We start from the raw sequence: 71,575 nt of genomic DNA on the forward strand, positions 1-71,575 counted from the left end.
TGAGAACTAAACTCTGCCCCAACCCACCCTGCCCCAGTGTTGCAGGAGGAATCAAGGGCAAGGTCTCTACCGCTGAGCTAAATCTGCATCCTGATAGTTAACTGCATTTTAAGAGGAAAGGGTAGAACCGGTTTGATATGCCTCACACGGCAGTGTTTCAGATACACTGGCTGCCAGGCTGAGAACCTTAGTTCCGTGCCTGGACCCGATATGGTTGAAGGGGAGAACTAAATTCTGAAGAGTGTCCTCTGACTTCCACACCCACACAACTGTATGAGATCATACAAGCGCTATGTAAACAAATGTAATGTTAAGATCACAGAATAGCCTGGCATAAAATTAAAATGTTTCTAAAGTAGTGTTAACATTTTATAATAGACCAAAAAATCATACTATTATGAGCATATTGCAATATTAAATCACTAGAAATATTTTAAAGCATGTGTGTTTGTGTGTGTGTGTGTGTGTGTGATGGGGGTGTTGCATACTTGAATTTGAGTACCCAAGTGGATCAGAGGCACTGGAACCCTGGAACTGAAATTGTAGTTATGAGCTACCTAGTGTGCATGCTAAGAATCTAATCCAGGCCCTCTGCAAGAGCAGTGTATGTTCTTAACCTCTGGGCAATATAAATTTATGTGTGTCTGTAATCTAAAATTGAAAAGGCAGGTGTATGGAAAAATATATTCTCAATAAAAAGGTTAATATCTTTATTGTATCTGGGGAAAAACCTCACACATGCATTTCACACAACCTGATAAGGATAACATTGTGATCTTACAAGACACATGACACTACAGATTTATTTTTTTCAAATGACGAATCACAGACAGACAAATAATCCTGTTTGCAGGGAACAATGTGAATCAAAACAAGCGAGCATGCAGCCTGCAGTGACAATATCAGCTGATGGCAAGGAAGGACAGACTGACAGTGATGAGAGGTGAGGACAGAGGTCTCAGGAAGTAGTTTGCTACTATCTACTGACAGTCATAAAACACTCCAGTGTTTCCATTTGGCACTCAAACATCTTTAATCCTAAGAAACAATTCAAAATACTGTGCAGCATTACCTATCATGTTGGGAATCTGGATCCTGTATGGCCATGAACAAAGATTTGGTGCATGTTTACTGGCCAGGATAATCTAGCCAATTAGTACTATTAAATGATAACCCCAAAGACTGGGAACAATAGGCAAAACACACTTGGTTATTTCGCTATCAGACATGCACTATGATAAACTCTGTTCCTATCAACATGAAGAAGGTATCTACCTATCTATCTATCTATCTATCTATCTATCTATCTATCTATCTATCTATCTATAACATCTATCAAGGCTGTAATGGCTGTGGCTGAGGAGAGTTTTCCATGACATCTTTGTTACTAGCACTTGCTATTTTATTGCTTTTATAATAGAAGTATTAAACTAAAATAACCTATATTCTGCATAAACAGATAGAGCAAGGTGTAAAGACAGTCACGTGGGGAAGAAGCCAGTGGATCTGGAAGGGAGGACAGTGTGGTCAGAAGCTAATCCCCACTCATCCCTCTCACTTGTGAGCAAGTCCATACGAAGCCTCCAGAGCTTATTTCTCCACATCTGTAGCTGCTCTGTGGTGTCTTAGTGGGCTGGGCATCAGAGACTGTTTTATGCCAAATTCACATTGATACTAAAATCCAGTACAAGTAGCCATTTGCACTTTGTCTGACTATTCACTTTAGCTTAGGAAATTAAGTTCAGAATAGGAGAGCATCCCTATTCCTTGAAGATATTTTTTTTTTTTCAAAACTGAAATAAAGTTATTGTGATCAAGAAGATCAGTAAAGACCTTGGGTTGCCATTTAGAGTCTCACTGGAGCTCATCTTCCTTACAGTACTGTAGCTTTCCGCTTGTTCCTCATGTCCCGGAAGTGGAAGGCTGAAGCGCTGGCCAGTGCCGGCTGCTCAGTGTAGAGATGGTGTGGGGCCTTCCGTGGGGCAGCTGCAGTTACTCTCTCCAAGCTCCAGGACACTTCACGTGCACTTCCTGTTATTTTACTAGGAGTGTGTTAAGTTCTGTCTGAAGCAGAAACTGTACGTTAAAAATGGAGAACGGGCACGTGCCTCAGTCTAGCTCAGGAGGCAGAGGCATATGGGTCTTTGTGAGGTTGGGGCTAGCCTGCTCTAAATAGCAAGTACCAGACCAGCAAGGGCTGTACACAACGAGAGTCTGATCAACAACACTCCTGCAAACACGGGGGCAGGGAGATGGCTCACTAGCAAAGTCACTTGCCACCAAGCTTGAAAGCCTGAGTTTCATGTCAGAACCAACATGGTGGTCGGAGAGAACCATCTATGAAAGTTGTCCTCTGACCTCCACATGTGTGCTGTGGCATGCACCCTTTACACGGTCCCTCACACATTATAGAAAATGTAGTTAAAACTGTGAACGATGCTTCAGTCTCATATTATAAGCGATAGTTTGCAAAGCAGCAGGAGAAATCAGAACAGTGTCTAGAGATAATGGCCAGGCAACACTGTCTGAACAGACCAGAGCATGGCTCGACTGACCTGTGATGCCCATGGCAAATAATAAGGCAGAATGTGGATGGAGATGTTATCCCAAGAAGTGAGGAGCAGGAGAGGGGGAAGCAGCCAGCAGACAGACATGAGGGGGTGGAGTGATATATAATTCTCCCAATGTGGAGTTTAAAAGTTAGTGTTCCTTAAAGCATATAGCTAGGCTATATTTCATAGGTTGTGGAGCAAAATGACACAGGTCTTAGTTATTCCTTTCTTCCTGGAAGTGGCCTGGATTGAAGAGAACAGAACCTTCTGCAGCCCCCTTCAAAGACTAGAAGACACCAGTGCTAGCTCCCCGAGGCCCACTGGGATCAGTGTGTATGACTGTTTAATTGTGCCAGACAGAAGGCGGTCCAGGCCCAGCCTGCGAGGCCCTAGGTCTGGGCTTGTATTTCTGTTTCCAGCCCAAGTAGCAGAGATATCGCTACTTGGGTTCTTTTTCTAATCTCAGTACCTGCATGAACTAAAATGCAGGTTTGGTACAGCTAGTACTCTCCCCCGTGTCTTGTCAGGAACTGCTCACTTCCCCACTTCCAACCCATTCCCACAATGCTCTAAGACTCTGTCATTGCTCAGATGTGCAGCCTGCTGTGGCTTTCCTGATGACCACGCTTCACTGAGGAGGATCAGCACTTTCTCTAAATACAATAATGTCCCTTGAGCGGTCAGACATCCTACCAGACCATGGGCAACTCCAGCTGACTTAGCATCCTGCACCTAACACCACAGCAGCAGGGCCCAGGTGAGGTAATCACTCACGGTGCCCCTGCAGATCACATCCCTGCCACATGTAATCACCAACTTCTGTAGGCTAAGAGTATTGAGCTGGCCAATAGAAATCTCCTGGATTTGGTTCAGTCTCTGGTGCCAAGGAATACACAGCCGATTAAGCCAGTTTACAGATGCTCTGAAGCCATCTGGCTATTTCTCCCTTCTCCGTTTCGTCCTTTCTCCAGCCATCACTCAGAGAGATGACCTCGGCCTTGCCACTGTGGAGAGATGAGAACTGCTTACAGTTCTGAGCAAGGAGCTGCTCCTGAGAAACAGCCTCTGGATTGGTGACTCCAAACTGACAGCGGTTTAATACAGCTGTGACCTTGTTGCCTCCTAGTTGGTGAGACAAAGGGATGGGAGGAGAGGGACAGAGGACAGGAAGACTGTCTAGTGTTTTCAAACCCTGTGGGAAGTGCTGTCAGGTGGAGCTTACCAAAGGCTCTAGTGGTTATGGAAACAGTGGACATGTGGGGTTTATACAGGATACACCAAGGCCGAGCTGAGTGGCTGAGTAGTTTTCAAACTGGGAAAAATGCAACTGAGTGAGGAGACTGAAAAGGAAGACAAGTATGTCCTTATGAGGAGAGCAAACGCTCATGGATCTGCTATCATGGGTACCGTCTTGCATGAGGTACTGAGTACACATTTCTAATCACAGAGAGGAAAGCTGACTCAGTGTAAACAGCGGAGCAGAGACTCCCAAATGCCGGCTCCACTGGCAAACTGTCTCTGAGAATCAGACTCCACTTCTTGTTAGACGGTGGTCTTTCTACCCATCGCTCTGCCAACACTTTCCGCTCTCTACCTAAGTTCTTCTGGATCCTGTCCCCAGCATCTGGCTTTGTTTACCCAGGACAAGGGACTGGTAGGTTTTCCTAGGCTCTCTCGGGGTAATTCCCGGACGAGCTGGTCTGGAACATTGCCCCAGGGGACCCATATTAGGAAACGGCCATGTTGCTGAGTATGCCCCCCCTTTTGTAGGAGGCCTTGTCTAGCCTATCTGCAGCTGACTTAGAGGCCATTAGCGACCCATCGGTGTGACATCAGATACATGCTCTCCTCCTTTAACTTTTGATGCTGGCTTACACTGGGTCTCTGCCATCACACTCTCTGCTCTGGTGTCTTCAGTCTTGCTCATTCCCGTTTCATGCCGATTAGCACAACGATGTACAATACATACCAAGTGCTGCATGAGGAGCCTGAGACGTGGGGATCAACTTGGGCACAGTGATATCCAAGTGGACCAACACCTCGGGGTGGCACTCATCGGAGGGACCGCTGGCATCTTGGGGTATGGCAGGAATGTAGGTTTCTGGCACAAGTGAATTGGCTTTGTGAGAATGTAGCCATTCACCCCATGTTCTCAAACTCATGATTTAATTTCTAAGTAGCAAATGTGGGAACTAAGAACATTTTTGCTCATACAATTATTCCATGGAAGATTAAAATTTCCTTTGAAACAAACTTTTTTTTTTTTTTTAAATTTTGGGACAGGTCTTGTTGTGTTGACTGTGCTGGCCTCAATCTGCCTGACTGGGCTTACTGAATGCTGGGAATATAGGTATGTATCACCACGCCCTGCTACTGTGAGATTTTTATAAACAAAGTTTTGACTCCCTTTGGTTGTGCTTAATTTTTTGGTGGGTTTATGTGATACATGCATGTGTGTAGGTGTACATGTATGTGGGAGTGTGCATGCCTGTGGGTGGGTGGTGCATGTGTGCAGGTGTTGTGGGGACGAGGAGGACAGAGGCTGATGTCACCGCTCTTTACCTTGTTTTCTGGGACAGTGTGTCTCACTGAACCTGGAGCTTGCCCTGTTGGACACACTGACTTGGCCTGTGAGCTCCCTGAATCCATGACTCTGGCTCCTGGCTCTGTGCAGTCCTGTTCTACTAGGTCTGGCCTTTCCATGTGTGCTGGGTGTGAACTCACACTCTCTCACACTGCTGCAGAGCTGTCTCCCCAGATCATACCTTGTTGCTGGATGTGAACTCGGACACCCACTCTCTCACACTGCCGCAGAGCTGTCTCCCCAGATCATACCTTGTTGCTTTAAAAACCTTCATTGCTAACTTTTTGGAAACATCTATGACAAAGCCACATTTTTAAAGACTATGAGATGAAATGACAGAATAGATTGTTTCTAATCTGAAGATTGTAACAAGCAGAAGAGGGAAATATTTAGAAGTTCTGGATGCCACCTGGAATATTAAAAGACAAAATGCTCTCTGTCTCTCTCCCTGCCCCCAACCCCTCTGTTTTAAAGTATGCTTTTATCTGAGAACACAGGGGCTGGGAACGGGAAATAATTAAGCAGAGAGGGCAGTCTGTGAGTGAGGCCTTTCTATCTAGCCTACCAGCATACGTTCTAAAAATTGGTGACATTCTACTGCCCTCTTGTGGCCAGACTCATAAATAGTCATACATAGCATAGACTAAACAGAAAACCCAGGGAACATTGGTACCTATGAAGAGGTTAGAAGGAATCTTGCACTCTCATTTAAAAGGACCCCATGTTTCTAATCAATTTAGTTTCAAAGAGCCCTCAGGTCTCAGGTGAAGAGAGCCATGGTGTTTATTTGTTATCTGTGACAGTTTCACCTCGACAGAGCTTCAACATAGAAAATTATCTTCAAACTCTGCTGAAACATTCTCACGTAAACTAGGACAGCCCACAAACAACAAAGGCCCGTCTCTCTTCAATATTCGATCTTTTCGATCTCATCCATGTCTTCTGGGTCGAGTTGCTTAATATTGCTGTCTGAAAGAACAGAGCAGAAAGGAACCAGTGTCATCAGAAGTTTCTGAGGAGAGTGACACCTTTGAAAATACACGTTCTTAAGCAGGGTGCAGCGGTGCATGTCTTTAATCCCAGCACTGAGAAGGCAGAGGCAGATGGGTCTCGGTGACTTTGATCTTTGGTCTACAGAGGATGAGTTCCAGGTCAGCCTGGGCAAGGCTCCTGTGAATTTTTCATAGAACTCCCAAGATAAGTAAGGGACACTCACCAAATAGCTGACCCCATAAACTAAAAAAGCATCAAGCGGACTGGGTCCGGCATGTGCATAACTAGACACCTTGTACAAAAGACTGGCTCGGTGGGAAAAGCCAGGGAGGACCAAGCCTATTCACTGAAGTTACTTCCCAGGAGCTCAGCACAGCAGTAGTGGCCTCCACGGGTGTTTCTCAGCCTGTCACCCCAGGTAGGTTACGATGGGGTGCCTAGGCAATTCTTTGAGGGGTCAGTGGGAAATGCAGCAGTCACCCTGGAAACCTTATAAATTCCGTTCCAAATGTTGTGAGTCCACTTCCTGGGGAGTGTTTCCACTGTTACCAACAGAGTTCCAACCAAGAAGATGGTACCTAATGCCTCTCTGCCGTGCTCCCTGCCTACATCTATGCTCTCTTGGGCTTGGGGTAATTTTTTGTTTGTGTTTTTTTCAATGCAGAGTCTCACTATGTAGTTCTGCCTGTCCCTGAACTCACAGACATTCTCTTGCCTCTGCCTTGAGTGCCCTACACTTGGCTTTGGAAAGCACTGCAGGGGAGGAGGCAGAACTATCCGGTGAGCGCACTGTGCCAGCGCGGGACCCCAGCAGGCCAGCAGATCCTGCTTGTGTAGGTGTGCGGATGAAAAGGGGTTGCAGAGCTCAGAAGCCAGGCCTGTCCTGTCTGAGAGGGTGAGACAAGAGGAGGAGAAACTATAAACAGAAGAGGAAGTTGGGACACAGTAAGTCCTACTTTGTGGCACCACTCACTTTATGGGCATACAATTCTACAGACTGCAGACTGAGCTCCTGCGAATTCTACTTGACACTTACCTTCTATTTAATGAGCATAAAGGAATTCTGTAATCACTTGGCCTAGGTAATGACTCTGAGCCTATGGATTAGAAGCTTTTCCCTCTCTGGTCTTTGAGCTCCTCCTGGGAGTGTACCAGCCTGCTACTTACTGAAGTGGTCTTGTATTTTCATAAGCAGGGGCAGCTTATCCACTTCAATCATGTTGAAGGCGAGACCTTTTTTCCCAAAGCGCCCCGTTCGCCCTATACGGTGGAGGTAGGTCTCATAGTCCGGCTCTTCTGACTGATTTACAGGGAGGTCAAAGTTCACAACAATGGTGACCTGCTTCACATCAATTCCTAGGAGAAGAAAGACACTGTAACATATTGCAGTATTTTCTTCAGGACAAATCCACCAAGAGCTGTATCTGCCCAAGGAATTCTTGCTTGTGGAAAAAAGTTGGAAATCAAAACTGGTTTTATGTCATAAAGTATGTCAGTTTGCTTACACTGTGACGTCTGTGATGCTGGTAAGACTGTTAATAAAGACTAATTCTGCAGAAATCTAAATAGGTACAAAGCATGTATATGTATAAGTGAGTGGGGACAGGGGAGGGGGGCATCACCAAACCTGCAGGGCCAAGCTCCTTCCTACTTCAGTGGGGCAAAGCCATAGTCCCGGGTCTTCTTCCCCATCACAGGGTGTGGCTCCCCTCCTCCCATGCCTATGTTCTCAGCAGCTCTTTTATTTATTTCCTAAATCTCTTGCCTCAACCGTTACAACTTTCAGAATGTTTCCCCCCATCTACCTCCCACTCCTCTAACCACCTTACAGGATAGTCACCACAGCTAAGGACAGGTCACTTGTGCTCAGGGCCTAGGTTACACGTTCCTCAGCCCTCAAGCCACCTCCGGGCTCACGTCTTCTTCGTATGCAATTCTAATTACAAGGGCTAGCCATTTTCCCACCAACTGAACGGCCCTCCTGGCTAGTGATGTTGATCAGTGGTGCCCACCTAGCAAGCTCAAGGTCCTGGGCTTGATTCCCAGCTTAAAACCAAACCAACCAAACAACAACAACAAAACCCAAACAAACAAGCAAACAACAACAACAAACCTCAAACAAAGAGACAAACAAAAAAAAACCCTGAACTGTTTTCCTTCCTTCAATACCTATCTACCTAGTGCTGCCTAGGAGACTTCTTTGCTCTCTTGGCCTTCCATCCCCACACTGACAGGCTCCCACATAATGATCTTCTCCTCTCTACTCTGAGCTTTCACCCCACCTTTTAGCCTAGGGTCTGAGATTGTTTTGTCCAAAAAGGACACCATAAAACTTTATATGGCTGTTCACATTTAAATTAGTTAATTAAAAAAAAATCCAGTTTCTCAGTCTTACTATGATTGTTTCAAGTGGTCAAGAGCTGATACAGTTAATAACCACCATCTGGACAGCACAGTCACTTTGGAGAGACCAGGCAAGAAGTGCAGCCATGGGTCATGTACGTCACCCTTTTTCAGGCAGACTATGCTTCCAAAGACAAAGGCTGTACCTACTGTGGATCCAGCAGGCCCCTCGCTCTGCTTGTCAAACTCCCAATGACCTAGAGAACATGGTTCGAGTATAAGTCCAAGCAAGGACATGGGAAGGACGAAGAAACAGCCAGTCCCCCTTTTTGACACCCCCCCATCCCAAAGCTGTAGATTTAAAACTCGAAACCCCCAGATACACCTGAGACACAATAAGGTTGACATCAGTGAACTGCAAATTAAAACGATGTGGAGACACTACACATGTCCATCTGAATAGATGAAACAAGGAACTGACACGCTTAGCGAGTGGTGGGGATGTGGGACAAGTGCTGTGGAGGGGCACAGGGGCAGGGACACAGTCACGAGCCGTGCAGTTTCTTAGGCCATCCCTGCACATGCATTTCTATTACAGATGCATTGAGTTAGCCCCTTGCTGCAAGCAACTCCAACAGCCAACTGTCAATGGAATACTATTCCCAGTGGAAAGGAACAGAGCTGGGGAACTCAGCAGCAGCATGTCAGGTGAAGAAGTCAGGTCACAGGTGAGACACACTGTCTGGTTCAGCTCAGCTGGCAGTCTGCCAGAGATAAACGTGCACCCCACTCATCAGCAGTTGCAGAAAGCGGGGAGGCGGCAGGGTTCTGAGTACAGCGGCAGTCACGTGACTGTGCATGTCGGTTAACTCTAAAGCACACTGTGCATACATTTCACGACAGCACCTAACTTTGCCATACCTCGAGCACAGACATTGGTCGTAATGAGAACCTTCTCTTTGCCATCTCGGAACCTCTGAATGATGGAAGCTCGCTGCTCCACTGTGAGCTCCCCACTCAGCAGCGACACCTGGTGGCCATCCTGCATCATCTCCACGGTCAGCCACTTGGCATTCCGACGAGTCTAGGAGAGAGAAAGGCAGTGGTCAGAACTGGCCGTTCCTCGTTCCTCGTGGGTGCAGAGTGGAAGCTGTGGAAGAAGTTTGCCTCCTTCCCCCCTCAGCCTTCCAAGAAGTCTCAGAATGGGGTCTGGGGTTCTCCGACGGTGTTTCTAAGACTCGTGTTCTCTTAAACCGGCCAAGCTTTGGCCTTCTCTTCCACAAGCTAATGACAAAACCAAGCCAACAAACACTGCAAGAGTTCTTTGCAGGAAGCCTTCTGACATCGTTATGTACACAATAAAACAGCTACCCAATTTCCTGATCTGCTCCTCCTTCTCCTCAGCATTAATAGTGATGGATCAAAAAGAAAACAATTCTAAAGCTAAGTCTCTCTCTCAGTTTACATGGCTATCCTAGAGCAGAGCTGACCTTGTTCTTATTCTACAAAGGATCTCTGTTCTGTCCGCATGCCAGCAGATGCCAGCCTAGTGCAGGGATGTCTCCAGATCCTGGTCTTAAGGCTTAGCATGTTCACGTGGTAGGGACAAAACCAAAACATATCACCATGTAACATGTCAGCAGAAAGCAAAGCACAGCACCCCTCAAACCCACATAAAATAAACACGGTGGGATGTCAGTATAAGGGTCATCCAGGAAAGCTTCTGATAGGAGCAGGTGCTCTAAGAGGAGCCTTATTTAGCATCTATTTAAGGGCCTATTCCACCTTCTCATTCCTAAGTTTTACCCCCAAACTGGACGCTCTGCTCAGAGCTGCCTGAGGATAGAAGTGAACAGCACCTGGGCTAGAAGGCATTTATTAATAGGACAGCCCCCGCCCCCACTTCATGGACCGCTGTCTGTGAAGGACACGGGCAGCCGGCTGACCTGGCAGAAGATGATGGCTTGGCCAATGGTGATGCCACCGTAGATGTTACAGAGGGCCTGGTATTTGTCTTTCCTGTTTTCGCACAACACGTAATACTGCCGGATGTTGTTCAGGGTCAGTTCCTCTTTTCGAAGCTTGATAACGTTGGGGTCAGGGATGATCCGTTCAGCAAACTGCCACACAGAGTCCTCAAAGGTGGCTGAAAAGAGGAGCATCTGGCATTCAGAGGGTAAAGCTCTGGAAGAGAGGAAGGAAGATGGCCGTCACCCAGCTACCAGACAGTCGCTCTTCGGGCACTGCCGCCAGCTGCTCTGTGCACACTGTGGACACGCAGGTCTGTCTGCTGTGATCAGATCCACGCTCGTGCAAAATATCCAACATCCTGTCACCTACCATGAATGTGACTCTCAGAGAAAGCTTAGGTAAACACTCTGGAAGGTCAGCAGTTAGTCTCATACTGGATACACGTCTGAACAGAAGGAATCACTTATTTAATTGTTTTAGCCAAAAGAAAGGGAAATGGGATGGGGGAGTGTACTGAGCAGCCAACATAAATAGTCTACTCGTTACATAGTATTCTCGTGAGTAGAAAGTAAAAGGGACCTATTCAGAAGCCCCCCGACACTCAGCCTTCCACTCTCAGCTGGACCACACTAACATATTGGTTAGAAGACGGCAAGCGGAGAGTCACCTTTGACCTCTGGCCATAAGAACAGCTGGATCCCTTACATTGGGTAGCTAAGCACCATACACCAGGAGACTAGTGCAGAAGTTCCAGCATTGGAGCTCTGAGCCTTAACGGTAGGTGGGGATAGGTGGTTGAAGGAAAAATATGCCTACTTCCTGGAAGCCTCTTCCCACCCCAGACTGTCAGCAGCCAAGCTCTACCTCCTGGAAGGGAATCAGACATCACATAGTTCTAATGTCCCGTGTGACAGCCATCCTAGAGTAAAGTTAGGCACACACTGAGCTGTCTCCTGGAGCTGCAGTCCCTCAGATTATGACAGAGTGGACAAGTACTGCCAGGTAGGGAGAGGAGAAATTCAGACACAACCAACACACACAACAGGGGAGCCCACCAATTCAGAGATGGCTTGGAAAATGGGGGGGGGGGGTGGGCCAAAAGAGAACGGCTACAACACTATCCCGCAAAACTACTGAAATTAAGACCCTCAGAAAGAGAAGGTGGGTGTTGTATCTGTAACACAAGAAAAGGAAACAGTGGGAAAGAAGCAACCAGAAGACAGCACCAAGTAGGATCAGACAGGAAAAATGGGGCTGAAGACTGCCATTTAGCTCCAGACACTCTGGACAGGGATGTAAGAGGCCAGTGTAGAGACAGACTTCTAAGGTTAGGGAGAAAGACAGGCAGGGCTTCCAGGTTTATAAATTTGGCTTCCTCAAGAGCTGGGGTAAGAAGAGTAGTGTCTGGACTTCCTCAGTGCAGCAGTCAAATGTGCGTGTGTTACTGTGCTGTCTCCGGTATCCATCTGCAGGACATGGAGTAGCTGTAACTCAGGGTTTACAATACAGCTTCTTAAACTGTGGCTGTGGCCCCATCTGGGGTGTGTGACTGATTCTGGGGGTTGTGATACAGTCAGCAATTCAGTGAAAGGTATGAGTGGCCAATGAGCAACAGTTCATTCAAAATCAAACATATAATGAACCTGAGGTGTTTCTTGCAGAGCCTGCCTGCGTTGCATAGTGTGACTTCCTTGTAGTCCTGTTTCCGAGCACATGGAATGTGTACTTTGTGCTGTGTGTGCCGCTGAGGCCGTACAAAATGCCTACACATGCTACTTGAGATGCTCAGCTCCAATTGGTCACAACTGTATCATATGAGCTGCCTACAGAGCTTTCTGCTTTTAAAGGAATATCCCTTAGTGTGTTCTTATCAAATTAGTATGTTGTAATTGTTGTGCTGTTTAATTTTAAAACTGCTGAGTTGTTGATCTGATTTCATAAAAATATCATTCTAGCAATTTCCAAAATGGTATGAGACATATTCCTGCTATTTGTGTCACACACTCACACAGAGTGGTATCCCTAGCACTGGCAATTAAAAAAAAATGAGTCGTCGATCCCAGAAAATATTGAACATATTCTGTTGCAGACAAGATTTAGTTCCTGATATAAAGATAGAAGGCATGTCCATCTCATCATTATGCAAACTGTCTCAACTGCATTATTAACAAACTGTTTTAAAATCAATCTATTAATGATTCATTTTCAGCAAATACCTGGTATTTATGCTATGCACCTAAATATTTTGGGGGGGGGGGTCATGTAAAATTTCTTCTGTGAGAATGAGTCCCAAGTAGAGAAAGTCTAAGACTTGGTTCAAACTCTAAGTGTGATATCTCCATCAAATCTTTCAGCCCAGAGTTTAGGGAACATTACAAAAGAGGATGCAGAAAGAGTATAACGCCAAAGGGGACAGAGGACACGGGAGACCAAGTCCTCTTGAGCAAGGCTCATCTGAACTCACAGAGACTGCAGCAGCAAGCACAGGGCAGACACGGGTCTGCTCCAGCTCCTCTGTGCACACATTATGGCTTTCAGCTTGGTGTTTATGGGACCCCTGATTCCTGTGCCTGTACTCTCGACTCTTTCCCTTCTGTTGGGTTGCCTTGTCCAGCCCCGATGTGATGGGTTTTACTTTATCCCATTACATTTTATTTTGTCCTGTTTGGTTGTTCTCTCTTTTCTAACGAGACAGAAAGGGAGTAGATTGGGAAGGGAGGGGAAGAGGAACCGGAAGGAATAGAGGGAGGAAAAACTGTCATTAGGATAGATTGTGTAAGAAAAAAAAATCTCTTGTCAATAAAAGGAAAAAGAGAGAACCTGACTTTTTGGATCTAAATAAAATGTCCTTCAAGTAAATGCAGAAGTGCTGGTAACAGATGACCCAGGTCTTTCAGTGTGAAAGCTGACTCTTTTAAATCTATACTGATCAACATCGATCACGCTTCAGACATGCATATCTCATAACCCAGCAACAAACACATGGCATGTCAAGCATATTGGTTCATGTTTGTAATCTTAGCTGTAAGGAGGCTGAGGCAGGATTGCCATTGGTCTGCACAGACTGGACTATGGAGTTAGTCCTGGTCAGCCTGGGCTACAGAGAGAGTCTTTCTCAACACATACACACACACACACACACACACACACACACACACACACACACACACACACACACGAAGAGAGAGAGGGAGAGAGAGATAGACAGAGAGAGACAGATAGAGAGAAAGACTTCAGCTTTAAAAATGGAGATATCTATGAAATTCTTATAAAGCAAAATAAAAATTAGATCTGCTCATATCTTATCCAAATATAAATTAACAGTAGAGTACAAATATAAAGTCAGGAAAATTTTATTTATCCCATAAACTACTTATTAAAACAACAAAAAATGATGCCAACAGCTCCATGACTTGCATGCTTTGCAGTGACATCTTACAAAGGAGGTAAGTAAGACCAGACTTCACAGTACGGAACCTTTCATTATCAAAGTCTCTGGCTACTTTTTAGTTTCAAGTTTGCTCTCTGTAAGATGTGTTAGCTATGAAGACGTGCTCGTATGGTGACTATCATCGTTGGTGGCTCTGGGAAGATGTACAGTGAATGAAAAGCTACATTGTCATCGAAACTGGGAACACAGAGAGAATGACAATGGGGACAAACACCAGGAAACAGAAATGGCGCCCTGTTTCAGGAACAGGTGTATAATTATTTCCATTTTAAAGGTTTCTTGTCTGTGTTGACTGTGCCCTGCAACTGGTTCTCTCAATAGCTGGTCATTTTAGGAGAAGAAACAACTCAGAGAACTTCTAAAACTTTCAGGCACAAGTTTTGAAAATGAAGGGTCAACAAACTCTAGTGGGAAATTGCAGGACACAGAGGAAGCAGGGCCCCCAACAGTGGAGGAAGTAGGGGACACTGACAATGGGCTAAAAAAACCTCTAACCTGGGAGAGTAGGGTGACATGAAACCTTACAGTCACAGAAGTGGCAGCTAACAGTATTGCTTGCATATAAAGTAACCGAGGAAAAACTTTTGTTTTCAACACTGCAGGGGGAAAGGGATAAAGAAAATAGTGTAATTATATTAGAATCTCAGAAATAAAAGAAATTAAAAATTATAAACTTAATAATCAATGAATTGACATGGAGATACCACTTGATATGATTGAATGATTAGGGAAAAGCTAAAGATCCCTACACAGGAGTAATGCATGGGAAAAGGCAATAGTCACATCTAGAGGAAAAGTGTAATAAACAGAAAATAATAGCATTATACTGTTTGGCCCAGAAGCAGAACAGTGTGTGTGTGTGTGTGTGTGTGTGTGTGTGTGTTGGGGGTGCACGCACACACACACACACACATGTGCATGTGGATTCAGAACGATATGACCGGTGTCTGTACAATCAAACTTATGATTTAAACACTGAGAGGAGACAGAGGGACTGGGTAAAGGCAAAGTTTAAAAGAACTCAGGCCTACTTTCTAAACTGGGATGTCATGGGACAGTTATGTGAACATATTATTTACATGAAGGTTGGCATCAGAAAAGACAGGCTTGTTCTTGGGAGTGGGCAGGACAAGGGATTACTGTCCTTCATTATAAGCCTTTCAATACTAAATTTAACATTGAGTAAATACTACTTTATTAAAAAAAAAAAAGAGCAATGCAGACTGCTAACTTCCTTCCCCAAATCCCATTCAGTGAGTGTGAGGAGGGGCCCAGAAATTTGTGTTATCTGAAGCAGCAGACACAGGCTAGGTGTGCCCCAAGAGCACTGTGTTTCTAGTCTACCCCATTAGCCATCGCACCTCCAAGGCAGCTGTGATGGTTTGCATATGCTCAGCTCAGGGAGTGGCCCTATTAGAAGCTGTGGCTCTGTTGAAGCAGGCGTGTCACTGTGGGTATGGGCTATAAGACCCTCATCCTAGCTGCCTGGAAGAGAGTATTCTGCTAGCAGCCTTCAGCTCCTCCTGTACCACGACTTCCAGGATGCTGCCATGTTCCTGCCTTGGAGACAATGGACTCAACCTTTGAACCTGTAAGCCAGCCCCAATTAAATGTTGTTCTTTTAAGAGTTGCCTTGGTCATGGTGTCTGTTCACAGCAGTGAAACCCTGACTAAGTCAGCAGCCTTCAGCAGATACCTTCAGGATCCTGCCTAGGATATAAACACAATTGGCAAAGCTTGGTGTGACTCAGGACACACACTTCACCTGAAAGCCTGCACTACAAAAGTAAAGAGGCAGGAATCACAGTAGTCTGAAGGTTGTCTGAGCTGGCGAAAACAAGCACTACCCACAGTCAATCTGAAGGTGAAGATGGCAGGAAATTAAGCCAGGAACGTAATTAGGAAGAGTGGACACACACAATTCGTCATTTGGACTGAAAATCTGGGAGGAGAGGCTGAATGAAGATTACCTTTGGATACGGATGCTCTGATCGGAGAATCCTTGGGTGTCAATCATCACATCTGCTTCATCCAGGACAAACACACGGATCTTTGTCAGATCAATCAGTTTTCGCTTGAAACACCAATCTAGGACAGTTCCAGGAGTGCCAATGATAATCTGTTTGGTGACTTCAGTGCCCCTAGGAACTGTGGAGAAAAGGGTTTTAAGTCTCCTGTAGCTATAAACAGATCCACTCACTCTAACAGGACACAAGTCAGGGTGACATGAAATATTTCTATGTGACAAGAACACAGTACAGTATCATTTTTCAAGTGCAAACCTTGAGGGTCATGGTTGTATTTAGATTCTGCAGAATTTTAGGATAGATCCTAGAGTTCTAGGTTTATGGTAATAGGGCTTTATGTACTCTCTGTGGTCTTTAAAAAACTGTGCTTGGATAAGCTGGAGTACAGTGGCATCCTATGGCCCAGCTACTCAGGAGGTTGAAGTGAGATGATCTTATTAAGTTCAAGACCAGACTGGGTAGCACAGTGAGACACCTCCTAAAACAGACAAACAAACAAAACCACATCCAGCATTTCTATCAGCCCATGGCACAGTTGTGGCAGAACTGGTTAGGTGTGGAAAACCACATCCAGCATTTCTATCAGCCCATGGCACAGTTGTGGCAGAACGTGTTAGGTGTGGAAAACCACATCCAGCATTTCTATCAGCCCATGGCACAGTTGTGGCAGAACGGGTTAGGTGTGGAAAACCACATCCAGCATTTCTATCAGCCATGGCACAGTTGTGGCAGAACGGGTTAGGTGTGGGAGCACAGGCAGGGATTGCTAACTGCTCTGGAGTCTGGAAGGAGGGTAAAGCTCGTGCAGGCCTGCTACTGCATGAGCTGAGAGACCGACTGGTCTCAGTTACCGAAACCGAGTGGGATGCATGAAGAACGGGAGCAATCACCTACCAGGCACAAGGACCTAGTGTTTGTCTCCTGCCTCCTCCCCCAAACAGCACAAACCCCTTCAAACTGCAGAGCTCTCCTAAATGGGAAACAACTAAAACGCTCAGCAATAGGCCAGACGTGAAAACCATGGGATACTGTGAAGCTACTCAGAGGGTGTGTGACATGCTTCCAGTTTGTGAGCTCTCGAAACATGGACAGAGAAGCCTCTGCAAGAGTTCAGAGAAGAGCAAAGACTGGCCTTCTGTCCTTCTCTGGAAGGCAAACTTCCCCTCTCCTATTCTTCCTCCCTTTAAAGTTTCATTTTTCCTTGGTAAGCATGTGATATTTTAATGGAAAAAAATTCCCAAATAAAACTTGTTTGGCACAGAATTGTCAAGTCTCAAAGAGCAAAATACAGAAAAGACACCTTCTTACAAGACGTGGAAATAATGTGCTGTTCGCTGTGTCCTCGTTATATTCCGGGCTGCGCCGGTGCTTAAGCCTGGACCCCTTCATTGGCTAATATTTCCCCCACTTTAGAGATGAGAAGGCAGAAAAGTTACAACAGCCTTGTTAGGTGTGACACCGGGATTTAACAGACTGCCAAGACAGGCTGACTGGTACATACTCCGGTTTCCTCGAATGGCATACATCACTTCAACATCCACACAGAATTTCCCCATCCTTTCAACCACACGGCCGGTCTGCAGAGCCAGTTCATAGGTAGGAGCCAGGCAGAGGCACTGCAAGATAGAAGAAGGGAGGAGGAAGGCTCGTCCAAGCCACTGTTCAAATTAGAAATCAATTACATGCTGTAAAGGAGGAGGCATACAAACGACACTGAAGAGTTAATCTGAATATAATTTGGCTGACTGAGAGAGATGGAGGTGCTGAAGGGCTAAGAAGTAGCTACTTTATTTAGGGATATATAGAAGCACAAGTTACTGCTCACTGTCTTTTGATGGAGGAAAGGATATAGGAAGCTAGGATATGAGGGAGGCAAGATAAATCACTGCTAGTTTTACACACACACACACACACACACACACACACACACATATACATACACACATACATATCTCACTTCTTGCTTGCTCTTAAGAGTCTGCCTGCTTCCAGCATGCTCTGCTTAAACCACATTATGAATATATGACCCTCCTAGAACAATACCTTCCCCCCCCTCCCATTTGCTAGGCCATCTCCCATAGAAGTGGTGACTGTTGAATGAAGATGCTGATGGAAGAAACTTGTGATATTTAATGGACCATATGCAGGGTCTGTGGTAGAAAAGGCCACTACAAAAGTGCTAAAAATTAGTTTCCATACATTTCAACACATGGACTCAGCATGGCTCTCTGGAATAAATTTGATCTATACCACGACTAATATATATGTTTCAGTAGCCTTATCTGGAAAGTATACTTTCTGTGCTTGGCCTCCTATAGTTTATGGGAGTCACCAGAAGATTTCTTTCTTTCTTTTTTTTGTTTCAGCACATTTGAAAGTCAGCCTGTGTAAGAACTTGATGAGCGCCCTTTGGAAGAAACGGGATGAAAACCAGATGGTTTTTGTGAAAAGAAATAAGGCCAGGAGGACGGTGAGCTGGGTGCCTTGACCAGCCACTCTGTGTGACCACAGGAAGACACTTTTCTCCCCAGGAGTCTTTGATAAAGGAGTGGGGTGCACTGGGCGCCCTTCCTGCCCCAGAACTAAGCAGCCACCATCACTATGTGCTTACTTATCCCAAACGCAGCACTGAAAACGCATGCAGGATCTCTGAATCCACATGCTGACCTTCGGAGAAGAGCATTCCCTCACTCGTTTGTCATTCAATGCTTGGCAAATCATCTCTACAATCCGGGCACTCTGCTGGGTGTGAGGGGTCAAGTGTGAACAGATCGGTGAGGAGCCACGCCTTTGGAGAGGAAACAGACCAGACTCCGAGGTTTACTAGCCTGCCCTTGACACTCAGCTAAGTAGGCAGTGGTGGCAAGGCTGGGATTGGAGGCAGCTGGACCTTGGCCAGTGCTGGGCACCACTATCCCATATCCTACCCAGTGTCCTAGGACTTTAGGAAGGAGGATCTATTCTACATTTCACTGCAGTGATCATATATTTGCAGAAGGATCAAACATGGCTGCCATTTGCAGTTACAATAATTTTCACCTCAGCCCTTCCTCACCTGTGGAAACAATTCCAAGGCATTCACTCTGCTTAGCATCGCTAAGACAAAGGCAGCAGTTTTTCCCGTGCCGGACTGGCTCTGTGCTATGAGGTTCTGGGGGCTGTGACAAAAGAGAAGACAGCTGGGCATAAACGGAATTCAAGATCCTGGGTATTAACAGACAAAACCAAGAACAACCAACTTCAAAGACCACTGCCCTGCAAACTCACGGATGTGCGAGCATCATGGGGAGGGCCATCTCTTGGATTTTGGATGGTCTGTTAAATCCCATTGCATAAATCCCTTTTAGTAACTCTTCCTTTCTGTAAGACAGATATATAGGTAGGTAGGTAGATAGACAGACAGACAGACAGAATTAATTCTCAAACTTGCAAAGTCTCATTAATATGCGTACCAGCAGCCTTCAGAAACGCATACTTGACAGATGCACTTCTGAGGTACCATTTTGCAACTGAGCATTGTCATGTTCTATGACAGCCTGTGTGACACTTAAGAAGGATTTATTTTAGCTCATGGTTTAAGAAGCGGTAAAGTCGATTATGGTGTAAGGTTGTTGGTCTCATTGTGCTGGTGGTGAGAAAACAGCGGCTCTGCTCATGCTCGGCTTCCTTCCTTCCTGTGTTTTACTCAGTCAGAGACCCCAGCCTGTGACAGTGGTAGCCACATGTACAATGCTCTTTCCTCCTTACCTAAACCTTACTACAAACACTTGCAAGAGACACAACCGGGTGTGTGTGACCTGGGTCATTCCAAATCCCAGTCAAGTTGGCTATGAAGATGAATGTTCTATAGGCACTGAGAGTAACACTTGGAAATACATTATTTCTACATCAGCCCTATCCCCGACTATATACAGTCATGCCTCTAAGCTGGACTACTGAAATAATACACTAGGCTAGAAGCCTCCGTCACGGGAAGGAGTAACGGCCAAAAGCCAAACGTTCTGTTAAGAAGATGGTTGGGGGATGAGCATTCATCAGATAAAAGGTATATCTCCATTTAATGCAAGTATCATTTCTCCATAAAACTGGGAAAATAAACTACAAACTGGCATTTATAGTTTAATTCCTTTTCATGAATGACAGAAATTTTCAGAAAAGAAAAAAAAAAAAAACGATCAAGGTGACTTATAATTTCTCTTTGACCCATTCTTCTATAATCCCATATTGTGTCCGAGTAAGAACAGCCCAGATTGGCTGGAGCATTTATACTTTTCACTCATACATTTGCACGTTCTTTTCTCATTTCTTTTTCTCTTTCAAGACAGGGTTTTTCTCTGTAGCCAGTCTGGCTGTTCTGAAACTGTCTCTATAGACCAGGCTGGCCTTGAACCCACTGAGACCACCTACTTTTGTCTCCCAAGTGCTGGAATTAAAGGCATGCACCACCATGTGCCTGGCTACATCTTAATTTGGTATCTTCCTTGGTGGACGACTGGAAGTCACATTTCAATCTCTACCACTTAGAAAAACATCTAGGCACTGGGATGTTGGATATTGCCCTTTATAGAAGTTCATATGTGACTATATAGTTTTCTTGGAAACCAAACATTGGGTGTTCCCGATTGAGAATTTGGCAACAAGGGTCAAAGGAGCATCAGAAATCCAATGCTCCTTAAGCAATGAAGACATCTTTCCAGATCCACAAACCATTTCTCTACTACAAAGTAAGACGCCAGTGCTAAGTAAGTATAAGTAACCTGAGCTACAGCAGAGTCCTGGGATGAGTGCTCCAGCGGCTGCTCACTCACAGGCCCTTAATTCCAGCAATGGGCCCCTGAGGTGTGGGCCAAGGCATGTCTAGAGTTGCACTTTGGAGAGTTGGCTATCCAACCAACTGCTACCTAACCAGATCCACTCTGCCTATGTGTATATGGCAGGCAGCAAAAGCCTGGTTTGGGCTCACATATCTGTCACCTTTTTGTTCTTAGAACATATTTTCTTCATGGCAATTTTAACCCTAGAGGATTAAAAACTCATTTGAGAAAGTCACTCATTTTAATGCCATTTGAAAGGAAGTATGGCTAGAAAAGTACAAGCTTGTAACTTTTTAAGAAGTGCTAAGGGGATAATGTTCAGGTCATCAATGCCTACGAATGGATTCTGACAGAGAGTGACACCACGGCTGTGCTCAGCTGGGCAGCACCAACTCCTGGAAGATTAAAATATTTTCTACTAAAAGTGCTCAGCAATTAGACAGCAAAAGGAAATCAAATGGATACAAATTGGAAAGGAAGAAGTAAAAACATCACTATTTGCAGATGACATGATAGTGTACTTAAGCAACCCCACTACTTCCACCAGAGAACTCCTACAGCTGATAAACAAGTTCACCAAAGTGGCTGGATATAAAATTAACTCAAACAAATCAGTAGCCTTCCTATATTCAAAGGACAAACATGTGGAGAAAGAAATTAGGGAAAAGATACCCTTCACAATAGTCACAAAAACTATAAAATACCTTGGTGTGACTCTAACTAAGCAAGTGAAGGACCTGTATGACAAGAACTTCAAACCTCTAAAGAAGGAAATTGAGGAAGATCTCAGAAAATGGAAAGATCTCCCATGCTCATGGATCGGAAGGATCAACATTTAAAAAATGGCCATCTTACCAAAAGCAATCTACAGATTCAATGCAATCCCCACCAAAATTCCAACTCAGTTCTTCATTGAGTTGGAAAGAGCAATGTGCAATTTCATCTGGAATAACAAAAGACCTAGTATAGCAAAATCCATCCTCAACAACAAGAAAACATCTGCAGGAATCACTATCCCTGACCTCAAGCTATATTACAAGGCAATTGTGCTGAAAACTGCATGGTACTGGTACAGAAATAGGCACGTAGATCAATGGAATAGAATAGAAGATCCAGAAATGAGCCCTCACGTATATGGTCACCTGATTTTTGACAAAGGAGCTGTAAACATTCAATGGAAAAAGGACAGCCTATTCAACAAATGGTGTTGGTCCAACTGGCACTCAGCATGCAGAAGAATGAAAATAGACCCTTTCTTATCTCCTTGTACAAAGCTCAAGTGTAAGTGGATCAACGATCTCCACGTTAAACCAGGTACACTGAAACTACTAGATGAGAAAATAGGGAAAACCTTAGAACTCATAGGCACAGGAGAAAATTTCCTGAACAGAATACCAATGGCTCGAGCTCTAAGGTCAAAGATTGACAAATGGGACTTAATGAAATTGCAAAGTTTCTGTAAGGCTAAAGACACTGTCAAGAAAACAAAATGGCAGCCAACAGAGTGGGAAATGATCTTTACCAACCCCACATCAGATAGAGGCCTAATATCCAAGGTATACAAATAACTCAAAAAGCTAGACTCCAGAGAATTAAACAACCCTATTCAGAAATGGGGTACAGACTTAAACAAAAAGTTCTCAATTGAGGAATATCGAATGGCTGAGAAAAATCAAAGGAAGTGCTCAACATCCTTAGCCATCAGGGAAATGCAAATCAAAATAACCCTGAGATTCACCTCACACCAGTCAGATTGGCCAAGATCCAAAACTCAGATGACAACAGATGCTGGCGAGGATGTGGAGAAAGAGGAACACTTCTCCACTGCTGGTGGGATTGTAAACTGATACAACCACTCTGGAAATCAGTCTGGCGGTTCCTCAGAAAAATGAACATAGTATTACCTGAAGACCCAGTTATTCCACTTCTGGGCATTTAACCCAGAGACGCTCCAACATACAACAAAGATACATGCACCACAATGTTCACTGCAGCTCTATTTATAATAGCCAGAAGCTGGAAAGAACCCAGATGTTCTTCAGTAGATGAATGGATACAAAAATTGTGGTACATTTACATAATGGAGTACTACTCAGCTATCAGAAACAATGACTTAACAAAATTCTTAAGAAAATGGATGCATCTAGAGAATATCATTGAGTGAGATAACCCAGTCACAAAAGAATAGACATAATATGCAGTCACTGATAATGGGATACTAACCCCAGAAAGCTCTGAACACCTCATAAAACAACTCACAGACTGTGTGAAGTTCAACAACAACAAAAAAAGGAATATATTTTAATTAAAACAGAACTGTATCACATCCCCATTTTCTCCCTACAGCCCCTCCTAGTCTCTCTCCTATCCCCTCAAATTAATAGCCTCTTTTCCTATATTGTTGTTACATATATACATATGTGTATGTATATGTACCCACAAATACTTGATTACAACCTTAAAAATGTATTCATATACATTTATGCAAAAGTGCTGAAAATTTGTACTTTTATCTTTTTAAAAATAAAGTAAAAAAAAAGTGCTCAGGTTGCTAGCCAACTATGGTATCCAAGTATTCCCTGAGATATATTTTAATTGTATGTAAAATTATACAATCGACTTTAATATGGCATACTAAAAGATGAAGGGAATGCTGATGATTTTTAGTAAACTAGCACAGTAGTTTTTTATGCTTACGAGCACAACCACATGTACACACCAAGAGTTAAGATACTCACAGCCGTAGCTCTTCAAATGTTTTCACCGAGTAGAGCGGAGAGCTGGGATCCTTCTGTAAGACTTCCACTCGGTGGCTGGATTCCACTAAGGACTGACGGATTAACTTGTTTAGGAGTGAATTGGCTGCCAAATCAACTAAAAAACAACCAGACAAACAGACAAAACAAAAAAAACCAAAAGGGGCATCAAACCGCCTGAATGTCATCTAATTAATTGTTATTTCCTATTGAGTAGCAGTATACATAAAACAACAGCATCTAACTTATTCTTATCTCTTCCTTACAAAAGAAACTCCCAGAAGGAATGCCAGCACCAGGAATTCCCTCTTCTTACAAAGATCCAGTTTCTTATGCTCTGTTGTGCCAACCCTAGACCTAGTGCAAACCAACATCTAATTGCAACAACTTCCTTGCCAAACTGAAAATTCTTAAGCCATACTTTGCATTTTTCATTTCAGCGTAGTCTAAAGAAATATACTCTCTCCTAATTTAATATTTTTTCTCATAGTATTCATTCAAAAAGAAAACAAAAATACTGCTTTCCCAAGGAAATCCTATTAACACCGTCAAAGCAATGCTAAACCAATCAAGCAAAGCTAGCAGGTATATTCAATCAAACTTGTCTCCTACCCACATCGTCTTCATCGTCATCTTCTTCCGTGTTAAGAGAGCCGTCTAAGAGGGTAAAAGAGAAATAAGAAGCATGAAGAAAGATGTTGAGCGAAAATATACAATGCACTCTTAGAATGTCTCACAGATTCTACAGTGTATGCAAACAGAGCCATCTCCTGGAAGAGAAAGTGATGTGACTGAGGTGGAGGATTTTCAATGTAGAGTAAGGAAATCAAAGCCACTCCAGCTGGCAGACACACGGGAAAGCAAAGGTGTTTAATCAAGCCAGACTTGCTTTAGCCTAACAACACTCACCTATGTTTGGGACTGTGGTACTCCTAATACCACGAAGGTTCTTCCTGGGGTGGACGAGATTTGAAAACTATTGAAAGGCACAAATTTCAACCAAGGTTAGAAAGCAGGACATCAATCAGGAAGCATGGTGCTATCCTACAGCAGGGGCAGGGAAGACCACCCCAAACTGCTTCCTTTGCAATGTTAGGGATTAATGACTTCATTTTAGGAATCCATGTCATTATATGGATTCTCATATAATAGGATGGGAGTTTCCATAGTCTCTCTCTTATAAGGGCTCTTAGACTGAATATGGGCAGTATCTGGGTGATAGGTGGTTTACAACACCTACAAGGGGAAGGTGGCTATAAAGATGAGACGCCTGCTAAATGGCCAAAACCAGGATAGGAGAAAACTCATTACAGCCAGAACTAGCAGCTGCGTGCTCTCTCTGGATTTCCAGGGGTCTCTGCCCTTTCAAATCAAAGGTCGTTCCTTCTTGGGAGTCTCCTTTTCTGTGGCCCTTCCACCCCAGCCCCACCCCCCATCACTTGACACCCCACTCCAAACGCCAGCCGGCGCTCCCCTTCCCAGGGGACTTCCCTTGGGAGTCCCTGTTCTAGCCCCCGCCCCTGGGCCCTCCCCTGCTCAGCGGCAGTTACGTGGCTGTTCAGCCGCTCGCTCTCCGCCGCCCCAGCGTCGCCTCCCCAAAGTAACGACGCCATAGCTGCGGTCTCCGCTCTCGCCCCCGGCACGTGCTGCCACCCCCGCACTGGGCAGCGCCGGCTCGGCTCAGCGGCCAATGGTCAGGCTCCGGGACCTGCGTCCGCCTCGCGACCACCCGAGGCGCGGCGCAGTGCGCAGGCGCGGGCCTGGCGCGGGGCGGGCGGAGGGAGAGAGGTGCGGGGCGCAGCTGTGCGGGACACCCGCGAGCTTCCCGTTTGGCCATCCGGCCATCCGCACAGCAGAGAGAAAATGGGCACCGAGGCGGTATCCACACCGCGCTGCAGACTCTCTCGTGCAGGTATCTCTCCCGACCGCCCTGCTTGGGCATCACAAGGTGTGAGATTGCAAAGTGGAGGGACAGGTGGGCGTGAGCCAAGGTCGGGAAAGAAAACAGAATTCAAATGCGGACATCTGTCTCAGACCTGGCTACCTGAGGTGTGCCCATATACACGCGTGTTTTAATTATTATTCTAAGGCGTGGTCCCTTTTTATAGCAACCTGGATCACTACTACCTATGACATACATATATTGCACAGCTCTGGGGTTTGGATCAAAGAACCAGGATTTTCAGTTTTTCGACTGGAATGTTAAGAGTTGGGGCAATATTTCTAGAACTGTCAAAAACAGAAAATCAAAACTGAAGCCGTGATCTCTCCGTGGTGCTGAAGCAGAATTCCTTGGCCCTGTTCCATCGCAATCATTCAGAGTTTTCAGGTCATATAGCATTTGCCTTTAGCCCTTACACTTACGTTCTGATAGTGTTTTGGACTTGCCAGGTTAAATTTCTGGTAATTAAACGGTGTGCAAGATTGGGCAGGCTCTTCAATCTCTTAGTTTTCATATAGGATAGCCAGCATTTGAAATCTTTCTCTCATTTTAGACCAGACTATAATTTCGCCATTCGTTCTTTTTTATTGATTTTGCCTTGCATTGAAGAGGATGCAGCATCAGAAACCTGCGCATGCGGTGGGCTTCGGCTTCAAGCGCACACCGGGCCTTCGGAACTACATTTCCCAGAACCACAGGCGCACATTTAATGAGGCCGCGCATGCTTACTGAAGACGGAAAGCCACAGCTTCCGGCTAGTTGCATGGCCGCGCACTGAGGATTGGAAGGTAAGTGTGGACTTTGCGGTGGGCTGTTTTGAGTTCTAGGGAGGAATGAACAGATGGAGGGAGGCTGAACTGATACCTCCTGCCCCGGTACTTAAGTGTTTCAAGGCCTTGGTGTATGAAGTGGGATTCAGGACAACGCGTGTCGTGTCGTGCCTGAGACTTCTTGGAACTAAGAAAGTCCCACCAGCGGGGCTTAGATTCTGTAACTAGTTTAGAAGGCCTCTACTGCACCAGAATTGCTCAAATATAAACAGCAGTAACCCATTAAAGATGCTATGGGAGGAAGGGGTGGCAGGAAATTATTTATTTTGGGTTTTGCTTTACACGATACCTTTCAGAGTTAATGATCGTAGCGCATCTTGAACTCTATCACAGAGGAAATGTGTACCCTCACCATTTAAAAAGCTTGAAGTTTCGTACATTTGGGGCTTGCTATTTTAGGTTAGATGCTTAGTGCAGCCAGGAATTCCCTTTGTGGGTATTTTGGTCACCGACACATAGTATCTGCCAACTTCCTGAATTTCACTGATAAACCTCGTGTGCTGGAGCAAACAGTACTGGCCCAAAAGTCTTGGGGTCTGGTGACTGACCCCAAATCTGCCTGGTGACTGGATTGATCTCTGCCCCAATTCACGATTATAAGGAGTCCTGATTACTTTTTCTTCTTGATAATGTGTCTAACAGTGGGTGGAACTGGGTAAATACATTCTATCTATAGCATTAAATGTTGTTCAGAAAATGTTTTAACAGCTAGTAATTGGCAGTGCTAATCATGTTTAATGCTCTTCCTTCTTGAACAAACTCTCTGCTTTCAGGCCTAAATTTAGTACTTGAAATAGACAACTGACTTAGATATACCTCACTGGACTATCAAGATCTGTACACAGTCTAGTTCATTTTTGTGTCTGTCTTCATGTCAGGCTGTATACAAAACCTCTTTGAGTATCATTAGATGATCAGAGGGAGAATCATGGCCTAGGTCTAAGACCCTCTTATATTGGAAAGTACTTAAAACAAGGTTCAAACTCATCATTTTTCAGAATTCTTTAATAGATGAGCTTAATAATTAAAAAAAAAAAAAAAAAAAAAAAACACCAGTTTACAAGTCTTTTCAAAACGGCACTTACTACTTTGACAAAATCCAAATTTCAGTAGTACCCCCGCCCCCTCCCCCAAACAATTGCTGTATGTGAGGATGGCAATTTGACATACCAACAACAGTAAGAAGAACCTGCTTTTCATGGCAGTTGTATTTAAAGGAGAGATAGAGAAGTAGGTTATCCTAAATCCTTTGGTAATAGAGACAGGTTTCTAAAAAAATGACTTAAGAAGGAGAAAGTGGGAAGGGAAGCTTCTTGGGCATAACACCATTTGCAAGGTCACAACGGACACCCCAACGAAGGGCAGATCTTTTCTTCTCAGTTGGTACTAGGTAATTGTTTGGAACATATACATGTTGAGGCTTGGACTGAGGCTCTGTTCGGGAAAGCATTTGCCCTCGGACACTCCAGCGTAACTCCTTTCTTTGATCTTCACCAGGAAACCGCATTGAATCCCAGTCCCTTTTGTACTCAAAATATCTGGCTACTCTGTCTATCTTGCCCCGGTTTCGGCTTAACTGATCCAGTCTGGGGAGAATAAAGGACTTGGGTCTGCTGGCAACAATCAAGTCTTGTTCATAAACAGGAGGGCCCATTTCTTCTCTTCGTAGATAGCAAATGAGCTGATCTTGTGACATTCCTTGGTATTCACATGGTAGGTTAAATCTCTGTGATGTGTCAACTGGGGATTCTGTGCCTTCTTGGAATTGCAAGTTCATCAGCCTGTGTCTCAAGTCCCAGAGATCCAAATCACTTTCAGTACCAGATTCAGATTCACTGATAATAGACTCATCTGTCACCAGCACTTCCCCATCAGGCTTTCTGCGCAGCACCTTCCTCTTCATCACTGGTTTTCTGCATTTTTGGGAAGTCTCTGAAACTGTAGATGAAGTGACACGGCTTCCTGTATGTGGGAGGTGTAGGTGCATAGGAAGAACAGGTTTCTTTCCTGGTGTTATTGAAGCTTTACTGTAGGGATCATACTGGCCAGCCTGGGCTTCTCTCCTTGAATCTCCTTCACCCTGCCCCGCACAGATATGTGTAAATGCTGTGGCAGCAGCTAACATTCGTTCTTCTGGATCCATATTGGCCCATTTTTGTCCACCAGGTCCTATCAGTTGCTCCATTGCTTCCTCTACACTATATGCTTGTCTGTAAGAGATAATATTGGTTAATTTCTACCTAATTGCTCATTCTTATATCAATCTTACAATTAAATGGAAAATGGCAAATAATTGTGGGAGAGATATATCTCATTTCTTACATTCATTTCTACTTATTTCTTACTCTTTCTTTTGCCTTATCACATTGAGTAGTTTCTATGATATGGGCTCAGTTCTCCACATGTAAAGCTTGAGACCACATGTAATGGAGCATGATGCTTAGTGAACATTATATAAACATGCTTAGAGAATGCTTTATATATATGACCTCACTCAGGTGTTTTATTAATCCATGCAATCCTTATATTTTTAGGCTTAGGTCTTTTTTACAGGATGCTCCATGAAGTTAACTTTCCAAAAGGTATATAGCTCTAGTAAATAACAGATCTAGAACTGTAGCTCAGGCAGTCTGAATTACACTTAGTCCTTGCTGTTATTCCTAAGTGATATAACCCAAACATCAGATACATTATTATTATACATGCACACAAAAAATACATTATTATACATGTACCCAAACATCAAAACAATATATAGTTATACATGCACACAAAACAAATATGAATGCATATACTACAAGGTATATTCTGTTCTAATAAAAATAACTTGAATGTACATTATCTTCAACACCCAGTGGCTGATTTCCTGAGTGGATTTAAGGTAGGTAATCTATTGCCTGCTACTTGATTTCCCTTTTCTCTTGAAACTGAAAATTTATGCATACTTTTTAAGCATGGATTTTCCCTCCCTGATAAATTTCTCTAGGAGGCAGTTTCTTAGCAGTTTTCTAGAATTTTTCACATCCAGACTAATTTTTTCCCCACTATAAAGCAGCATGGTGTAAGTCCTCTCTGAATTGTGGTGATTAGGTGTCAGTACAGGAAAACCTACTTCAAAGCTTTAGTTTTGTTGAAAACAAAACCATTTAACGTTTTGCCAAATTCATCCAGTCCCTTCTTGACATAATCTAGATTTGTAATCACTTGTTAAAAATTAACGTACAGTGAGTATCTTGTAAACTCTTACTTGCACAAGCATGTAGCACAGGTTAAACTTATAGCATGGAATTACCTCTAAAGTTTCCCACTCCTCCCTCCAGTGGTATATCATCAAACTTGCTCATCCTTGTAGTTAACTGTCCTCATATACTTGAACATATTTTCATAAGCTTTTTCTCATTTACCTCTCAGTTTGTTAACATTTTATTGCTCTTTATATTAAAACTGACTATATTTACATACTAAGTTTTATACAAGTTCTAAGTGTGAAGTTAAACCTAGGTCTTGCATGTCAGGCATGTGTTCTATCATTGTGCTATATCCCCAACTTTTGTCTGTTTTTAACCTTTTAAAATCTGTTCTTGTTAGCCTAAGTGTTTCATTTTTTTAGGTAGTCACTTTCTCCTTGGGTTCTTGGGGTTTTAGTGTTTACTTAGAAATTCCTTTCTCCTAGGAACAGAGCTTGGTGCCAAGAGTGATTGCCTTAGCATACACGAGGCTGTAAGTCTAGTTCCTAATATCGCTATCCCTAAAAGCTTTCTCAGATGATTCAATAATAGAAGAAAAGGCTGCCTTTAATCCCAGCAGTTGGGAGCCAGAGGCAGGTGGATCTCTGAATTCAAGGTCAGCCTAGTTTACAGATTGAGTTCTGGGTTAGCCAGGGCTACACAGAGAAACCCTGTCTTGAAAAACCAAAAGGGTATTTTGCTGTCTTCTAGTAATTTAGTTTGACTTTCAAGATTTAAATGTTTAACCTTCTATCATAAATAAACTCCAAGGACTAAAATGGAACTTTTAGACATAGCCTCAGAACAGATGTAGAATTGCTAACCAAGTAACCACAGTCACAGATTAATTAGAACCACCTCAGTGCTGAGACTGTTATCACTGCCCTTTGGTTACTGAAATGCATCAGAAATTTTACCTTCTAGATTCAAGTTATGTCACACTAACTCAACTGTGGTAGAAATCATTTATAAACACATGAAATTTGGTTGTAAAAAAAATTCAGTAATTATTACCTCTTTTCTGCCATTAAAACTGCTTAAAGTAAGGAAAATTTGTCTCCAGGTTCTACTCCCAGTGGGAAATACAATCATGTATAGTATTTCTTCAATTAAGATAGCTTCTATTGTACCACCTTTAGAACAAAACAGAACATTAGTAACAACATATAGGCCACTTACTTGAAATATTATAAAACAATAGAAACAGCCATAAATAGTTCACATAAATAATCCTAAGCATTAAAAAATACTGGACAAATGTACCAAGAAATCATGAGAAAATTTTATAGGGAGAAAATGGTCATTCTGAGTCCTTAGTCATCTTGGCTAGTGACAAAGAAGTAAAATTATTGAGACATTTCCATAAATTAAAAAAAAAATCAAAACTGGTGACTTTTTTTCCTTTTATGAAGTGGCCAGATAGATTACAAAAGAACAGTATCTGAGTGTTGAATCCATAATAATTAAACTAGTAATTTTGGGCATGCTGTGCAAGCAAAACCTAAACACTTTAACATCAAAGTAGATCTTAGCTATTCTTTTGTTTTCTAGAGGTAGAATCTTGTTCTTCCTGGAACTTCTGTCTGTCTCTCAAGTACTAGGACTCTAATCTTGCACTAAACAAATGTCAGACTGGATATTTTATCATGTGACACTGTCATCACCAAAGGAACCAAAGCACTGAAATTGACATATCACCTCACTGTCTTCTTTATTATCTTTTCACAGGGTGGACCTGCATGATTTCTTTCTGGGATGTCATGGCTGAAAACACAGACAGAGACCAGATTGAGAAACTCCTAAACAGAGTAAAGGAACTGGAGCAGGAAGTGGAAAGACTTAAGAAAGAACAGGCCAACAATATAAAAGACTCAGGCATCAGAGAAAATTCTTTAGGCTCTGGAAAAGCTAAGCGTGCTTTTGATTTCAGTGCTCATGGCCGTAGACATGTAGCTTTAAAAATCGCCTATCTAGGCTGGGGATACCAGGGCTTTGCCAGTCAGGAAAACACAAGCAATACCATTGAAGAGAAACTGTTTGAGGCTTTAACTAAGACCCGACTAGTAGAAAGCAGACAGACATCCAACTATCACCGGTGTGGTCGGACAGACAAAGGAGTTAGTGCCTTTGGACAGGTAAGAGCCAATACATTGTTTCTCAGAGCCAGTAATTACAGGGAATCCGAGTGTACATACTGAGTCTTGATATCTCTGCAACAGTTTGTCTTTATAATTCCACAGGTGATTTCACTGGACCTACGTTCTCAGTTTCCAAGGGGCAGGGATTCAGAAGATTATAATTTAACAGATGAAGCTGATGATGTTGCTAAAGAGATCCGCTATACTCACATCCTCAACCGGGTGCTCCCTGCAGACATCCGAGTATTGGCCTGGGCCCCTGTAGAACCGAGCTTCAGTGCTAGGTTTAGCTGTCTGGAGCGGACTTACCGCTATTTTTTCCCTCGTGCTGATTTAGATATTGCAATCATGAATTATGCAGCTCAGAAATATGTTGGCACTCATGATTTCAGAAACTTGTGTAAAATGGATGTAGCCAATGGAGTGATTAATTTTCAGAGGACTATTCTGTCTGCACAAGTACAGCTAGTGGCCCAGAGCCCAGGTGAGGAGAGAAGGCAAGAACCATTCCAGTTATGTCAGTTTGAAGTGATTGGTCAGGCATTCTTGTATCATCAAGTTCGATGTATGATGGCTATCCTCTTTCTGATTGGCCAAGGAATGGAGAAGCCAGAGATTATTGATGAACTTCTGAACATACAGAAAAATCCCCAGAAACCTCAATATAGGTAAGTTAAATCAAACTAGTGTATTCTTGTCCCTTCCATTATTGAAATTACTCACCAGTGACTCTGCCCTCATTAAACTTCATACTTTTAAAAGATTTTATTTTATGCACAAGTGGGTTTTTTTGTTTGTTTGTTTGTTTGTTTTTTTTTGCCTATATCTATGTACGAGAACTACCTGTGCACCTGGTAACTACATAGGCCAAAGAAGGTGTCAGGTATTTCAGAACTGGAGTTACAGAAGGTTGTAGGTCACTATGTGGGTACTGAGAATTGAACCCAGGTCCTCTGCAAGAGCAGCTAATGCTCTTAACCACTGAGCCATCTCCCCAATTCTCTATAAATTTGTAACTTGTCGAATGTTATGAACATGTAAGAGGGGGTCCAATCTACTAGTTTTCCCCCCCCCCCATTAGTAAGGAAATAGCTATTTGGACTGGGCTCCTAATTCCTGGTTCTGAAGTCATAGGGAAGGTAGAGGTTTTTATTTTGTGAATAGGATGTGGCTAAACAGACACCCATAGTTCATTCCTAAGTTGTGAGAGTGTCATGATAAACTGTTTTAAATTTTCTAGTATGATGGGGAGTCCTATCAACCCATGTCTTGATGACTTGTTACCACTAACATTTACTTAGTACAGGTCAAATGATTGTTACTTTTTTTTTTTTTTTTTTGCTCCAGATTAAGACAGTTACTCACCATTGACATTAGTGGATCTTCCCTGACTCCTTAATTTCAACTAATGCCCAATATTTTAAAAAAGAACCACTGGCTAACTGCTGTGTATTCTCAAACTTGTTTCTCTCTAGCATGGCTGTTGAATTTCCTCTCGTCTTGTATGACTGTAAATTTGAAAATACCAAGTGGATTTATGATCACGAGGTTCAGGAGTTCAATGTTACTCACCTACAACAGCTATGGGCTAATCATGCTGTTAAAACTCACATGCTATATAGTATGTTACAAGGACTAGACTCTGTTATGGTAACCTGTGCAGCAGGAACAAAGATGGATGAAGCAACAGAATGGAGAAACATTCAACCCTCTGTCATAAAGCACACCAGTGCCTTTGTAGAAGGAGTGAGAATGCGCACATATAAGCCCCTGATGGAGCGCCCCAAATGCCAAGGACTGGAATCCCGGATCCAGCATTTTGTACGAAGAGGACGAATTGAGCACCCACATTTACTTCATAAGGAAGAAAAGAAGGCCAAAAGGGACTGTGCTGACAAAGAAGAAAATACTGTTTTAGAGAATCCAACGAAGAGGGTTTGTATAATAGATGCAGAAATTAACAGCATTGTATAATCCCAGGAAGCATCTTTACCAGGATCCAGGGAGCAACAACCAGTTAAAATTCTAATGACTGGCATAAAGGCCTAATAAGTTCCTAAACAGTGAAAGGTATATTTTCTAGTCCCTGCCTGATTATGAAATTATGAATTATGAAATGAAAGAAGGAGAGAGCACTTGTCAGTTATATGCACCTGGAAATCTGTGCCTTGTGTTCAAATCCATTAAAGCCTGGTCTACAAATATATTTGTTGTTCTTTTTCCAAGGCAAATGTGATAGCTACTAATCTGAAGGGTCTTTGCCAAAGTGTCTTGCTGTCTAAGAATCAAAGATAGATGAGATGCGTTCTGTGCTAGGTATGAGGCTGCTCAGATCCACCTAAAAAGATTGCACAGCATGTTTTAATGAGGCAGCTGAATGCTTTGAGTCTAAGGTGGGAAATGCAAGTTATTTAATGGGTTGGGAATTAGCACATACTTAGTATGGCTGGAAATTGACAAAAGTTAATTCAGGTAAGCAGTGTGTCACATTGTTTTTTAGAGCCACTAAGAGTTTTAAATGAAAATTATGTAGCAAAAGCATTGCTAATATTTATCCAAGCATACATAATTTTTAACTCATTGTCCTTTGTAAGAAAAAATACCATAGCAGAATAACCTAGGTTTCTACCTTAGTAACTTGTCACTACAGCAGTGTTATGCAGATTTATTTACTAGACAAATAAAACCCAAGCAGGTTTTTATTTACCAATCAACAAGTAGTTTGTTCTTATGGTCAAGACCCAAAACATCATGTCCTGAAACTGCTAAATAAAGGAATGTGTAAACACATACTTAAAATATTGCTGCCTAAGTGCTACTAGAACTAGGGGTGGCGTATAGTACAGAATCAAAAACTTAAGGGAAAGAATCCCAGTTTAGAAGGTCACAGCTTAAGGCGCAGAAGTGATGCACACAGTACTAGCCTTCACAGCCCAGCGGAGCAGTGACACAGTCATCGTGTAACATTCCAGAAGGACTGCTGTGTCCTTTAGTTTTTCAAATTCTGGAAAGTTTTATGTGTGTATGCACATGGGTGTCCACAGGTCAGGAGAAGGCATCTTTAGATTACTTAGGGCTGGAATTAGAGGCATTTGTGAGCCATCCATTGGGTGCTGGGATTCCCAGCTCTGGTCCTCAGAGCAATTTCTTACCTTATTTTGGTTTGCATTGATTGGCTGTATTTGAGTTAACAAAAAAGAAACCTAGAAAAGAAAAACTAACTTTAAGAAACATTTAAAAAGTCAACTCCAAAGCAACAATACTTTGGGGGCGGGGAAGCCCTAACTAAAGGGTGTTATATTCCAGGAGTATACAGAAGCAAGAGTTCAGGGCTGAGGCAAATCCTTTTTTACCCAGTGTATCTGGGTATGAATATAAAAGAACAGATCCAGTTAAGCTTATGTTTGGTTTTTAGTCATCACAGAGCAGCAAATGAGAAGCCCCTAAATGTATTTTTACAAAATTACTTCAGAGAAGTAATAGTTACAGAAACTCCAAGTAGGACTGGATGCTAGGAAAATGTATAGTGGGGCTTAAAGCTTACTTCATTTACAAAGTGGAGTTATTTCAAAAGGTTTTGAGGTTTAATTGAGACATGTATGTATCAGTTGGCCGGGGATGATTTTATACTAAAGTCAAGATGAGTTTAATGGCATCCTTACAGTGATAAAGTCCTTTCCTTTAGTGTTTAAGTTATGCCCCCTTCGTTTTTACACCTCAAATATGTAGATGCTTACAAAGTGAAATGCAGCGTTTCAAGTCTACAGGCTACACTCAAGTTTCTTTGCTTTCTAAACAAAACACAACGATCTCACGAGAAGCTATCTTATATTTTGTGGATAAATATGGGTAATATTGACTAAAATACCTCTTCTTTTCTTTAAAAAACAAACAAGCAAACAACTCAGTTTAATGTTCCAGGATTACCTAGTTACAGCTGAAAAGATTCAGAGGGTAGGATTTTTAGTCCTTTAAATTCCTGGATTTGGCTACAACTGAAATTAGGGTGTAACTCAACATCTAAGTCAAATGACAAAGTGCTCTCGATTATTACCTCGACGCACGCGTTAGAATGCTCTTTTTTGTTTCCACTTTCATCTGCAGTGTACATTGAAAAACCTAACCAACTTGAAAGAAAGGGCATTGTAATATTTTTGTTTGTGTTGTTCAGCTTTTATAAGGTCTCTATCGCTGGGATAGGATCACCCAGAGGGGTTCCTTCAGTTTTACCTGCTATCCTAAATCCTCAGCGAACGATATGGGCAGCCGGTTGTACTCATGAATCCACGGAAGGTGAAGACCAAACGTGAGGTTACTTCTCTGCTCTTTCAACAATAACACCACCAGTCGCACCATCTGGCCACTGGCGTGCCTGGAGCTTGTCTTCCCCAGGGACCCGTCCCCATTTCCACGCTGGCAGGTATACCCACCGGGGAAAAGTGGCGCAGGCAGGGTGTACATTACATTGTGACCTGCACGGCCTGCGTCCGGGCAGCAGGGTAAAGACGACCCGAGCAGCGCACGCCGAGATTTACCTTGAAGGCATGAGCCTGGCAGGGAAGAAAACGCGAATCCACGCGCAGCGGCCGAGGGAAGGAGCTGCACCCTGTCCCAGGAAAGGTCCACCGCCCCGGCTCGGCGATCCTCACCGCCGCCGCTCACTGAGGAGTAGAGCTTCCACGCGCGCAGGCGCACAAAACCTCCACGCTCAGAATAGTCGTTAACGGTCCACCGTTCAAGTTTAAATCCCGGAGCGAGCCCACGCCCTTGGCTCCGCCCACCATCTCTCTCATTGGCCCAGAGGCCAGACATTCTCCAAATCTACATAAAGATTGGTGCACATTTTCCTTGAGCCCGCCCCCTCGGTTCCGGAAGCGGGGTTTGGGGCTTGGAGCTGAAGTGGGAACCCGCCGGGCAGTGGCGCGGAAGCCTTTTCTTGGTTGTCGGAGTGTTAATCTGGCGGTTGGGCAACGGGCTGGCCCTGCTCGGTGTCGCCGCCGCTCTTGGCTTTGGTCGGCGGCGTCGGAGAGGAACGGAGGGGAGGGTTCAGGGGTGCGGCTGACCCAGCTCGTGAGTTTGCCTCTTCTGCAACCCGCTGCTGCGGTCCCGGCGACACAATACGCGCTTTTTCAGAACGCACTGTTACTCTCCTTTTCTAAGCGTACTTGTAACAACAACAACAACAAATTATATATGCCTAACGTTTAAAATGTTTTGTTTTATGTTTTATACATACCTGGAAAAAAGTAGCCTAGTGTTTTGAAGATTATAGAGGGTGAGATAGGAAAAGAGGCCCCCATAGTTTAACTTTCTAGTCACTGGCATGCATCGACTCCAAAGAATTTTGTCCAAATTCTAACGGTTGTATTTTCTAACACAAATAGGCAAGTGTTTATTTCTTAGCATCTAGAAAGCAGGGTTGTTAAAATGGGGTTAAGAGCATGGATTGCTCTTCCATTGGTCCTAGTAACCACATGCTTGTCTCATAAAGGGATCTTATGCCTTCCTCTGAGAGCAGGTGTTCAACAGACAAAGCACTTACCTCGCTTTTTCTCACGGCCTTTGCTCTACCTCTGAGGCAGTTGAGGATTTATTGAAGAAGACTGAATGACTGCCCCTTGATGGACAATGTACTAATACTTTAGTGCACATTCTGTCTTCCTGTAATGCTTGCATGGAATTTTCTTTAACATAGAACTTCCAGCTAATGTGTCTCAAAAAGGCTAGATTTTCTTACCTACTTTTGAACAGTCAGCTTTATTTTTTTATACCTCAAGTTAGCTTGCCATGTAGCCCAGGCTGGCCTTGATCTCAAGATCCTCTTCCCTCTGGTAGGAGGACTGTGCTTTGTCAGCCGAAAGCAAAAATAAACATGACCATAGTACAATAACTATACTTGCTTCATAGGTGATAGCTCATATGACTTAATATCCAATGTTTAAATTTTCACTTGCTTCTCCAAGTCAGAATTCAGAGTTGCACATTGGGATTGGTCAATTTATCTTGTTTCTTTAATTCTAGAAATGCCTCCATTTCTCTTATAGTTTACTTTCTAAAGAAGCCAAGTCATTGGATTTTGGATCACTCTAGTGAGTGTCTTCCTTACCTTTTGACTGTCACATAGTTCTCTTTTATTTAACTAGGTGTAGTTGATTTTAACCCCTCAACATCTTTATTTACAGGTTCAAATATTTTCAACTGGTTATATGGTCATACTTAAGCAGCCTTTTGTGATATCTTTGCTTGCCTTACCCCTTGGTTGACATTTTGAATCTCTGATTATACCCTGTCTATCATTTTTAGGTTTTTTTTTTTTTTCCTGCTTTGTCTTCCCAGTACAGGGGAGTAACAGAGCAAGTGCCATTATTTTTCCATAGGTTTCTGGTTTGTGTACCTGAATGCTCTTTTCTCAAACAAGAGGTACTGGATAAAGACATTCTTGGGTGAGGTAGAGTTAAGTTTTGAGCATGTTGCATTTGGGGTGTGTGCTAGCATTCTGTTGCTGTGACTTAACAGAGAAACTGAAATGGAGGAAAGATTTATTGTGGTTCGAAGTTTGAGCTCATACTCATGATCTTGGGTGAATATCATGGTGGGTATATGTAGCCGAACACAGCTCATCTTATGGCAGCTGGGAAGCAGAGAGAGAGAGAGAGAGAGAGAGAGAGAGAGAGAGAGAGAGAGAGGGAGAAAGGGTGGAGGCATACTTGATTACCTACTTCCTTTAACCAGGTCCCACCTCCTAATAATGCCACTAAATTATGAACCTTCACTAAGTTAGTCAACCAATGAGATTGGTGCTCTCTGATCTAATCACATTCCATTGAGTAGATTCACCCACTAGGGACCAGTCCTTCAAATCATTAAGCTCAAGGTATTCTCAAGATACCCTGAGATGTTCTGGGGAGAGAAGAGTAAGTAGTTAGATTTAAAGAAAACAATTTGTGTTGATAGAGAGTTGACTAAGTGGTTAAGAGTACTTGTCTCTCTTGCAGAGGACCCAGGTTTGATTCCTAGCATCATGTTCAACCATCTGTAACTCCACTCCTAGGGGATCCATACTTTCTTCTGACCTTCACAGGCACCATGCATGCACATGGTGTGTGTGCGTGCACACACACACACACACACACACACACACAGAGCAGAACACCCATATACATAAAGTAATAAAATGAGTAAATAAAAGTGTGTTGAGTGATGTTTGAGAACTGAGAGAAAATTTTTGTTTTACACAACAATCTTCCTTTGTGAGCTTGGGTAAACTTGGAGTGTATCAGTAAAATTAGAAATATTAGGCACCATGCCACACTACCCTTGCTAGTCTCTGTCCCCGCCAGCAGCTGCCCTCTTTCGACTCTCTGCTACAAACTCTGCTCACATTCCCAGTAACCCAGCAAAATCAAAACTCTAGAAGTTTCTAATTTATCCATCAGATTTATCTCAATAAATTCTCAGTCCACAAAATGTCCACACCATAACTCAGAATTTTGGGGTTTCAAAAGCCTGTGCCAAGCCCAGTGTTTCTCTGTTACAGATCAGGAAGTGGCTCTAGTTACCGATTCTCCAGCACTGTCTGCCCGAGTACCACTATACTTTCTACCATGACATTAGCAGACCAACCTCTGAAACTGTAAGCAAGACACAGTTAAATGCTTTTTAAAAATGAGTTGCCTTGGTCATGGTGTCTCTTTGCAGCTATAGAACAGTGATCAAGTTGTAGAGGGCTTGAGGTCCACTGGCTTACAGATGGCAGTAGAGAAACCAGTATTGTTAAACAGCTAGGGGTTTGTTTTTTTTTTCCCCCTTTTTTCTTTTTCTTCTTCAGTGGAATTGATACCTGTTCACCCAGGAGGCTAGAATGGATGTTATTAATTAACATGGTGAATTTTTTGCTGTTCTGTTGAACTAGCCTCCACTAATTCCCCAACTCCTGAGCATTGTTTTTCATAGAACACATCTTTATAAAAGAGGTCTCATGCACTTGTAAAAAAGTGTTGATTCCACACTTGTTATAAACCCTCCTTCTCAGACCCTTATCTTGAGCACTGTTCTCAGTCTTTAGAACTTATTCTTTTGGAAGAGGCCACAGGTGCTCTGTAAAAGACATTTGCAAGGAAATTTCAATGTAACCTTGCTTTAAGCTTTGTTGTGATGATCATGAGGAAACTTGTTCCCAAAGTTGAACCGGATTTAAATATCTCAAAAATTAAATGGCTCAGGATCATACTCTGTATGTTTGAGCCAGTGTGCCTAAAACCCTTGCTACCTCACAGGGGTTGTTTTTGTGCCAGCCATGACACTTGAAGGGATCCCCACAACCAAGACAATCTACAATGCCTTTCAGCATCATTTTCCAGTGTCCCCTTGTATGAGCCTTCTACTCTAGTCAGTTTTACTTGTTCACTGTCCCCAAGGCTCTGGAGTTCATGGAGACTCCCTATCTAGAGTGCCTTTTCTCTTCCCACATTGAATGCCTCTTTAGTGCTCAGTTCTAGTCTGTTTTGTTTGTTTGTTTTCCATCAACCCTCTCTAACTGCCCTCCAGTTTTTGAAATCTGACCCACTTTGAAATTCCTCAGCTTCCTACACCATTGATCACCTAGAATACACAGTGCAGGGGGGTCGGAACTTTCGGATTCTCTGGGCTACGTTGGATGAAGAATGGTCTCAGACCCCTCCTTACATATACAAATACTAATGTAAGCTGATGAGAAAAAAAATTGGCATGTAAATTTTATGATATCCCTCACCACAGACGAACACTCACTCCTTACATCTGAGTTATGTGACTCCAATTTAGAGACTCATTTGAAATAATCTGAGTTTGTGTTCATCAATAGAGAAGAATGAGTGTATCCAAGAAATAAAACTCCACTGATTTTTAAAGACTTTTATTACTATTATATAAGTAAAAAGTATAACATAAAACTGGTGGGAGGTTTGACATTGTATAGAGAAACCTTTGCATCCACATCCGCTTTGATGGAAGCACCTCCATTCTCTGTGGATTCTCAAGTTGCACACCTAAGATTTTGCTGCTAGTTTTACTCTTCCTGTGCTTCATTCTTGAAAAAGCTGCTTTCAAATGCAGGCGTTTCCAACAAGTGATGCCAGGCATGAAGCAAGATTACAAGCCTGGGATTCCTGACTCTGCAACAGGGAAGTTCACACGTGAACAGTTTTTCTTTAAGTTGATTGTCAGGTTAAAGATCTGTGAATTTTCTTTGAAAATGGGCAGGCAGGGAACATATTAATCTAGGCTGACTGAAAACGTGGTTGTAGATATATCAAAATTTTGTTTATTTCTCTAGGAATCTTGAAATCCAGTCTCATTCTTTTATCATTTTATTATATCATATCATGTCATATTATCTCATATTGAAAAATGCACTACATACTTTTTTTTTAACCATTTCAGGGGTGATGTTAAGACAGCTTAACAAAAATTGTGTCTTAATTTGATCTTGTTATATTTGCAACACTATTATGATTTGAAAATTGTATTGATGTTGGGTTTGCCTTGAAGACCAATGTTTTATTTTTAAATTTATCTACATATCTAGCTATTTATCTCTGTTTATTTGTTTTCATTTGTTTTTCAAGGCAGGGTTTCTCTGCATAACCTTGGCTGGCCTGGAATTCCCTCTGTAAAGCAGACTGGCCTTGAATTTATCTGCGTGCCTCCCTCCCCTGTGCTGGGATGAAAGGTGTGCACCACTGCTGGCCAGATAAGATATTTTAAGTGAGTGGTCAAAGTCACTACCAAAGGATCCCCAGGGGTCCAGGTTACTTGACTCTGCTGGTCTTTCTGTGGAGTTCCTTTCCTCTTTGGGGCCCTAACTCCTTCCTCCTATTCTTCCATAGAGTCCCCAAGCTCCATCCACTGTTTGGCTTTGGGTGTCTGTATCTGTCTGAGTCAGTTGCTGGGTGGAGCCTCTCAGAACAAGACATGCTCTTGTCTGCAAGTATAACCAAGTATCATTAAGCATATCAGAGACTGGTGCTTGCCCATGGGTTGGTTTCAAGTTGGGCTAGTTATTGGTTGACCACTTCCTCAGTCTCTGTTCAATCCCCTGAGCCTGCATTTCTTGTAGTCAGGATAAATTTGAGGTTGTTAGTTTTGTGGGTAGGTTGGTGTCTCTATCACTACACTGGAGTTCCTGACTGGTAAACAGAAAGTGGCCTCTTCAGGTTCTATATCCCCAATGTAGTGAGTCACAGCTAAGGTCATCTCCATTGATTCTTGGGTGCTTCCCTATCTCAGGTCTCTGTCTCATCCTGGAGATGCCTCCCACCTCTGTCAGATGCAGATTACCATTTATTTTTACGGCCATCTAGCCATCTCCTCTGTCTGTCCTCACATCTGAACCAACGCCCTTCCCCCCTTCCCCTTCCAACTCCCTCCCTCCCTCCATCTGCCTTTTAAGACTATTTTTTTTTTTAAAATAACCTGGATTTTTTTTAAATGGAGAACTTGGCAACAGAAATGGAGGGAAGCAATATGGGGCTGATGGGAAGGTGTGCTCTCTGCCTCCCTTCTCAGGCTAGGGCTCCTTGGGGTGTCTGGATAACCCCAGCATGTCCAGTGGGTACCATAAACCCATACTATTGGGCCTAGGTCTCAGGCACTGGCATCTCTCTTCCCCTTTACATACCATCTTGGCTTCAAAGGTGGGCATATAGGCTGGAGGGAGGAAGGGCATAGTAGAGATGCACCAGACATGGACAGAAAGATAGGTGAGTGGGACTAGGAGACTCAGACTGCCATACAGCAAGTCCACCTCTACTGGGAAATTGGGGACTTGGCAGCATCAAATATCTTGAGGCCTTCTATGCCAGACATGGCCTCCACACTCTTCCTCCAGTCTCCCACCTCCACTGGCTGCTCCTTTTCTGTGTCTTCTTTCTTCACAGACTTGAGGTTGGCCTGCAGATCCATGGGGCACCTTGTGCTTGGAACCTGGTATGGCTCAGAGCATGACATCAGCTGAGACAAAGACCCGGCACAGGGGAGGATACCTGAACTTCTCACGGAGGTCCAACAACCTTCAGCTTCAGGTCCTTGATCTCTCTTGTCTTGTGGAGGCATTTGGCTTCAATATCATAGCACTCCTCATCTACTATCTCTGCCTTGGCAAGGATCTTTGCACAAGTCCTGAAGGGTGCTGAGGGAAAGACCAAAAATCTGCAGTATGGGGGGTGCACTCTGAGAGATAATGCACCTTCTCAGCCTCTTGCTCTTCATGTTTCTGCTCCCCACACTTCTTGGCCTTGGCTAGTATCAGGCTCCTCAGCATGAATTTACCTGAGGCAGTGACCTTGGATTTCCTCTGGGGATGAGAAAGAGAGATCAGTGGTAAGGCAGAGGCTACAAAACTGGTTTCTTTATCACTACCCAGAATCCTCTCCTATGACTATTATATTTCCCCTTCTAAATGAGATTCAAGAATATTTGCTTGGCCCTTCCTTCTTGTTTAGCCTTTTTGGATCTGTGGAGTGTAGCATGGGTCCCGTATTTTATGGTTAATATCTACTTATAAATGAGTACATACTATGAATATCTTTGTGGGATTGGATTACCTAACTGTAACCAGGGAGTGGCACTATTAGGAAGTATGGCCTTGTTAAAGTAGGTGTGTCACTGTGTGTGTGGGTGTTAATACCTTAAGTTCTAGCTGCCTGGAAGTTAGTCTTCTTTTAGAGGCCTGCAGATGAGGATACAGACCTCTACTTCGCCTGCACCATGTCTGCCTAGGTGCTGCCATGCTTCTGTCTTGATGATACTGGACTGAATATCTGAAACTGTAAGCCAGCTTGAATTAAATGTCCTTCCTCAAGATGTATTACTGAGCAATCATGATAAAAACCACATGGTATTGGAACAGAGAAAGGCAGGTAGATCAGTGGAACAGAATTGAAGACCCAGAAATGAACCCACACACCTATGGTCACTTAATCTTTGACAAAGGAGCTAAAAACATTCAATAGAAAAAGGACAGCCTCTTAACCAAATGGTGTTGGTTCAACTGGCAGTCAGCATGGAGAAGAATGCAAATCGATCCCTTCTTAGCTCCTTGTACAAAGCCCAAGTGAAAGTGGATTAAAGACCCCCACATAAAACCAGGTACACTCAAACCAATAGAACAGAAAGTGGGGAAGAGCTTAGAACACATAGGCACAGGGGAAAATTTTCTGAACAGAAACACCAATAGCTTATGATTTAAGATCAAGAATTGACAAATGGAACCTCATGAAATTGCAAATTTTCTGTAGGGCAAAGGACACTGTTAAGAGGACAAAACAGCAACCAACATATTGGGAAAGGATCTTTACCAATCCTACATCTGGTAGAGGGCTAGTATCCAATATACACAAAGAACTCAAAAAGTTAAACTCTAGAGAATCAAATAATACTATTATAAAATGAGGTAGAGAGCTAAACAAAGAATCTCAAGTGAAGAATATCAAATGGCTGAGAAGCACCAAAAGAAATGTTCAACATCCCTAGTCATTAGGGAAATGCCAATCAAAACAACCCTAAGATTCCACCTCACACCAGTCAGAATGGCTAAGACCAATAACTCAGGTGACAGCAGATGCTGACAAATATGTGGAGAAAGAGAAACACTCCTCCATTGTTGGTGGGGTTGTAAACTGATACAACCACCCTGGAAATCAGTCTGGCGGTTCCTCAGAAATTTGAACATAGTACTACCTGAAGATCCAGCTATTCCACTCCTGGGCATATACCCAAAAGATTCTCCAACATATAACAAGGACACATGCACAACCATCTTCACATCAGCTTTATTTATAATAGCCAGAAGCTAGAAAGAACCCAGATGTCCTTCAGCAGAGGAATGGATACAAAAATTGTGATACATTTACACAATGGAGTACTACTCAGCTATTAATAACAATGACTTCATAAAATCCTTAGGCCAATGGATAGAACTAGAGACTATCACCCTGAGTGAGGTAATCCAGTCACAAAAGAACACACATGGTACACACTCACTGATAAGCAGATACTATCCCAAAAAGCTTGGAATAACCAAGAAATAATTCACAGACCTTATGAAGCTCAAAAAGAAGGAAAGCCAGAATGCAGACTCATCAGTCCTTAGAAGGGAGAGCAAAACACTCACTGGATGAAATACAGGGACAAATAGAGGAGCAGAGATTGAAAAAAGAATCACTCAGAGACTGCCTCACCTGGGGATCCACTCCAAGTGTAGCCACCAAACCCAAACACTATTGCTGATGCCAAGTAGTGCTTACGGGCAGGAGTCAGATATGGATGCCCCTGTAGAGGCTCTGCCAGTGTCATACAGATACAGTTGAGGATGCTTGCATCTAAACATCAGACTGAACATGGGAACCCCAATGAAGGTGCTAGAGAAAGGACTGAAGAAGCTGAAAGGGTTTGCAACCTCATGAGTGTATGTAATTCTGGTAGGTCTGCCTTTGTATGTTGTCTGGCCCTTTTCTCTTTCTGCTTTTAATATTCTTTCTTTGTTCTGTAGAATTTGTGTTTGATTATTATGGGGTGGGGGAATTTTCCTTTTTGATCCAGTCTAATTATTGTCCTATAAGCTTCTGCTGTATTTATTGGCATCTCTTTCTTTAGGTTTGGAAAGTTTTCTTCTATGATTTTGTTGAGAATATTTTCTGGGCCTTGGAGCTGGTACTTTTCATCTTCTTCTATTTCTATTATTATTATGCTTGATCTCATGTTATCTCAGACTTTCTGAATATTTTATTTCAGGATTTTTTTTTTGATTTAATATTTTTAAACTGATGTATCAAATTCTTCTCTTGTGTCTTCTGCATCTGAGGTTTTGACTTTCATCTCCTGTATTTTGTTAGTGATGCTTGTATCTGTTGTTCCTGTTCTCTTCCCTAGGTTTTCCATATCCAGGATTTCCTCAGTTTATGTTTTCTTTACTTCTATTTCTACTTTCAGGTCTTGCACAATTTTATTTATTACATGTGTTTAATTGTATTTTTTTCCTGTATGTCTTTAATTTCCTTAAAGGCCTCTATCATTTTTATAAGATTGGGTTTAAGGTCTATTTTTTTTTTGTGCTTCAGTTGTGTTAGGATACCTAGGGCTTCAGCTGTGCTTTGGAGGTACCATATTGCCCTGCCCCCCCCTTTTTGATTGTGTTCTTTTGCGGGCCTTTAGCCATCTGGATGTCTTTGGTTCCTGGATGTTCTTGTTGTAGTAGGTATTGGCAGGGAGGTGAACCTTAGTGGTACTGGTGTGGCAGGCCTCTGATGGGTAACCTTGGATTGTATGACTCTGGGCATGTAGGTATGTATGGTCCCAGACCTGCAGGTATATAGAGTTTAGGTTTCTCAGGTCTGATGAAGTTGGCCAGAGAGGTGGCAGGTGAACGGAAGTCCCACTGGGTTAGCAGGCTGCTCAGAGGTCTCAGAGAGCAGGGAAGATGAGTGGGGGAAGGGAAGCTAACCTGTATGGTTCAGGAGTCTCAGGTCTGATTAAAGTGATGAAGGTGATGACGGTGATGAAGGCTGGCAGGAGAATGGAGGCTGGAATAGCAGGCTGCTCAGGACCTAGTTGTATCGTTTAGTGGTACTGAAAAAGTTCTTTTGATTTTTGTATTGTTTTTCAAATGCAAAATTGACATTTAATCTTAAGTGACACCATAAAAAGGGAAAGTAAGCGGATTTGTAGCCACAGTGTCATCTACTACCACAGCATACGTGATAAATTCTGTTTGAAAGATTTTTTCCATATTTTTCATCCAGCTAAAGTCTGATGAGGCAAACTGCTTTTTATGAATATGACTTCATTTTTAACTAGGCATATTGTCTTGGTCTGTGTTTTATTGCTGTGAAGAGACACCATGACCATGGCAACTTTTATAAAGAAAAACATTAATTGGGGCTGACTTACAGTTTCAGAGGTTTAGTTCACTGCTGTCATGGTAGGAAGCATGTGACACACTTCCTCCAAGAAGGCCATACCTACTCAAATAAGGCCACACCTCTTAATAGTGTCACTCCTTATAGGTCAAGCATCAAAACTCTGAGTCTGTGGGGCCAAAATCACCACACATATCATATCTGATGCTCTCCACACATTGCATAATAAACTCCTCCTCAGTATAATCTTCTTGTTATTAGATATGCTACCATATAACTAGCTTTTGTGATCTGAATTGAATAACTGACTTGATAAAATTAGAATCTGAATTGTAACGTTTAAAGAGCTTATGGTTGGTGAGAAGACAAGTTTACTTCTCTGTTCTGCTACGTTTCTTTATGACACAGCCTTTGCTACACTAAGTCTGTCATCCTGTTATTGCACACTGCACATTTTCAAACGGGAACAAGTTCCCTCCACACTAAGTGGAGAGCCTCCTAATTGGCTTTGCAAAACAGTAGCCACCTGTCATTTATTGTTGAATAATCTTTCTTCATCCATAATTTTCTTTTGTTAGAGTCATGTTTTTCTTTACCCAAGTGTATATTTGGAAAATATAAGTGAAATGATATATACATATATATATATGTATATATATATATATATATATATTAAATAGAAGTTCATTCAGTGATAATGTGCCTTATATAATATAGTTTGAAGTGAAATCGACATTTAATGGTCTGATGGCCCTAAAACATGAATCATGTAGGCTGTAGAGTTGGGTCAGTGGGTCAGTGGGTCAAAGAATGTACTGCTCTGGAAGAAGAGGACATGAATTTGGTTCCCAGCACCCACATTGGGCAACTCACAACCACATGTAATGCCACTTCTAGGAGCTCCAACATCCTCTCCTTAACTCCTCACATTCACTCATAGGTGCATAAACTCATGTGCATACATACACATAAAATTTAAAATAACAAATCTTTTTTGAAAACGAATCATGTTTAGAAAATGAATCTAAGCTTTAATTTAAAAGTTCCTGTGTACAAAAATCCACGCATTGTTGTAGATGTGCTTTTTTTATTGGATTTTTATTGTCTACTACACTTCTAATCTATATTCTATCCTAATTCCTTCCAACCTTCCAACGCTAGGTAGGAGAAATAAATTAGAGGGGAAGAGTTATAGACCTCTTTAAAGACACTACTTCCTGCTGATGATTGTCATTGAACTCCTTGGGGGCTGTGGGGAGCCGAATGTGGACAAGATGGCGCTGGCTCCCTCACGGCTTGAGGTAAACAACTCCATATATAGAAATGTTTCTATCAGCTAAGGTGCTACGCCCTGCGCATGCGCAGTACATAACCTATCTCCAGCAGACTGGTGACAACCAATCATGGCAAGCCCGTATGCGCTTCTCCCTATATAAGCGGACAGCTAGGGTAGTTCGGGCCCCTCGCTTCCTGCTCTCCCCTTCAACCAAGAGGCTCCCATAAAGCGTGATCTGAGAAGAATCCTCTGGTGGTGGTCGTCTTTCCTCGCTGGTCAAGGAGCGCGCCGCAGGGGGCAAATCCACTCTTTGTAGTCAGAATATCTCCAATCTCTTCTCATCTCTTTGCTCATTACCACTTGACAATCCACAGTAACATGAACTACCAGCAGCAGGGGGAGAAGCAGCAGAGGGAGCAGCAGCAGAAGTAGCAGCCTTCACAGAGTGTGCCTGGCGCCTTTTGTGGTTCTGGCATTTATACCCTCTCAAAATTTCCCGGAATTCCAAATGTCAAACAATCACACAAACCATAGCCTGATGGAGCACCAGGCAAATCATAATTACCTAGTGTGACACAGCCTCTTATTCCACACCTAGGATTAAAACAAAAACTTATTCATATAATATAACTGGGTTTTTAGAGAATCCAAAATTCTCACTACAGATTTTGTTAACTGAGTGAAAACATCATCACACATTTCTTAAAGGCACAGAACAAGATTTCATGTTTGACATTCAGTGTGCCAAAAATTTGTACCGAATCTGCTTACACTTTGGATTTATTGGTACTTTGGTTAGTGAGATGAATTTGAAGGAACTGATTATATTTCTCAACGAACTGATATTTTATCTTATAGCCAAAATCTGTTGGGTTTACAAGGTATCTAGTATCTATTATAATACATATTATATACATAATATAGTATATAACCATATTATTATTTTCTCTTTTACCCCAATTTTCTATCTCAAGAAAATAGGAGGCTCAAAGTAAAGGGGCCTTCTAACTCAGCGCTTACATATGATGGCTACATACCTGATTATTTTGGAGAAAAATAGGAGCCCTATCTTGTGCATGCTCCCATTTCCAGACTGATACAGCTTGTCCACAGATAGGCACTATTTCTTGGAATGTGCTACACAGAACCCTCTGTTTGGGAGACATATAACCAGCTCAGGCAACAAGCCCCTGTGATGGTTTGTATATACGTGGCCCAGGGAGTGGTACTATTAGAAGGTGTGGCCCCGTTGGAGTAGGTGTGTACTATGTACTGTGGGCTTTAAGACCCTTATCCTAGCTGGCTGGAAGCCAGTATTCTGCTAGCAGCCTTCAGATGAAGGTGTAGAACGCTCAGCTCCTCTTGTACCATGCCTACCAGGATGCTGCCACATTCCCACCTTGCTGATAATGGACTGAACCTCTGAACCTGTAAGCCAGCCCCCGTTAAATGTCCCTTGTAAGAGTTACCTTGGTCATGGTGTCTGTACACAGTAATAAAACCCTAAGACAATCAACCCTCTTTGCTCTTTAGCCTTCCAGAAAGAGGATATGGGTTATACATGAAGCAGAACAGTTTTAAAGAGAGAACATTAATACCCTATGAGACATTGAGTGTGTCTTTTTAAAGACATAAAAGCAATTTACGTGTCTTAACAAATGAGATGTAGTGGTAGGCACAAAAGGGGCCACAATCCCACACATCCCTGAGTGTCATCACAGTTCAAATATCTTCTTTAGGTCTTTGATTTCAAATAAAGTAGGGGGTGGGACAGAGAATACAGTTTTAAATTTGTGTAAAAAGTGTGCAGTGAGGATTATTTCCAGTGAATATGGAGACCTTGAGAACATGGAAGAATATTAAGGAGACCTTGACGAACACCACAGAGTCAAAAGAACCACGGTGTTCAGTGTGATGAGCCAGGCACCTGCACAATAAAACCGTGTAAGGAGGCAAAGAAAACGTGACTTAAAACACTAATTTTCTTTTCTTACAGTTTAAAAGGTCCCCCTTGTGGCCACCGAGAATATATATTCTTAGCATAGCCTAATTTAGGAGGTAGGGGAGAATCCATTCCTTCCCTGGTTCTCAGAGTGCAGCCTCGTTTCGGCCATTTTCACATAACCTTTACCTCTGTACTGAGTACGCCTGTCTTTACTTTTAGCTTTTATTCCACATTGGTTTTTTTGAAGTGACTCTTCACTGTCTCTATTTCTCTACTGAGTCTTGGATGTTACAATCAGCTAGTCAAAAGTATCAGAACAGGGCTGAGCAGTGCATAAAAGTGCTTAGTGTTAGAAAAGGTGCCTAACACTGTGACAGATCCTTGGTATGACCCTATGGCTGATAGAGAGGGGAGAGAGAGGGAGGGAGGGAGGGAGGGAGAGAGGAAGGGAAGAAGGAAGAAAGAGAGGGAGGGATAAAGAGAGGGAGAGAGAAAGAGAGTGTGGGAGAAAGAGAGGGAGGGAGGGAGGGAGGGAGGGAGAGAGAGAGAAAGAGAGAGAGAGAGAGAGAGAGAGAGAGAGAGAGAGAGAGAGAGAGAGAGAAATTGAGAGAGCGCCTAATTAGACTATTACTTTTATTTAGAATACAAAGTTCAGCAAGGCAGCCTCCAGGTCTAGAAGTGTCTTCTTTTTAAGTATTTTAAGGATATTTGTTGTTACATTAGAGGTCTTCCCAGTTATTCACTTCTGAAAAAATATTGTCTTTCCCTCCTCAAATAAAGTACCTTTTCAAGATACAATAATAAATTTATCTCAACTCACTTTACCATTACTTGTAGTGAGCAGAGTCTCCAGCAGATGGCTCTTTGTGTCTGCACAGTAAAAAACCAGGGTGAAAAACCAGGCAGAGTATCAGTGAAGATTCTGCAAACCTGGTGGCTCAAGATGATTATATGCTAATGACTCATTATTTCAAACCCAACAATGGCTGCATTTCTTCACAGTGTATCACTGTCTCCCTTCCTTGTGATTCCATTACCACTATCCAGGAGATGCCCCCTAATCTACCCTCCAAGGCAGCTGAATAGCAATTTTAATCCTACTTGCAGTGTTTACCCTGCCTTTGCCACACAACAGGAAACATCCACAGGTAGTTGTTTTACGTCTTCTTTCCTTCTCCATGATACATTCACTAGAAATGTATTAGGTTTATGAATCTTAAACAATTCCCAAATCCAGCTTTATTGATTTAGCTATAATTTGCTACCCCGTTTAAAATTAATTTATTATTCCACTTTGCTTTTTTGCACTTCTCTTTTTCTCTTTGTACAAGCATGTGAATGCATGCATGTAAGGCATATATATGTATGTGCATATGGAGAACATGGATCCAGAGGTTAATGTTGGTTCTCCAGCTTGGCTTTTGAGACAGGGTCTCTCAGTGAATCTCAGGTTTCTACATTCAGCTGGAATAGCTGGCCAGAGAGCTCCCAAGATCTGTCTGATTTCACCAGAGCCCTAGGGTTACAGACAATACACCTCGATGCTCAGCTTTTACAAGTTCTAAGGAATTGAACCAAGATTTTCATGCTAATGAACAGATACATTACTTATAGAGCCATTTCTCCAGCTCTACCTGTGTTCTTTGCTATTTTTGCTTTTCTGCTTTTTATCCACACTTAATTGATGATTATTAAAAAACCCAGATAGGCGCTCAGGCCATCCGCCACCAGGAACAGCAGAGATCCAGGGACACAGGCCTGGTGAGAAGGCATTCCGAGTAGCTGAGTAGCCGGGGAGCAGAGAGATCTCTGCTGAGCATGCGGAAAGTGCGCCCCCCAACTGTTCAGAGGAGCAGGAACCCGGCTTTGGACTTGTGTGTTTTTAGCCTGCGACCTGTGTGTGCAGAACAGGCACTCAGGCCATCAGCCACCAGAAACAGCGGAGATCCAGGGACATAAGCCTAGTGAGACAGTGTTCTGAGTAGCCAAATAGCCGGGGAAGAGAGAGGTCTGTGCCGAGTGCTCGGAAAGTGCGCTTCCCCCCCCCCCCCATTGCTTGGTTCAGGGAAGCAGGGACCCTGCTTTGGGCTGTCTGTTATCAGCCTGTGGCCTGTGCATACAGAATAGATGCTCAGGCCATCTGCCACCAGGAACACGCAGAGACCCAGGGACACAGGCCAGGTACAAGGGAGAGGCAAGAACCAATCACTGACAAGAAGACCACGTATAAATACAGACAACAAGATGGCAAGAGGAAAGCAAAAGAACATACCCCAGGGAAACCAAGACAACCTGGCAACACCAGAACCCAGCTCTCCCATCACAGCAAACAGCAGAATGCCAAACACTCCAGAAAAAGAAGACTCAGACTCGAAATCATACCTCAAGATGATGATATAGATCCTTAAACAAGAACGGGAAGAAAAGCATAAAGAATTAGAAGCTTTTAAAAAAGAAACAAGAAAAACACTCAAAGAACTCAAAGAACTAAAGCAAAACAGAACCAAAAAGATGAAGGAATTGAAGAAGGAATTTAAAATGGAAATGGACACAATAAAGAAAACACTAAAAGAGACAACCCTAGAGGTAGAAAACCTAAAAAAGAAATCAGGAGTCACAGATGCAAGCATTTCCAACAGACTACAAGAGATGGAAGAGAGAATATCGGGGGCCAAAGACAACATTGAAAACATAGATGAAACAGTCAGAGAAGATGCAAAAACCAAAATAATCCTAACCCAAAATGTCCAGGAGATCCAGGACACAATGAGAAGACCAAACCTAAGGATAATAGGAATAGAAGAGGGCGAAGAATATCAACTAAGAGGCACAGAAAATATCTTCAACAAAATCGTAGAAGAAAACTTCCATACCCTTAAGAATGAGATGACCATGAGCATAAAACAAGCCTACAGAACTCCAAATAGGTTGGACCAGAAAAGAAATTTCTCCCGACACATAATAGTCAAAACAAAGAATACTAAAAGCAGTAAGGGAAAAAGGTCATGTAACATATAAAGGCAGATCAATCAGAATCACACCTGATTTCTCAACAGAGACTATGAAAGCTAGAAGATCATGGACAGACATCATGCAGACCCTAAGAGAGCACAAGTGTCAGCCCAAGCTGCTATACCCAGCCAAACTCTCAATCACCATAGATGGAGAGACTAAGATATTCCAAGACAAAACTAAATTTACACAATATCTGACCACAAACCCAGCACTACAATGGTGGAAAACCCAATACAACTAGGGGAACTACATCCTAGTAAAAACAAGAAAACTCCTAAGCAAGAAAACCAAAAGAAGAAAGACACACAGGCACAATTCTACCTCCAAAAGCAAAAACAGCAGGAAACAGCAACCACTATTCCTTGATATCTGTTAACATAAATGGACTCAATTCCCCAATAAAAAGATATAGGCTATCAGACTGGATACATAAACAAAAACCCAGCATTTTGCTGCATACAGGAAACTCATCTCAGTGACAAAGACAGACACTATCTCAGAGTAAAAGGGTGGGAAAAAACCTTCCAAGCAAATGGCCCCAAGAAGCAAGTTGGAGTGGCCATTCTAATATCAAATAAAGTAGATTTTCAACCAAAAGTTATCAAAAAAGATAAGGAAGGACACTTTTTACTCATTACAGGGAAATTTTTCCAGGAGGAACTCTCAATCCTTAATATATATGCTCCAAATACAAAAGCACCGATACTCATAAAAGAAACCCTACTAAAGCTCAAGAAATACATTGCACCCCACACAATAGCAGTGGGAGACCTCAATACCCCACTCTCACCAATGGACAGATCATGGAAACAGAAACTGAAGAAGGACACTGTAAAACTAGCAGAGGTTATGAACCAACTGGAATTAATAGATATCTACAGGACATATCATCCTAAAACAAAAGAATACACCTTCTTCTCAGCACCTCACGGCACACATGCAATTGGTCACAAAACTAGCCTCAATAGATATAAAATTGAAATACTCCCATGCATCCTTTCAGATCACCATGGTCTAAGGCTGGTCTTTCATAACAAAAAAGACAACAAAAAGCCCATATGCACATGGAAACTAAACAATGCTCTATTAAACGACAGCAGGGTCAAAGAAGAAATAAAGAAAGAAATTAAGAATTTTCCAGAATTCGATGAAGACAAAAACACAACATACCCAAACCTATGGGATGCAATGAAAGCAGTACTGAGAGGAAAACTCATAGCTCTGAGTGCTTCCGAAAAGAAACTGGAGAGAGCTCACATCAGCAACCTGACAGCACAGTTGAAAGCTCTAGAACAAAAGGAAGCAGATACACCCAAAGGAATGTCACTAGAGTTGCACTTTGAGGTTTCAAAAGTCCATTCTAGGTCCAAAGTCTCTTTTTCGTGCTTCCTTTGGATTTGTATGTAGTACTCTCAGGTACTCTAGCATCATGTATGCCTGAAAGCAACCATACTTTTCACCACGATTACAATGGAATCAACTTCGCTTTTCCCCCATAAGAGTTTCTGTTGTCATAGTGTATGGTGAGAATTCTGGAATTTTGGTTTCTTAAAAACAATCACAGAAATATAAGAATGTATTTTCATTTTGGTTTCAGGTGTGGCGATATGGGGTTGCTTCGCAGCAGCTGACTATGATTTGCCTCCTGCTCTAGCAAAGGCATGGTTTGGCCAGCTGCAGATAGTTTGCAAGATCGTGTGACATTGGGAATTCTGGGAACTTTTCAGAGGTTATATAAATGCTAGAGCCCTGATAGGTGGGATCCTTTGTTGCTTGTTGGTCATTCAGGGTGGTTGGTTGCAATTTGTTAGTAGTTGTGATAAAAAGAAGAAACAAGAAGAAATTAGGTTCAAGGATCTCTGTCACTGTTTCTCCCCTCTCTCCTTCTTTTCCCTCCTATCTGGTAATATGGGGTGAAATTGGGTGAGGGAGATAAAGGGTGGAAAAAAGAACCCACAAAGTAACTAAGACCAGCTACAACAGTGTCTCTTCATAGCAATAGAACACTGACTAAGACACCCCAGGTGAGGCTCAGGACAGCAGAGCCTTCCTCTGCTCCATATATGGATGTTGACAGTGTACAAAGAAAATGTCCACCATAGCTTTCTTCCCCATGATGTTTACAGCATTAAAATGCTACCCTTTAAAGACAGCTACTATAAGCTTAGCCAAACCTGTCTCTTTGTTCAGTTGCATTTTTATTTGTTAATCTGTTGTGTCTAGTAAGTGTATTGTTGGCCCATTATGGGATAACTCACACCTACACTTAAACTGTCTCTGTCTCTGTCCCCGCCCCCATTTTAAAGAAGCTTCTACATTAATAGGCCCCTGACGACTTTTTCAAAAGGCCTCTAGTGTTAGTTATTCCCCACAACTAAAGACAGCAATAAAGGGCAGGAAGGAAACTGTCCATGTGAACAGGAAATGCCTTACACGGACTAATATATTTAAGACTAGGTTACCGGGGCAGGTCCTTGGTAGGAACTTATCTCTTGACTCTTTCTGTGGCTTGACTTGCTTCCTGTTTACAATGAGATAAATAGATCTTTGGTATATTATTCATGGTACCACGATGCTGTGTCTTATATGGTCTCTACATCAATGGAGCCAAGGGTCTATGGACCAAATCCTCTGAGACTGTGAGCCAAAATAAATCTTGTCACCCTTAAATTCCTATCATGCATTTTTGTCACAGTAACACAGAACCTGACAGAAGATAAAGAGATTCATAATAATCAGATATAGAAGACATCCTCAGAGCCTCAGGGATAAAATGGTATAGTAGTAATTTAAAAATAAAATTATCTTAAGTAGCTTGAGCTGCTGTCACAAGAATATTAGAGCACATGTAACACAGATAACAGACGTTTGCTACTCTCAGTTCTGGAAGCTGCACAGCCAGGTTTCAAGCATTCTTATGGCTCACCTTTTTTTTTCTCCCCACAAGTGGTGTCTTTTTGCTGAATTCAAAACGCTCCTTTTGGATTCTTGTATAAGAGCAGCATCCCTGCTCATGTGAACCCCACTCTTAAGACATAGCCCCCCTCAACTATTATTATATTGCCAACTAGGTTTCAACATATGAATTTTGACATGTTTAGACAACAGTACAAACAGACAATAGGACAGAACAGTGTGTCTAGTGATACAACACAAAAATCTATACAAATAGTTTCCCATGCACCATTGCTCAATTTAGGATTTTTTTTTTTTTGACTTTAGGACAATGTCAGAAGATGTCACTTGATAGACATGAAACTTTGAATATTGAATAGTTTTTCTCTGGGTGAATGGCACGAAGTTTAATACTGTTTTGTAGTGCTGAACAATAGCAGGAAATTGTAGCTTCCAGCTAGCACTACACTCAGAAGGGAAATGTTGAAACTGTGTTTCTGAGATGTCTTAGTTTGGATGTTACTACTGTGAAAAGACACAACGACCACAGAAACTCTTATAAAGTTAACTTATAAACTTAACTGGGGCTGGCTTACAGTTTTAGAGGGTCAGCCCATTGACATCATAATGGGAAGCAGGGTAGTTTTCAGGTAGACATGGTACTGGGGGAGCTGGGAATTCTGCATCTTGATCTGAAGGACCTCAAACCCCTCACCCACAGTGACAAACTTCCTCCAACATGGCCACACCTACTCCCACAAGGTCACACCTCCTAATGGTGCCACTTCCCATGGGCCAAGCATATTCAGACCACCACATGAACTGTGCTGCTCATTAGGCTAGGCATATTAAGTTCATTTTAATCTGCATGACTTTCTAGCTTGCAGTAGTAGGTCTGTTGGCAGTGTTTCCTGCCATAACTTGAAGAGCAGTTTATTTTATATTTGTGCCTGGCTTCTGGTATAAAATAAACTGCTGTTACTTCCTAAGTGATAAAAATAACAGTGATACCTTCTGTTGTAGTATTTGACCTTTTGTTCTCAATTCTTGAAACATTTCTATGTCTTTCACTATTCATAACAGACTTCAGCCAGAACTGAATTTACACTGGGGAGATGATTTTGGGGAATTACTTGGATAGCTGTAGAATCAGGATTGGGATCTTTCCGCTAACACCCTGCACTTGGAGCGCATCCTGTGCTACAGGTCTCTATACCCAGACCTCAATGGGAGAGACCTGGCCCTGCAGAAGTGCTGACACACCCGAGAGCACAGGTAGGACCACCACTTCTGCTCTGAGGGACCCGCCCAGAGCCTTCAGGACATAAGAATTGAGAAGCAGTTTGGGACACAATCCTTCCATTTTATGTCTGTGCCCTGTGCTGAGCCATAGCTCTCTGTACCCAGACCCTGCTGGGAGAGAGCTGATTCCCCAGTAGTGCTAATACACAAGCTTACAGGAGGGTCAAGTCACTGTCAGAATCAGCAACACCAGTTAACAACAGAAATAAGCAGATGGAGAAAGTCAAGTTCAAGAACCTAAAAACAGAAACCAAGATCACTTGGCATCATAATAACCCAATTCCCCCACCACAGCAAGTCTTGGATAGCCCAACATACTGGAAAAGCAAGATTCTGATTTAAAATCACAGAGATTTAGCCCATATACAGCCACCAAACCTAGACAATATTGTTGATGCTAAGAAATACATGGTGACAGGAGGCTGATATAGCTGTTGTCTGAGAAAATCTGCCAGATCATCACAAACACAGAGGTGGATGCTCACAGCCAACCATTGAACTGAGAATGGAGTTCCCAGTGGAGAAGGTAAAGAAAGGACTGAAGGAGCTGAAGGAATTTGCAACCCCATAAGAACAACAATACCAACTAATCAGAGCTCTCAGGGACTAAACCACTATCCAAAGAGTACACATGGACAGACCCATGGTTCCAGCTGCATATGTAGCAGAGGATGGCCTTGTTGGGCACTGATGAGAAGAGAATCTCTTGGTTTTGCTATGACTGGATGCCCCAGTGTAGGGGAATGTCAGGGCAGGGAGGTTGGAGGCAGTGGGTGGTGGTGGGACACCCTGATAGAAACAGGGGGTGAGGAAATGGGATAAAAGGTTTATGGAAGGAAAGACAGGAAAGAGGATAACATTTGAAATGTAAATAAAATATATCCAATAAAAAAAGAAAAGAATTGGGATTGGTCATGGGGGAACCAACCAATATGTGATTGAGATTTAAAACCTTCAGCCTTCTTCCTCCGTTTCCAATCTCTGGGAAGACAGGAAAGGGTCTAGAGGTTGAATTAACCATCATCAGTTGATGACTTAATTAAAACCATTGTTGTATTATGAATCTTCTATTAAAATATCTAACAAAAGAAGTGCTACTTTGGGAGCTACTGAGTTGGTGAATAAGAATCATTGGACTGAGCTCAGGGACCCCGATGGAGGAGTTATAGAAAGGACTCAAGGAGCTAAAGGGATTTGCAACTCCATGGGAAGAACAACAATATCAACCAATCAGATCCCCCAAAGCTTCCCGAGACTAAAACACCAATCAATGAGTACACACGAAGGAAACCATGGCTCTAGCTGCATATGTAGCAGAGGATGGCATCGTTTGGCATCACTGAGAGGAGACTCCATTGGTCCTGTGAAGGCTCATTTCCCCAGTGTAAGGGAATGCCAGAGTGATGAGGGGAGAATGGGTAGGTAGGAGGGGGAGCATCCTCATAGAAGCAGGGTTGGGGGGATATGAATGAAGATGGGAGAAAACATTTGAAATGTAATACATAAAACATCCAATAAATAAATAAACGAGAATGAACATGTGTGCTGGAAAAGTGACTTCCCTCACACACTAGGAATAGAAGCTGACACTTCATGTCAGAGTTGAATTAAATTGTAGGGCATTCTGTCAGAGTTTAGTGGATATATGGATGATTTGTGGAGAAATTCATACCTTTGTTATCAGAAATTTTGTGTGGGAGAGATTAGTAGATAGTGGTGAATTTTTCTTTTTTCAATATATTATAAAATAGTATCTCAAATAAATGGATAAAGTCTTTTATAGCAAAACATATCAGATAAGCTTACTCTATAGAGAAAAATAACAATGGACATTTTTACTCAACAGCATATTGTGAGTGACTTCCCACAATAAACTAGGGTCTTGAATATACAAACACAGTCACTGCAAAAACCAAATCAGAACTATGCAGGGAAACTAAGGCTCAGGTGAGCTAAAGAGGTGCAGTCAGTACTTGAACTGGTGAGAAACTGTACGTTCATCTGTTAGAACATATACTTGATGGCTTTAGATAGTGGTAGGGTCAGGCTTTGGTGCCCTGGTCTGGTCTCAGTGGGAGAAGATACCCTTAATTCTAGAGAGCCGTGAGGCTTTAGGGAAGAATAAGGCCTGGTATGTATGGGAGAGCACCCTCTGTGAGGCAAGGGGGAGGAGTAATGGCCTGAGAAACTGTGGGTGGAGAACGGGGGTTTCAAATGACTGGAGTGTAAATAAATAATTTAATTTAAACAAACAAACAAAAAAAAAAAAAAAAAAAAAAAAAAAAAACCTATGTTAGTAAAAAGAAAGTGGCAGGGACTCCTAGCCTCAAAGTCACATCTGAAGGGTTGCCTGCAGCACGTGAGGTGGAACTTTTACCCACTAACCTTTCACCCACTTACTCCACAACCTTTCCTTTTGCAGGACACCTTAAGTATGAAACAAAGGATTCTAGTTTACCCACCCCCCTGTTAGGGGTCAGGATTACCAACATTTTTAATTCCTATACATGTATTAGGATTTCCCATCACTGATATGACAAATGACTACAAATGTAATTGCTTAAAACAACACGCATTTATTCAATTTGTAGAACTCTGAAGTCAGAAATAAATCTCATGGGGATAAAATCAAGTAGCAGCTCGGTGGGTTTCTGGAGGCACTGAGAAAAATTAATTTCATTGCCCTTTTTAGCTTCTAGTGGCCTTTTATATGTCTTGGTTCAGGACTGTTTGATCCCTCTACAAGGGCTATGATTGTAATTACTGGGTCCCCATTACACAATCATTTCTTTAATTTGTATCCCCCCTATTTTATAAGGTTTGTACTTACAACTTGGACCCACCCTGACAATCCAAAAATAACCTTCCATCTTGAGATCCTTGTTCACATCTCCAATGTCTCCTTTGCCACTGACAGCAACACCCGTAGATTGTAGAGATTAAAATAAAAATTCCTGGGACACTCACACAGGGCTTAGACATCGCAAACCGGAAGAGTAAAATAGCTTGTTAAGAATGGGGTTGTTTTTCTGCAGTGGTCTAATGGTCAAGGAGTCTTTCACTGAAACGAAGACACAGCCTCTCTTGTTATCTCAGGGATCTCAGGCCAGTGTGGAGACAGAGTAGGAAAGCAAGTCCGTCATCTTGGTTCATTTGTAAGTTTGGATCTTGAACAGAAGATGATCTTCTTCAAGAGATTGTTCTCCATCTAGAAACTATTACACAAGTGTTTTTCACAGCACATTACATAAATGAGTTTCTTTCCGATGCTATACCCTCCTTCCTTGCACTGTCGTTGGCACATTTGCTTTGAGCTTATATGCTTTGAGTCTAAAAATAAAGAAGTCCATTATACATGCTGGAGGAATTTATCATGATACAGCTTTCTAAAAGTCACCACCAAGAGGAAATCCCCTTCATACTAGATCCCCTTCCTCATCTCCTTGGGGGGCTCACACTCCCACATTGACTCTGACTCTGGATGCCAAGCCTGTCTCTGGCAAATTTGAAAGTACTATTTTCCTCCCTCCTCAGATTTGTTCACCGCCTTACCACTTATCGGGGATAGACAACGTTACATTCTTTATCTCAGGCACTAGTAGTGGGAATTGCCGTTTGAAGGCATTTGTGGAGTCTGTATCGGCCCCACTTACCATAATAGTATGAAATGCTAGAGCATGCTCCACCCTTTGTTAGAACGCATCTGGATTGGCCCTCGTTGCATCTTGAATGTGATGAGTTTTCACAGACATTACAGATCAGACTTGTATTTACTGGATAAGGAGAGAGTAGGAATTTTAGGATGAACTGTGAGGCTATGGGACAGTTGATTACAAGACGAAAGTGTTACACAGTGTTACACACAGACTCTGCTGTATGTTTGCTCCACCAGCTGGTATTCAACCTAGCTCTATAAATTAAACTAGACGATGGATTAAAATAATAATGGCACTATTTGTAGTACCTAGTTAGTACCTACTTATATTTGAAGATGAAATAAAAACAAAATCAGAGAGAACAAAAGGACACACACACACTCAAATGTAGTTTAACAACAGACAGATTTCACTGGGCAGAGAAGGTAGGCAAGGACTTGAATTGACTATTGGAGATTTGAATATGTAGGTTAGATCTGAGTAATTGTGTGTTGGAGGGCACAGAAGACAGAACAACAGAGAAATGTTTGAGGACACTGAGGTTACATTCTCTGATGATGCTCCCACCCTACTTAGACTGAATTTCTTTCTTCTCAAGGAATAAGTATCACCAAGTGTTACTACGAGGTCAAGAAATGATCTAGGAATCTCTGTGTTAGGTAGAAACAGGGGAGGAGAGGCAAGGTACTGAGGTGACATTAGAAGCTATGACAAATTTAGCTTTAGGGGTTAGAAGCAATGTTGATGGAGGAAAAAAAAGGAGTATGTTATTTTAACTTTTCATCTCAGGTATTCCAAGATTATTGAGTCAGAATCTATATGGATTCTGGCTGAGGAGGCCTTGACTTGCATTTAATTTCTAGGATGCTTTTGTGACATGGATTTATATGCCACTCTCCCCACTCCACTAAAACTACCCTTAAAAATGTTGCTAGCAATCCGTAATGAAAAATTGGATTGTCTTTGTATCAGCCAAGAGTTTATCCTCTTATAAGTAATGACTATTTAAGGCAAACAGGTAGATGTGCACAGATTAGTTGCAAACATAGTGCAATTTCTTTTATGTCTGGGACTTGAGCATTCATGAATTTTGGTATCAAAATCAGACTTGAAGTGAGTTCCCTTTCATAATCTAGTGATATGGCTATCCAGTGTACACATTCTGTACTTTGATTTCTTTTGAATACTTTGCTATATACATAATATTTTAGAGTATTTTTGTAGCATGCTTTAGTCAATTTCTTATGTACATTTATGTCTTTTTTCGATATGACTTGCCACAATAAATAATACCGAACACTATTCATTAAAATCTAGTGAGGTCGTTCCAATATAAGTTTATTTGCATGTGTTTTTTTATTTTGCATGTGTCAAATAATTTTATATAAGCAGAATTGCCATTTAAAAATAGTTATTTTGATAGATTTACAAGATGGACTATAAAGGTAATCGAACTATACACACTTTTGCTATCAGTTGTAGAGAATTCTTTTCTCTCTATAGCCAAACCACAGTATTATGTATTCTGTTTCTGAATGGTGACTATCTAATAGGTTCTTTTAATTTGTTTTTCTCTTGCTATATAAGGAATGATATTGAGCACATTTTTGCATATTTAATACCTATTTGTATTTACTCTATGGTGGATTTTTAATTTCTTTAACTTATTTTTCTGTTATATTATTAGTATATTTAAATTTTTACTGAAAGTCATTATACAGTAGGAACATTAATCAGTTGTTCATGACATGAATTGATGTTTTTGCTTTTTGCTATGAAGAATTAAAAAGATTTCTTTTTTATATTTTTCTTTTTTGAGATTATAACACAGTTACACCATTTCTCTCTTCCATTTCTTTCCTCCAAACTTTCCTATATGTCCCTCCTTGGTCTCTTTCAAATTCATGTGGTCTTTTTTTTTCAAGAACTCTAGGATTTTGAGGTATAATTAGAAACATTTTTTCTTTCTCTTTTTCATTCATTCATTCATTCATTCTTTCTTTCTCTCTCTTTCTTCCTTCCTTTCTTCCTTCCTTCCTTCCTTCCTTCCTTTCTTCCTTCCTTCCTTTCTTCCTTCCTTCCTTTTTTTCTTCCTTCCTTCCTTTCTTTCTTTTGAAACATCTTTTTTTAATAGGTAAAAAACCCTACAATTTCTATGTTTTATGGCTCAACATTTCTTAGTATCAAAGGGAGACAAAATAGAAATACTGTTGTACTTCAAGTACATTTAATAAGTAGAAAAGATAGGAATTAGCTATTAATTTTCATTTAGTTATGAGGGATACTTCCAAGTGAGGTGTGCATTCATTGCCATAAGACAGAGGCTCAGAAGAGAGATCACCCTGGGGAGTGAAGCTGGGTATTTTGAGCTACAAATTATAATTGGATCCTTGAAAATTGAAGGCAATCTGTGAGTAGAATTATGCTTTGAAGAGCCCAGGTGTAATTAGGTCAATAACATCATTGCAAAATACATGGAGAAGTGACCAGAGAAAAGAAGAGGAGGGGAGTGTTCCATAGAATACAGCAGAGCAGTGTCTCAAGAAAAAAGGAAATTAAATGGAAGTGCCCAGAATTTCAGTCTTCAGGTTTGAGCTGCAATGCTCAAGTGAGACTGGAGGATTGTGGTTTAGAGACTAGTACCCCTGAGACCTCCCTTCAGTCCCTTTTGCAGACACTTACCATCCATGAAGCAGAGAAAAGAAAGTGTTACCATGAACAGTGTGCCGAGTTTTGTCATTGAATTCATGTTCGATGTTAGAATGTGGCTTGAGGTAAAGGATGGACACTTGCTCTTTATAAAGCTGGAGAACAGGAAGGAATTTCCAACATAGGCACAAGGAGGAAGTGCCCTTTTCTTTTTCAAGAAACTAGATGTATGATAATGATAATGCGGGGAGTACAGACTGCCCAGCTATCTAGATAGCTTCTATGTCCTTATCGCTTCTGTGTGCACAAGTGTGTGTGTGTGAAAGAGAGAGAAGTGAGGGAAGGAGGGAGGGAGGGAGAGAGAGAGAGAGAGAGAGAGAGAGAGAGAGAGAGAGAGAGAGAGAGAGAGATTTCTGGTCCTTCAGAAACTTTTCTCTCTACTAAGTGGGAAATGTCTGCTCACTCTAGGATTCAGAAATGGGAAATGTGACTGAACTGAAAGGCCTCCAGAGAAGGACCATGTAACATGAAACGTTTCTCCAGAGCTTATTGCAGTGCTGGAAAAATCTTTAGTTTGAGTCATAGGAAAGGAGGAGTTTTAAGCCTAATCATCTACAGGCAAATGCCCAGGCTCCTGACTTTCAACATCTCCATCTTTCCTCCTTAGGAAGTTCTATTCGGTAGAAGTCTGGCATATTTGGAGGTTCCCAGCAAATCTTACAGTTGAGGAGTTCAAGGGTGAAAGAAGAAATGGGGGTGCTTTTTCAGAGACATTTTCAGTGAGTTCCTTCTTGGAATCTGAGCAGTTTCTGGGTATTTCCTGTCCTGTTCTTTCTGGGATTAAAGCTAGGACCATGTTCCCACCACGTTCAGCCTTGTCTCATGTAGCATTTTTCTGTTTACTCCAGGGAAATGAAATAGGCTGCTCCAAACCTCCCTCTGAGTCATTCAGCTCGTCTAGAACAAGTGTCTAGAAGAAAATTTCATGCTTGTTACCCTTGGCCACCCCAATTTCTCAGGAAGGTTTACTTCATTCATCACACTGCCGTCTCCAGTTGCTCTCTCTCCCCCCCACCCCCCGTTCTAGTTGGAACCAGGTCTCCTTATATTCTTTTGCTGTTGGTATTGTCCTCTGTAGGAATTCGGTGTATGTCATAGTCCAAGACTTTGACAGGGCTCCCCTTTCTTCTGCACCACCTATCACATATTAGATGCTAAAAAAACCCTCTGGGAAGTATGTATAATATTTAGAATTTCTTCAAATGAAAGAATAAACACAGAAATGTTCAGCAGTGTACCCAAAGTCACACACCAGCTAGCAAGTTGCAAGGGATGTGAAACTACTATTGTGTGCCACAAAGTTACATTAGAGATACATTTATAAATCATTCATTTATTTCTATCAGTGGGATTTTGCTGTGTTTCTCAACTCTTGAGAAAAATATTATTCTTTTTGTCTTTTGAAAATTTTATTGGATATTCTTGGTATTTACATTTCAAATGTTATACCCTTTCCCCCACCACTTTCCTCCCTCTTCTCCCTCAACTTGCTTCCATAAAGGTGCTCACTCTCCCAATCATCCTCTCCACCTCAGTACCTTGGCTGGTTGATAATGTTGCTTTTTCTACGAGGTTGCAAACCTTTCAGCTCTTTCAGTTCTTTCTCTAGCTCTTTCATTGGGGTCCCCATGTTTAGTCTGATGTTTAGCTGCAATCACCTTCATCTGTATCTGTATGACTCTGGGAGAGCCTCAGAGGAGACGTCCATATCTGTTCCTGCCAGTAAACACTTCTTGACATCAGCAATAATGCTTGGGTTTGGTAGCTGCATATGGAGTAGTTCTCCAGGTGAGGGAGTCTCTGTAGATCTTTTCTTCAATCCCTGCTCCTCTATTTGACCTTGTATTTCCTCTCCTGTTTTGTTCTCCTTTCTAAGAAGGATTGAGGCATCCACATTCTGGTCTTTTTTTCTTTTTGAACATTCTGAGCTCTTTCTTTTTTGGCTAGTATCTTCTTATAAGTGAATGCATACCATGACCATACCATGAGAGCTCTTTTGTGACTGGGTTACCTCACTCAGGATGATAGCTTCAAGTTCCATCCATTTGCCTAGTAATTTCATGAACTTGTTTTTAATAGCTGAGTAGTACTCCATTGTGTATATGTACCATAATTTCTGTATCCATTCCTCTACTGAAGAACATCTGGGTTATTTCCAGCTTCTGGCTATTATAAATAAGGCTACTAAGAACATTGTTGACCATGTGTTCTTGTTAGATGTTGGAGCTACTTTTGGGTATATGCCCAGCAGTGGTATAGCTGGGTCCTCAGGTAGTACAATGTCCAATTTTCTGAAGAATAGCCAGACTGATTTACAGAGTGGTTGTAACAGTATACAATCTCAACAACACTGGAGGAGTGTTCCTCTTTCTCCACATCCTCACCAGCATCTGCTGTCACCTGAGTTTTTGTTCTTAGCTATTCTGACTGGTGGGAGGTGGAATCTTAGGGCTGTTTTTATTTGTATTTCCCAGATGACTAGGGATGTTGAGCATTTCCTTAGGTGTTTCTCAGCCATTCGATATTCCTCAGTTGGAAAGATTTTTTCCCAATATGTTGGTTGCCATTTTGTCCTTTTGACAGTGTCCTTGGCATTACAGAAACTTTGCGATTTCATGAGGTCCCATTTGTTGATTCTTGATCTTAGAGAGCATAAGCCATTGGTGATCTGTTCAGGAATTTTCCCCCTGTGCCTATGTGCTCTATTAGTTTCAGTGTACCTGGTTTTATGTGGAGGTCTTTGATCCACTTGGACTTGAGCTTTGTACAAGGAGATAAGAAGGAATCGATTTGCATTTCCATGATGACTGCCAGTTAAACTAGCATCATTTGTTGAAGATGCTGTCTTTTTTCTATTGAATATTTTTAGCTCCTTTGTCAAAGACCATATGTTTGTGGGTTCATTTCCAGGTCTTCGATTCTATTCCATTGGCCTGTCTCTGTACCATTACCAGAAAGTTTTTTTTTTTTTTTTTTTTTTTTTTTTTAATCACAATTAATCTGGAATAGAGCTTGGAGTCAGAGATGCTGATTCCACCAGAAGTTTTTTTTTTTTTATTTTTGAGAATGGTTTTTGCTATTTTGAGTTTTTCTGGAATTTTAAATGAATTTGGAAATTTCTGTTTCTAACTCTATGAAGAATTGAGCTGGAATTTTGATGGGGATTGCATTGAATTTGTTGATTGCTTTTGGCAAGATGGCCATTTTTACTATATTGATCCTTCCAATCCATGAGCATGGGAGATCTTTCCATCTTCTGAGGTCTTCTTCAATTTCCTTTTTCAGAAATTTGAAGTTCTTATCATACAGACCCTTCACTTGCTTATTTAGAGTCACACCAAGGTATTTTATATTCTTTGTGGCTATTGTGAAGGTGTCAGTTCTTTAGTTTTTTTCTCAGCCTGTTTGTCCTTTGAGTATAGGAAGGCTACTGATTTGAGTTAATTTATATTCAGTCACTTTGCTGAAGGTGTTTATCAGCTGTAAAAGTTCTCTGGTTGAATTTTTGGAGTCATTTAAGTATACTATCATATTATCTGCAAATAGTGATATTTTTACTTCTTCCTTTCCAATTTGTACCCCTGTGACCTCTTTTTGTTGTCTTATTACTCTGGTTAGTACTTCAAGTACTGTATTACATAGGTAGAAAGAGAGTAGACAGCCTTGTCCAGTCCCTGATTTTAGTGGGATTGCTTCAAGATTCTTAACATTTACTTTGATGCTGGCTACTGGTTTGCTGTATATTGCTTTTACTATGTTGAAATATGAGCCTTGAATACCTGACTTTTCCAAGACTTTTCACATGAAGGGGTGTTGAATTTTGTCAAATGCTTTCTCAGCATCTGGAGAGATATTTATGTGATTTTTTTCTTTGAGTTTGTTTATGTAGTGGATGACACTGATATATTTCTGTATATTGAACCATCCTTGCATCCGTAAGATGGACCTACTTGATCATGGCGAATGATTGTTTTGGTGTGTTCTTGAATTTGGTTTGCAAGAGTTTTATTGAGTGTTTTTGCATCAATGTTAATGAGAGAAATTGTTTTATTTCTTTGTAGGGTGGTTTTAGAATGAACATAATTGTGGTTTTGAAGAATGAGTTGGGTAGTATTCCCTCTGTTTCTATTTTGTGAAATAATTTGGAGAGTACTGGTATTATGTCTTCTAAGAAGGTCTGATAGAATTCTGCACTAAACTTATCAGGTCCTGGGCTTTTTTTTTTTTTTTTTTTTTTTTGGTTTGGAGATTTTTGATGACTGCTTCTATTTCTTAAGGGGTTATGGAATTGTTTAGCTGGTTTATCTGATCTTGATTTAACTTTGGTACCTGGTATCTGTCTAGAAAATTGTCCATTTCCTCTAGATTTTCTAGTTTTGTTGAGTATAGGCTTTTGTAATAGGACCTGATAATTTCTTGAATTTCCTCAGTTTCTGTTGTTATGTCTCCCCTTTCATTTCTGATTTTGTCAATTTGGATACTCTTTCTCTGACCTCTGGTTAGTCTGTCTAATGGTTTTGTAATCTTGTTGATTTTCTCAAAGAACTGGTTTTGTTGATTCTTTGTATAGTCTTTGTTTTTGTTTCTATTTGGTTGATTTCTGTTTTGAGTTTATTTCCTGCAATCTACTCCTCTTGGGTGTATCTGCTTCTTTTTGTTCTAGAGCTTTCAATTGTATTGTCAAGTTGTTAGTGTATGCTCTCTCCAGTTTCTTTTTGGAGGCACTCAGCACTATGAGTTTTTTTTTTTTCTTTCTTAGTACTGCTTTTATTGTATCCCATAAGTTTGGGTATGTTGTGCCTTCATTTTCATTAAATTCTAAAAAAGTCTTTAATTCTTTTTTTATTTCTTCTCTGACCAAGCTATTATCAAGTATAGCATTGTTTAGCTTCCATGTGTATGTGGGCTTTTTGTTGTTATTATTGAAGATCAGCCTTAGTCCATAGTGATCTGATAGAATGCATGGGATTATTTTGATCTTGTATCTTTTGAGGCCTGTTTTGTGACTGACTATATGGTCAGTTTTGGAGAAGGTGCCATGGAGTGCTGAGAAGAATATATATATATATATATATATATATACATATATATATACATATACATATACATATATATACATATGTATATATATATAGTTTTAGGATGAAATACTCTATAGATGTCTGTTAAATTAATTTGGTTCATAACTTCTGTTAGTTTCACTGTGTCTCTGTTCATGTTTTGTTTCCATGATCTGTCCATTGATGAGAGTGGGGTGTTGAAGCCTCTCACTATTATTGTGTAATATATCTTTGAACTTTACTAGAGTTTCTTTTATGAATGTGGGTGCTATTGTATTTGGAGCATAGATGTGCAGAATTGAGAGTTCATCTTGATAGATTTTTTTCTTTGATGATTAAAAGTGTCCTTTTTTGTCTTTTTTGATGACTTTTGGTTGAAAATATATTTTATTCAATATTAGGCTGGCTATTTCAGCTTGTTTCTTGGGACAAGTTGCTTGGAAAAAAATTTTCAACCTTTTACTCTGAGGCAGTACCTTTCTTTGTTGCTGAGATGAGTTTCCTGTATGCTGCAAAATGCTGGATCTTGTTTATGTATCCAGTCTGACAGTCTTTTTTTTTTTTTTTTTTTTTTTTTTTTTTTTTTTTTTTTGAGAATTGAGTTCATTGATGTTAAGGGATATTAAGGAATACTGATTATTGTTTTCTGCTACTTTTGTTGTTAGAGGTAGCGTTATTTTTGTGTGCTTTTCTTCTCTGGTGTTTGTTACAAGAGGATTAACTTCTTATTTTTCCTAGGGTGAAGTTTCCCTCTTTGTGGCAGAGTTTTCCATCTATTATCTTTTGTAGGACTGGATTTGTAGACAGATATTGTGTAAATTTGTTTTAGTTCTGGAATATCTTGGTTTCTCCATCTATGGTGATTGAGAATTTTGCTGGATATAGTAACCTGGGCTAGAACTTGTGTTTCTTTAAGGTCTGTATGACATCAGTCCAGGATCTTCTAGCTTTCATAGTCTCTGTTGTAAAGTCTGGTGTAATTCTGATCGGTCTGCCTTTATATGTTACCTGTTCTTTTTCTCTTACTGCTTTTAGTATTCTTTCTTTGTTTTGAGCATTTGTTGTTTTGACTATTATGTGTCAGGAAAATTTGTTTTTCTGATCCAGTCTATTTGGGATTCTGTAGGCTTCTTCTGCGTTCATGGTCGTTCTCTTTTTTTTAGGCTAGGGAAATTTTCTTCTATAATTTTTAAAAGATATTTACTGTGCCTTTCAGTTGATATTCTTCTCTCTCTTCTACACCTATTTTCCTTAGGTTTGGTCTTCACATTGTGTCCTGAATTTCCTGGATATTTTGGGTTAGAATCTCTTTGATTTTTGCATTTTATCTGACTGTTGTATTAATGATTTCTATGGTATCTTCTGCTCCTGTGATTCTCTCCTCCATCTTTTGTATTCTGTTGGTGTTGCTAACATCTATGACTCCCAATGTCTTTCCTAGGTTTTCTAACTTCAGAGTTGTCTCCTTTTGTATTTTCTTCATTGTTTCTATTTCTGTTTTTAGTTCCTTCACTTGGTTGTTAGTGCTTTCATTTAGCTCTTTAAGTGATTTTTGTGTTTCCTTTTTAAGGGCTTCAATTTGTTTTTCTGTATTTTCCTGGTTTTTCTGCATATCTTTAAGTGTGCTATTTATGTGATTCTCAAATATCTCCATCACCATCATGAAGTATGATTTTAAGTCTAAATGTTGTTTTTCTGGTGAGTTGGGATATCCACTATTTACAGTTTTGGGAGAACTGGGTTCTGATGTTGCCAGGTTACTTGGTTTCTGTTTCTTAGAGTCTTGCACTTGTCTCTTGCCATCTTGTTTTAGGTGATGCTAGGTCATCTTTTTGTCTCTTGGTGGAGCTTGTCTCTCTTGTGGGTCTGTGATACTCTGGTCTCCAGAGGGAGATTGGTCCCTGGGCATTCCTCTCTCAGGGTAGGCTGTGAGTTTCGATGGAAGAACCCAGTCCTGATGCAGCTGAGTAGGATCTGACCTTGGGCTGGAAGTGTGTGCTCCTAGGCAGTTCTGCTGCCTGCGCTACACGAGTTCTGGGTAGCCTCTCCTGAGGTAGAGAGTGGGCAGAAGAAGTTTATTCACCCTTCCACTTATAATGGAGAGTCCTCCTGAAACTCTTCCCAGCCACATGTGGGTGGTAAGGCCGCCATTCCTGATGAAACTGAAGAAAAATATTAATTTTTAATTAACTTCCTGGAACAGCACCATAGTGAACAAGAAATTCACTTCTATATTTTTAGAGCTATATACTTTGTTTAGTTTCATATTTCCATAGTAAAAATAAACTCTAAATAATAGCTTATGATACCCTGGATTACTCCCTTAAAGTTTCAGAAGACAGAAATTTTACTGGGCCCCAGAGGGGATCTCAGCAGTAGGCTGGTTCCTTCTGTAGGCACTATAGAAGGAAGTGTATTCTTTTGGCTTTTTGTTACAGCTTACAATGGTTTCCAGCATCCCTTAGCTTGTGTCTCATTTCTCTATCTTCAAAGCATATAGCTTCAAAATATGCATTCATCATTGTGTCATATCCTAGAGTCAAATATCCCTGCCCCCTTCTCCTGCACAATGTCAATAATCAGACATAGGGCTTTGCATATGCTAGGCAAGTGCTCCACCTTTGAACTGTGTCCTCGGTCTTCTATTTTTTGTTTATAAGGTTATTTGTGATTGTATTTAGGAACCCAGGCACCCAAAACATGATAATCATCTAATGATCCTTAACATAAGATATTAAAAGCCTGTTTGAGCATATGCAGAAACAAGCAGGTGATCCTGGGTTTGAAAAGCATGAACCTGTGAGTGAACTAGAAAGCAGTGTTCCTTCATGGACTTTCTCCAAATTCTTGCTTTGAGTTCCTGCCCCGACTTTTTAAAATGACGACAGATAATGACTTGAAAGTATAAGTGAAATAGACTCTCCCCCACTAGATTACTTTTAATAATAGTGAGAGTGTCTTGTAATGGTAACAGAAGGAGACAAAAACACTGTCTGATGTTTTCTGATAGACTTTTTGGGATTTTTAATGTATACATATCTGCAAATAGAGATGGTTTAATTTCTTTCCTTGTTCATAGACTCTCAATTTTCTTCTCTTGCTTTATTGCCCCACCTAGTGTTTTGAGCACAGCATTGAAAAGGAGAGAAAACAGTGGATATCTCTCTGTTGTTCCTAACTTCACTGTAACTGCTT

General features: G+C 41.7%; 3 protein-coding genes and 1 pseudogene across 9 annotated transcripts; 1 reads left to right on the forward strand and 3 right to left on the reverse strand.

Moving 5' to 3' along the window:
• Positions 1-6,043: 6,043 nt before the first annotated feature.
• DDX25 (DEAD-box helicase 25) lies at positions 6,044-25,104 on the reverse strand (the record flags this gene model as incomplete). 3 transcript variants are annotated; one of them, XM_080930669.1, is made up of 12 exons in its annotated part: positions 6,044-6,105; positions 7,297-7,485; positions 9,394-9,556; positions 10,419-10,656; positions 15,865-16,042; positions 17,423-17,537; positions 18,977-19,079; positions 19,189-19,281; positions 23,474-23,609; positions 24,104-24,148; positions 24,401-24,467; positions 25,042-25,104. In XM_080930669.1, the coding sequence occupies 12 exons, from the start codon at positions 25,102-25,104 to the stop codon at positions 6,044-6,046; spliced, it is 1,452 nt and encodes a 483-aa protein (XP_080786795.1). The 3 variants fall into 3 exon arrangements, with proteins under 3 accessions (XP_080786795.1, XP_080786794.1, XP_080786793.1); XM_080930668.1 differs by having other exon boundaries at positions 24,943-25,104; XM_080930667.1 differs by having other exon boundaries at positions 24,931-25,104.
• Positions 25,105-26,181: 1,077 nt separating this feature from the next.
• Positions 26,182-33,816, forward strand: PUS3 (pseudouridine synthase 3). 3 transcript variants are annotated; one of them, XM_080930201.1, is made up of 5 exons: positions 26,194-26,221; positions 29,119-29,144; positions 31,219-31,625; positions 31,731-32,296; positions 33,104-33,816. In XM_080930201.1, exons 3-5 carry the CDS (start codon positions 31,230-31,232, stop codon positions 33,600-33,602), a joined length of 1,461 nt encoding a protein of 486 aa, XP_080786327.1. In that variant the 5' UTR covers positions 26,194-26,221; positions 29,119-29,144; positions 31,219-31,229; the 3' UTR covers positions 33,603-33,816. The 3 variants fall into 3 exon arrangements, with proteins under 3 accessions (XP_080786328.1, XP_080786327.1, XP_080786329.1); XM_080930203.1 differs by lacking the exon at positions 26,194-26,221 and adding an exon at positions 29,937-29,983; XM_080930202.1 differs by lacking the exon at positions 29,119-29,144 and having other exon boundaries at positions 26,182-26,221.
• Positions 27,320-36,186, reverse strand: HYLS1 (HYLS1 centriolar and ciliogenesis associated). 2 transcript variants are annotated; one of them, XM_080930205.1, is made up of 4 exons: positions 36,164-36,186; positions 34,781-34,831; positions 30,505-30,623; positions 27,320-28,473 (listed from the first exon to the last, which is right to left on the reverse strand). In XM_080930205.1, exons 3-4 carry the CDS (start codon positions 30,516-30,518, stop codon positions 27,546-27,548), a joined length of 942 nt encoding a protein of 313 aa, XP_080786331.1. In that variant the 5' UTR covers positions 30,519-30,623; positions 34,781-34,831; positions 36,164-36,186; the 3' UTR covers positions 27,320-27,545. The 2 variants fall into 2 exon arrangements, with proteins under 2 accessions (XP_080786331.1, XP_080786330.1); XM_080930204.1 differs by lacking the exon at positions 36,164-36,186 and adding an exon at positions 35,859-35,990.
• Positions 36,187-42,413: 6,227 nt separating this feature from the next.
• On the reverse strand, positions 42,414-42,954 carry LOC308430765 (troponin I, slow skeletal muscle-like; annotated as a pseudogene). The gene has a single exon. The product of its transcript is annotated as a troponin I, slow skeletal muscle-like (transcript).
• Positions 42,955-71,575: the final 28,621 nt, after the last annotated feature.

Source organism: Micromys minutus (assembly GCF_963924665.1).
Source record: "Micromys minutus genome assembly, chromosome: 16".
Taxonomy (NCBI): domain Eukaryota; kingdom Metazoa; phylum Chordata; class Mammalia; order Rodentia; family Muridae; genus Micromys; species Micromys minutus.

What these genes read in the sequence shown, in the direction of transcription:
- PUS3 (XM_080930202.1), top strand. Translation starts at nt 31,230, where the DNA reads ATGATTTCTTTCTGGGATGTCATGGCTGAAAACACAGACAGAGACCAG. An exon ending in GAGTTAGTGCCTTTGGACAG is followed by an intron (nt 31,626 to 31,730) that starts GTAAGAGCCAAT and finishes ATAATTCCACAG; the next exon opens with GTGATTTCACTGGACCTACG. An exon ending in CCCCAGAAACCTCAATATAG is followed by an intron (nt 32,297 to 33,103) that starts GTAAGTTAAATC and finishes GTTTCTCTCTAG; the next exon opens with CATGGCTGTTGAATTTCCTC.